Below are 72,089 nucleotides of genomic sequence, written 5' to 3' on the forward strand. Positions count from 1 at the left end.
GGAACATTTTCTCCTATTCCTCACCTGTGTGAACACTGCACATGGACTGGATCGTTAAGGCACCTGTGCAGTGATCATACAGGTGAGGAATAGGAAAAATGTTTGAGTGGCATTCCTAGTTATGAAGAGGGCGGGGAGAACACACATTCTAGGCCATGCCAATTTGACACAGGGCTGCAAGATTAAAAGTTGTTTTTTAGTACAACAACTGCATCACCTGCCGAATGTACCCTTGGACAGATCTTGGATTAAAAGCAGCTATCTGAAGGTACAAGCGGTTTTTGGGGGTCAGATTGTGGGTACAGAGTCACTTTATTTCAGGCCAAGTAATACATTAGGCCTGTTCATCATACCTTAAGTAAAAAGGAAACAACTATTTTAAACCTTTAGACTTCCACAGGCCCAAGATGGAAGGGCATCCGCAATACTGAATCCCCAGAGATTTCCATTACCAAGGAGCTTTAGGTCCTCAGCACCATAAGTTTTCTTAGAATTCTATAGCGTAGAACAGTGAAGATGAACAATCGCTATAGTGCGGGCTCTGTGAATCCAGATAGTCCAGTGCACTGGTCAATATATAGGTCGGAGATCCACTTCTCAATATCAATTAGTTGGGTACATTGAAATAATATAGTAGGAAGGCAGAGGGGGGCACCTCCTACTATATTATTTTAATTTACCAAACCAATTGATACTCTTGTTTACCCAGCATTGATACACAGTTACAGAGTAACACATTGTGACAAAGCACACATTCCTGCCAATACACGAATTCCACCAATCTATGATATCAACCTACCTATAGTACAGACGACACAATACATTGAATATATATATATATATATATATATATATATATATATATATATATATGACCTTTACTGCTACATAGACAATAAAATATATTTTATTGTACTTTATTATTATTGGGAAACATGCAGGGACTTTAGTCCATAAAACCTAGCGGCAGCCATACACTAGAGCGCTTGTGAAGCTGTACACCAAACATTGCATTTAGAAATATTTGGAGACGTTATTACTAACTTATTAAACAAATATATTGCAAGGGTGTCTAATACTGGCAATTTATTACAGCACTACAAGAACGTACAAAATTATACAGAACTATGCTCAATGTTTACTTTATTTTAATATAACATTCATTTGACAAATAATACTGGCATTGTGTCCCTATATCTTATATATGTTGTATTACACTGTGTATGTTATAAAGCTATGTAATACATTTTAACAGTTTACAGTAATCATTTTAGAAATGATCTTGAGAGCCTACTATTTCTTCACATTTCTATATTTCATTCATAAATTTACCAGTAATTCCCAGTTGCCAGTAAATTTATGAATGAAATCTTATTTTTTTTTATATTTGTAATATATTTTAGTTTCAGTTTTGCTCTTGTAAAGGAAAAATAGCAAAATTAGAACAAAAATATGTTGTTTTATGTAAATATATAGTAAAATAGCCAGCGGCTTTAATGTAAGGAGATTGTATTATGCAATATAGCTTTTTTACTACATAATTTAAAAGATAATATTTTTTATTTGCCTCTGTAAATGAAAAATAGCAAAATTAGAACAAAAATATGCTGTTTAAAGTAAATATATTCAGATATTAGGAAGAGCCCGGCACTCACCAAGTAGATTATGCTTCTTTATTGTAGTGTAGCAAACATATGGTACAGGGACGCGTTTCGGCCAAGCATGGCCTTCATCAGCTTAGGGGTGTACCTAACACCCCTAAGCTGATGAAGGCCATACTTGGCCGAAACGCGTCCCTGTACCATATGTTTGCTACACTACAATAAAGAAGCATAATCTACTTGGTGAGTGCCGGGCTCTTCCTAATATCTGAACATTTTTCTCACCTCGAGCACCACCGCCACGGAAGTGCCGTCTTCTACATATTTCTAAAGTAAATATATGACTTTGACTTAGACCACCTGACCACCTCCTGCCGCCTTCACCTAAAAAAACATTTCCAGAATCTGCTCTTTTCTCACCCCTGACTCTACAAAACTGCTGGTCCATGCTCTCATTATCTTTCGCTTGGACTACTGTAACATCCACCTCTCTGGTCTTCCATCTAAAAACCTTGCTCCCCTCCAGTCTATACTTAACTCTGTTGCCTAACTAATCCACCTTTCCCCTCGCTTTACCTCTGCCTCTCCCCTCTGCCAATCCCTTCACTGGCTCCCATTACCCAATGTGCAGATGAATTGGCTTCCTAAAAGCAAAAAAAGAAAAAAAAATGTCCTTTTCATTGTGGTGCACTAGTTTTGAAACCCGGCACTGTGTGCAGACTAAATGGATTCAAAGAAACTAAAAATATTTTAGTATTTAGAATTTTTCTAAATACCCAGGAGATTTATGGTCCCTTTACATCGAACGATTATTGTTCAAATTTCCGCGATAACGATCTCATTTGAGCGATAATTGGCTCGTGTAAACACTGCATACGAGCGACGAGTGGGAAATCGTTCATTGTGATCTTTCAACATGTTCTAAAATTGTCGTTGGTTCATTAAAAATTAGCAAACCGCTTTGTCTAAACAGTCTTTCAACCATTGCCCCTATTTGTGAGATGGGTTTAAGCGATCTTAAACAATCGCAATAACTCTTTTTGTCTAACTGTCTAGACGATGATTGTTATAAAAAACCCATTGTTACTTCGAAATCATTAATCATTTGATTGGGCGAATTATTGCTCCGTGTAAAGGGGCTATTAGCCACAGCAGCATCGATGGTGGACTGGTGGTGGAGGTTGTAGGTGGGGTATGGTATTAGAACAGAGACATAAAGAGTTGTGGTGGTAGTTGGTGGCAGTGGAATCAGGCACAGGGCATGTGAAATCGGTGTGTGTCTGGTTTATTTGACCAAAGTTCAGGTTTTCAACATTTATGTCTGGGAGTAACAAAACTGCCTGCAGTGCTGAACTCCCTCTCTAAAACCACACTTGAGCCTGGATAAGACAAAACCTCCAAGGTGAACTGGGACAGTTCTTTCCACTACTCAAGTTTGTTGACCCAGAATTCATTGGCTTGGAGCATGTGGAAGCCAGTCTGTTGTCTCATGTGTGTCAGAATGGGAAGACAAGGGCTGCAAAAATCTTCTTATCATCTTATCCAAACTAAATGGATTCCTACTCCAGAGCTACTGCCGCTGTTGGAGTATGTTGGTGCCTTAGAGCTGCCACAAGGGGTGGAGTTGATATGGATGTCTTTTTAAAGGTGGCAGTGAGCTGACCGCATAACTTTTCTTTAAAATTAGCAAAATTTTACTCCCTCTAAGAAGGCTAGAAAAATTCTCCCATTATTGATTAATACAAACGTCTAAAAGTTTTGCCACCAAATAATGATCTGTGCCCTAAATGCTGATAACACATCTTCTTTGATGCAAGCATAGTAGCATACATGTACAGTACATATTCTATTCAGCTATAATAATTGTCTGCCTTCTTCTATCTCTACCCCATGCTGGTACATTTGCTGTTGATCACCATAATCATCTTCCTTCTCCTCCTCATCAGCAGTGTCATCATATCCCGTCATATTCTCCATCCCTTGCTGGGTCAATATCATGTCCACATTCCCCTCCTCCTTCTCATTAGAGTTGATCGAACTTTGGAAAATCTTAGGTTCGATCGAACTCGAACATTCCCGAACCTTCCACATTAGATTGCTGATGTCTTTACACTCCGTGCGGAAGGAGGAGCGTGCCCGAGGACTGCCTGAAATTCTGGATTCAGCCTAGGTAATAGCAGAAGCAGCAGGGTGTTCTGATGGCACATTGGTAAGGCTGTGGTTCCTACATTCATGCCCTTTCTGCAGGTTACTTCCTTGATACAAGTTTTGAACCCCTGAGGAGGTACCAAAATATTGCCAGACCACCAAGAATCAGGCACAGCCACCCAACCTATGGCACCACCACTCGAGCTTGCACCACCTGCGCTTGTTTCTCTGGCAGCAGGCCTACATCTGGCCTGTTTGGTAGATTATTCTATAATCCGCCCCTTAGGCCATCTTGACTTTTCCTCATCAATGCCACTGCTTGGATTCTCCTTCCTCTGATGATGCCCCCTTGAGACCTGACTCCAATGTTTAGTACTATACTACCTCATCATTGTCCTTTTTAGCAACACCCCTTTCAATAATCCCTTCCATCTCCACCGCATGTAAAAGTTGACTTTACTCACACAACTCTACTTCCTCCTGTTGTGGTTGACTATCTCCGATAGGTCCCTGGGTGGTGTTTTGGCCTACACAGAGCATCCCACCAGAAGCTGCCTTGGTAGATTGACCTAAGCTCGTGTTGACAAGCCAGGTCTGTATAGTAGCAGAGGACTCCACTGAAGCCTGGCTAGAAGTAACAGGGTCTTTTTCCTGACTGTCCCTTTTAGTCCCAACCAGTCCACAATCTCCACACTCTTTGCTACAACACACTAAGTGGCAGAGATGGACTACTATTGTTGGCTGCTCTTGCTCCCACCACCAACCCTGCTACTGCTTGGCCTGACATGTGGTACTAATTCTACTGGAAGCAATGTCATTCTACCCAGTAGAAGAAAGCAAGGCACGGCCACGTGAACTTTTCCGGTTGAACTGTTTGGACGATTGGGTTCGCTCGTCTCTAAATATATATAATATCTAAACCTCTTCATAGAAAAGAAGCAGAAATGTAAATGTAAAATATCTCTAAGTCTCTGCAAGTGTTAATGAAATCGTTCTACTATTTTATTTTCTACTCTGTATTTTTATAATCTGAAAGTGTAATTTTCTATAAGTGAAGAAGATATTTTCCTCCCTGATGCTATGGGACCTGAGTGTAATATTAGGACACCATGTATGATAGTGAGCAGAGCTGTGTATATAAGGGGGAGGATTCGCTCAGGCTGCAGTGACACTAAGATGCTGCACAAGTTACTGCCGGTCACTATATCACTGAATGCTGGGAGCCCGGGGTTATTCCTTCTTATTATAGGATGGATGACTTTATACCTTGTAACATCGTCTTCAGTTTTAACATCATCTTTCTCTCTGAAATCTTTGCTCTGTGTGTTACTCCTGTGTGTGACACCTTGTGTAGTGACCAATCAGTCTCCAGCACCGACCTGTAGTCTCCAGATTGACTCAATGATTGAGGACTATGAATATGTACAGGATGGAGACATTATGGTCGGAGGGGTCGTCACTGTCCACAGTGTTTTGGTACCTTTGCAAACAACTTTTAAGACGTCTCCAGAAAAGAAGATTTGTTTTTAGTAAGTTCCAGAATGATTGAGATCAGGTGCTGTATCTTATCTGCTGAAGGGGATGAGAAATATCCAATCTCCATATACTGAACTGCAGGAGAGCCATGGGATGTCTCGGGTTTTGCATTATGAGTGAGATCCCACAGAGAACTGTATCATTTTGCTGTGACAATGACGTGAAAATGGACGGATTAAAAAAAAAAAAAAAAAAAAAAAACATTAAAGGGGTTGTCCGGCAATAAAAAATTATTCACAGAATAACACACATTACAAAGTTATACAACTTTGTAATGTATGTTATGTCTGTGAATGGCCCCCTTCCCCGTGTTTGCCCCCACCCACGCTAGACCCGGAAGTGTGGTGCATTATACTCACCGCATCTCGTGTCGTCCACGGTCTCCGATCGTCAGCAGTGACGTCTTCTTCGGGAGGCCGGCGGATCTTCCCGAGTGCCGGCCACCCTCTGCAGCGTCATCCGAAGCTCAGCCGCGATTGGCTGAGCATAACTGTGCTCAGCCAATCGCGGCTGAGCGACTGATGATGCGGCCACGTCATCAGCTGTTCAGCCGCGATTGGCTGAGCACAGTTATGCTCAGTCAATCGCGGCTGAGCTTCGGATGACGCTGCAGAGGGCGGCCGGCACTCGGGAAGATCCGCTGGCCTCCCGAAGAAGACGTCACTGCTGAGGATCGGAGACCGTGGTCGGCACGTGACAGGTAATGTAGAGCGCACCACACTTCCGGGTACACGGGTGGGGGGTGGTGGGACACGGGGAAGGGGGCCATTCACAGACATAACATACATTACAAAGTTGTATAACTTTGTAATGTGTGTTATTCTGTGAATACTTTTTTATTGCCGGACAAGCCCTTTAATAGTTTTAGATAAGTTGGAGAAAATTTTACTGCACATACACTAAGGGCAGCACCCCCTATGAGGCAAAGTGAGCATCTTGCCTCAGGTGGAGCTGCTCTCTCAGATTTTGGGTCTCAGATTCTATGAGATTAGTATACTGTGACAGGGATCTGTATTATCTGGGATATAGACAATTGCTTTCTTACACTGATCACAGGAGTGTGGGGCAGCTTTACTGAGCTGTAATGTGCTATGTAATATGTGCTATGTTCTCCTGAGATCAGGGATGCTCTGAGGTAACATTCTCCTCCCCCCAATCCTTCATTGTAATCACATTTCATGTCATGTAACCCTGTTCTGTCTCCTTTAACACATCTGTAGTACGACACCCTGAAGGAGTGAACGAAGGGGAAAAGAGATGGAGGGAGGGAAAGAGAGCTTGTAAAGGCTGCATTATTCTGGTCAGGAAAACATCAGCCAGGAGATCAGACAACGGCTCCATATCCCTTTCCTGTGTCCATCCCCAGAAGCCTAAAGATAATCTGTATTGTGCTACTCAAAATGGTGTGTCCTAGTATACCTCTAATAATGTGACTGAAGCCTGTGAGACAGATCCTGCACCTCTAATAATGTGACTGCAGCCTGTGGGACAGATCCTGCACCTCTAATAATGTGACTACAGCCTGTGAGACAGATCCTTCACCTCTAATAATGTGACTACAGCCTGTGAGACAGATCCTGCACCTCTAATAATGTGACTGCAGCCTGTGAGACAGATCCTGCACCTCTAATAATGTGACTACAGCCTGTGAGACAGATCCTGCACCTCTAATAATGTGACTACAGCCTGTGAGACAGATCCTGCACCTCTAATAATGTGACTGCAGTCTGTGAGACAGATCCTGCACCTCTTATTATGTGACTGCAGCCTGTGAGACAGATCCTGCACCTCTAATAATGTGACTACAGCCTGTGAGACAGATCCTGCACCTCTAATAATGTGACTACAGCCTGTGAGACAGATCCTGCACCTCTTATAATGTGACTGCAGCCTGTGAGACAGATCCCGCACCTCTAATAATGTGACTACAGCCTGTGAGACAGATCCTGCACCTCTAATAATGTGACTGCAGCCTGTGAGACAGATCCTGCACCTCTAATAATGTGACTGCAGCCTGTGAGACAGATCCCGCACCTCTAATAATGTGACTGCAGCCTGTGAGACAAATCCTGCACCTCTTATTATGTGACTTCAGCCTGTGAGACAGATCCTGCACCTCTAATAATGTGACTACAGCCTGTGAGACAAATCCTGCACCTCTAATAATGTGACTGCAGCCTGTGAGACAGATCCTGCACATCTAATAATGTGACTGCAGCCTGTGAGACAGATCCTGCACATCTAATAATGTGACTGCAGCCTGTGAGACAGATCCTGCACCTCTTATTATGTGACTACAGCGTGTGAGACAGATCCTGCACCTCTAATAATGTGACTTCAGCGTGTGAGACAGATCCTGCACCTCTAATAATGTGACTGCAGCCTTTTAGAGAGATCCTGCACCTCTAATAATGTGACTTCAGCCTGTGAGACAGATCCTGCACCTCTAATAATGTGACTACAGCCTGTGAGACAGATCCTGCACCTCTTATTATGTGACTGCAGCGTGTGAGACAGATCCTGCACCTCTTATTATGTGACTGCAGCCTGTGAGACAGATTGTTTAGCTGTTTTAATAAAGTTTATGCTCCCTGGGAAAGCAGGGAAGCAGTATTATACAGGGTACGGTATTACCGGGGTTAGCGATCCCCGGCAATTATGCCGAACCCTGTAAGGGTTAATATTTAATTAATAAAACTAATTTTCGTTCTAATAAAGCTATTTTCGTTGTTCAATGGCTTAATTAAAACGAATGAATACTTTTGCAATTAAATATGTTAATAAAAAATAAATAAATGTATATATCTATCTATCTATATATATTTACAGTATATTTAATTAAAAAAGCATTAATTTACTGCAGGTCCTCTTTAACGTTTGGCACCGCAGCACTATTGCACATACATACTGCCTATCCACATGCAATATCAAATGTAATAAGCTTTATCTGCAACGTTATATGGTTCATTTTCATGTAGCTTAATTGAGAGTAAACAGTGATTGGATGTGAACAGTCAATGAATTCACATAAGTGAGGAAATAATCAATCTGATCAGGAGCAGTATATAAGATTACAATCATCTAATTAGCTGTAATTGATCATCAGTAGTTGGTATGTATCATCAGTAGATGGTAATATGCCGGTAATTGTATCCTTGACATAATAGTGCATAACAGTTGAACAGTCATTAGGTTATTAGTAGTGATGAGCGAGTACTAAAATGCTCGGGTGCTCGTTACTCGAGACGAGTATTTCCCGATACTCGAGTGCTCGTTTCGAGTAATGAACCCCATTGAAATCAATGGGAGACTCAAGCTTTTTTGCAGAAGACTCAAGTTTGGTAGAGAAAAGGTGGTGTGAAAACCTGTCAACCTCAGAAATTGATGGTAACACAACGGAAATGGACAGGAAACAGCAGGGGCAGCATGTATGGATGCCTTTGAGGCTGCCTAAAGGCACCATTATGACTTATTCTTGTCAACAGCCTGGTTAAAACAGAAGTAGGCATAGGGACCACCTGACACAGCATGGCATTGAGAACACAGGGAACCATTAAAACAGAGGTAGCATATCATGAACCATGCAAAAATTCAGCCTGACAAAGCATAGCAGTGAGGACAGAGTGAACAAGGTAGAACCAGTAGCCAGTCAACCTTCCAAAAATTATACCAGACCTAGCATGGCAGTGAGCTCACAGAGAACCATTAAAAGTGAGTGAGGAAGCAAGTGAGCCTCCCCAAAATTAGGCCAAACACTGCATGGCATTGAGCACGCAGAGAACCCCCAGGGAGCAGCAGTAGCCAACATGGAGGCCCAGCAGGAGCAACAGTAACCAACATGGAGGCCAGGCGGGAGCAACAGTAACCGACACGGAGGCCAGTCAGGAGCAACAGAAGTTAACATTTAGGCCAGGTAGGATCAGCAGTAGCCAACATGGAGGCAAGGGCAGGCACACCAGTAGTCAACATGGATGCCAGTTAAGGCCCAGCAGTAGCCAACATTGAGGCAAGGGCAGGCACAGCAGTAGTCAACATGGATGCCAGTAAAGGCCCAGCAGTAGTCTACATGGATGCCAGTTAAGGCCCAGCAAAAGCCAACATGGAGGCAAGGACAGGCACACCAGTAGTCAACATGGATGCCAGTTAAGGCCCAGCAGTAGCCAAAATGGAGGCAAGGGCAGGCCCAACAGTAGTCTACATGGATGCCAGTTAAGGCCCAGCAGTAGCCAGCATGGAGGCAAGGGCAGGCACAGCAGTAGTCTACATGGATGCCAGTTAAGGCCCAGCAGTAGCCAACATGAAGGCAAGGGCAGGCACAGCAGTAGTCTACATGGATGCCAGTTAAGGCCAAGCAGTAGCCAACATGGAGGCAAGGGCAGGCACAGCAGTAGTCAACATCGATGCCAGTAAAAACCCAGCAGTAGTCTACATGGAGGCAAGGGCAGGCACAGCCGTAGTCAACATGGATGCCAGTAAAGGCCCAGCAGTAGTCTACATGGATGCCAGTTAAGGCCCAGCAGTAGCCAACATGGAGGCAAGGACAGGCACACCAGTAGTCAACATGGATGCCAGTTAAGGCCCAGCAGTAGCCAACATGGAGGCAAGGGCAGGCACAGCAGTAGTCTACATGGATGCCAGTTAAGGCCCAGCAGTAGCCAACATGGAGGCAAGGGCAGGCCCAGCAGTAGTCAACATGGATGCCAGTTAAGGCCCAGCAGTAGCCAACATGGAGGCAAGGGCAGGCACACCAGTAGTCTACATGGATGCCAGTTAAGGCCCAGCAGTAGCCAACATGGAGGCAAGGGCAGGCCCAGCAGTAGTCTACATGGATGCCAGTTAAGGCCCAGCAGTAGCCAACATGGAGGCAAGGGCAGTCACACCAGTAGTCAACATGGATGCCAGTTAAGGCCCAGCAGTAGCCAACATGGAGGCAAGGGCAGGCACATCATTAGTCTACATGGATTCCAGTTAAGGCCCAGCAGTAGCCAACATGGAGGCAAGGGCAGGCACAGCAGTAGTCAACATGGATGCCAGTAAAGGCCCAGCAGTAGTCTACATGGATGCCAGTTAAGGACCAGCAGTAGTCAACATTGAGGCAAGGGCAGGCACACCAGTAGTCAACATGAATTCCACTTAAGGCCCAGCAGTAGCCAACATGGAGGCAAGGGCAGGCACACCAGTAGCCACCATGGATGCCAGTTAAGGCCCAGCAGTGGCCAACATGGAGGCAAGGGCAGGCACAGCAGTAGTCTACATGGATGCCAGTAAAAACCCAGCAGTAGTCTACATGGAGGCAAGGGAGGCACAACAGTAGTCAACATGGATGTCAGTAAAGGCCCAGCAGTAGTCTACATGGATGCCACTTAAGGCCAAGCAGTAGCCAACATGGAGGCAAGGGCAGGCACACCAGTAGTCAACATGGATTCCAGTTTACGCCCAGCAGTAGCCAACATAGAGGCAAGGGCAGGCACAAAAGTAGTCAACATGGATGCCAGTAAAGGCCCAGCAGTAGTCTACATGGATGCCAGTTAAGTCCCAGAAGTAGCCAACATGGAGGCAAGGGCAGGCACACCAATAGTCAACATGGATGCAAGTTAAGGCCCAGCAGTAGCCAACATGGAGGGAAGGGCAGGCACAACAGTAGTCTACATGGATTCCAGTCAAGGCCCAGCCAGGCATGGTACATGTGTGAGGCTGCCGAGTTGCAGAGCGGCCACCAGGTTCCGCCCCTTGTCACACGCAACCAAGCTCACTGCTAATTACACACGAACATGGGGGCTGACAGCTAACTGGCTAGGCCAGCTGTCAGTCACCATCAAGGTTACACCTGATGCCTCTCAAATAACTGCTGGCTGGTTGGCGAGGGCGTGATCGTCGGGTCCCCAGCAACCAGTCCTGCTCCTCCGCATACGTAGTGTGACGTCAGAGCATGGCAGTGCGGACACAGAGAACAATACAGTCTGCTTAAGAGGCCACGGAATTTAAACAAATACACTTTCAATCCTTTAAAGAGTCTCTAAGAGACGGCAAGTGCGGTAGCCTGTGTATTAAAAAGACCTGGTCAATCCTGCCTTCAAAACGGCTAAAACATCCAAGGAAGATAGACGGAACTAGTGAAAGGCCTGGTCAATCCTGCATTCAAAACGGCTACAACATCGAAAAAAGGTAGAAGGTACAGGTAAAAGGATGGCAGAGGACACCCCTAAGATAAGATCACATCCACAGATAATATGGTTCGAAATGGACAAGACAAGGAAGGTAAATTGAATTTGACTATGAAATTGACTCTAGCAGTTGGGGTAACATTCCCTGCATCATGTGACTCCCCACTTCTCAACCAACCGTTGTTTTGAGTTTGACCTCGTCCTCGACCCTTACCCCTGGGGTTCACCATTTTATGGACACTACACAGTATGGAACTTAGATAGGCCTTGCGTATGAAATACCAAAATCAGGAAAAATACTTGTGCTTCCACAATTTTTGGGGGGCTGTACGGTACAAACTGGTATTGGCTAGACTTAGATACATGCTGTGATACCCCCTTACAATGAGCAGTGAAGTTCTATGTAGGATGTACTACAAATCCCAGCAATACAGTGTAGTCCCTACGAGTTTTGGGGGGCTGTACGGTACAATCTGCCTAGGCTAGCTGTCAGTCACCATCAAGGGTACACCTGATGCCTCTCGACCGGGGGTGGTGAGGCCCCGGCCACGGCTAGACAAAAAAAAAATAAAACAGCTGGCTGGTTGGCGGGGGCGCGATCAGTGGGCCTTCGGCAACCAGTTCCGCTCCTCCACAGCCGTAGGGCTGTGCAATACAATGTGGTAGTGGCTGTACCAATACACACTCTGTGACACCCCTTACAATGAGCAGTGACGCTTTATGTAGGTGTACTACAAATCCCAGCAATACAGTGTAGTACCCACTAGTTTAGGGGGGGGGGGGGCTGTACGGTACAATCTGGTATTGACTGGACCTATACACACTCTATGATACTCCATTACAATGAGCAGTGAAGTTCTTTGCAGGATGTACTACAAATCCCAGCAATGCAGTGTAGTACCCACTAGTTTTGGGGGGGCTGTACAGTACAATCTGGTATTGGCTGGACCTATACACACTCTGTGACACCCCATTACAATGAGCAGTGAAGTTCTATGCAGGATGTACTACAAATCCCAGCAATACAGTGTAGTCCCCACGAGTTTAGGGGGGGCTATACGGTACAATCTGGTATTGGCCGGAACTATACACACACTCTCTGACACCCCCTTACAATGAACAGTGAAGTTTTATGCAGGATGTACTACAATTCCCAGCAATACAATGTAGTACAGCAGGATCAACAGCCCCAAAATAAAAAAAAAAGTACACTGAGCACTTCTTAGGGGTTTGTATGCAACACCTAATGCCCCCTTCCTGCCAGCAGCCGGTCACCACAGTGTGCTGGTTAAATCATGGTAGCAGCACTGCAAGTCCCAGCCAGCAGTCTGTAGTAATAGTATTAATAAAAGCTTTTAAGCCCTGAAAAGGTCTGTGTGTTTGTATTGCTAGTATATACCCTGCCTACTGGAAGGCTATATCCTACACTGACACTCTCCCTGACCAGCAGCAGCTCTCTCCCTGATCTCTCACAGCATGCGTCTGAAGCGAGTACTGCCGGCTGCACGTTTTATATGGCAGGGTCATCTGATCTGGCCAACCAATCGCTGCTATCGACATGTATGGGTCCCAAGTGATCGCAGGATGTACCAAAGAGTCTCCTGCATGTTTATTGGCTGAGAAATAGCGCCCAAACTTACAGGAAACGGATGATGAGATTTTCTTGAGTATCGCGAGATGCTCGTCCGAGTAACCAAGCTCGGACGAGCACGTTCGCTCATCACTAGTTATTAGTAATAACCTAATGACTGTTCAACTATTACGCACTATTATGTCAAGGATACAATTACCTTTGTTTCCCCAAGGGGTTAAAACTTAACTTTTAATGTTTATTTGTTAATATTGTACTCGTGCACATATGTACAGCGCTATTTTTAAAATTAGCAACGTTGTCCAGAACTGTCCTCTACCAAACATGGCTCTGCTATGTGTAGCTTGCAGGTTAATAAGGGGACAAGTGTCAAATCACTGCGTCTGTAGGGTTAATTCCACTTTAATACTTTTTCAGTGTTATACCGCCATACGCTTACGCTCGAAGGGGTATGCATGCACTTGTAGTACTCCTAGTGCAAAGAACATTAGCCTCAATAAGTTAAGGTTGCAGCAGAGTAATCTGTAAGTGTATGTATCGGTGTACATTGTAGACTCCACAAATCGGGTCCCGATATCTGTTCATCACATTACTGCGCATTGAATCAATAATTACTAGAAGTGCCATCGGCACTGGCTGGCCGGCAGTCTCTCGTGGGAGCCTCAGAGGGCAGCGTACTGATAGAGGGTCAGTTCCGGCTACACTGCATATGTAACTAGCATGTCCTGCTAGGAAGGATAGAAGGGACTTAGTTGGACAGTGCCGTAGTAATCTAACTAGTTTCACCAGTCCTCGCTGGCTTTTTCAAAGTTGGCATGATAGCCTCCCTGTAGCTGGGTGGGGGTACTAAAAAAAACCTGCTTGCCATTAAACCATATCTTTCTCGTCCTCAGGCCAACCCATAAGCACTTGAGGACATGGGAGCTGCTAACCTGCAGTATTATTTATTATAGCATATTAGTTATTTGTGTTGTCTCTTTGTTTTACAGTCCAACCCTATATTACTACAAGAATCTGATGACCTTATTCTATTCTGTTCATGAAATTAATGAAGAACCTTCTATTCTCCCAAACCTGACTCTGGGATATCACATCTATGACTCCTGTGCAGATCCCAGGAAGGCCATAAAGAGCATTTTACAGATATTATCTGGGCCCAAACACATTGTCCCCAACTACTCCTGCACTCGGAAGAAGAAGAAGGTGGTTGGATTTATTGGGGATCATTTCTCATTGACCACTTTACCTATAGCCCAGCTCCTGGGAATCTATCCCTACTCACAGGTTAGTCATATGGCATTTACTTCTTTGAAAGGTTTTTAGCAAACAAAAATTATTTTCTTAACTTTTTAGTACACAACTTTATGATAGAACTATGTTAAAGCAGGAATAGCTGTCAATCCCCACTTCCTGAAGGGTAATGTCTATTCTAATGCTAGAAAGTATTATGTAGACATAAGGCAAGGCTGAGTATCACTAGCGCTGCATGCAGCAGGGCTAGCAATATGTTATTGTGTTGCGACCTTCAGTTACCCCAAAAAATAATTATTATTATTCAAGCAGGTAAACTCCCTTTGATGAGCATGGGACCTCAGGGTAATCGGTATAGCGTCCTTCAGACACAATGCTACCAGTGGTGCTCTCCAAAAATAAGACAGTGTCGTCCAAAATATTCCATTCAGTAGATAGATAGCAGAGGCACTCACCAGTTGTAGCAAAAATAAAAAGTTACTTTATTCCATCAACTGGCAACACGCGAATAGCAGATGAGTGCACAGTCAGCTTTCTGTTTATCTACAGAGAAATATTTGTTAATCTCATGATAAGTTTGGTTAAGAATGGTAAAAAGTTAATGGCATAATTTCTGTTGGTCTATTACTTATCTGCTATTCGGGTGTTGCCAGTTGATGGAATGAAGTAACTTTTTATTTTTGTTACAACCGGTGAGTGCCTCTACTATCTTTCTACTGAATGGAATAATAATTATAATATTGACTTTCTTTGATAAATTTAGGTTGAATTTAAAAAAATTGGATAAGCGATGTATTTTAATTAAAGAAATAATATATATATATATATATATATATATATATATATTCACCGAAATAATGTAATAATATACTACACGTTATGCCCTAAAATAACAAGCTAAAGTTCAGACTGGTCAAGTGATGTCTTGGTCCCTTTGTTCTCTTACCCTGATGACATTCTCTCCCTGCTTTGCCGATGTCATTACATACTACCGTCAGGTCAGAAGAGGAAGTCACTGTGCCGGTCACCCTCCCACTGCTTATATGTTCAATCAATGATGATGATGAGGAGAAAATCAATCTGTAGGGTCCCACAGCCAGATGTAAAGCAGAGAAGGCTAGCCAGAGCTTTGATGTCTATTCCTTGGCCCCATAAATGTTCCCCATTGTTCATGTTCATAATTGCAGTTAATAATAGGGAACATTGTGTGAATAACTATAATTTCACCACGATAACGACCATATCTATTTTTTTATTAATAATTCAGATTAGCTATGGAGCCACAGACACATTGTTGAATGACAGACGTCTGTTCCCGTCTTTTTTCCGAACCGTCCCAGACGACTACACATCTTATTCCGTCATAAGTTACTTCTTACGCTCCTTTGGCTGGACCTGGGTTGGAATCATCGCCTTTGATGATAACATTGGAGATAGAGAAGCCAGCTTACTGACCAGTGTCCTCTCCAGTCATGGCATCTGTGTGGACTTTATCTTCAAAGGAAGTTACTGGAAGAGACAGAAAGAGAACTATGTTTTGAAGAGCTTTGAGGTGATGATGAAGTCTTCTGCTCGGATAATTATAGTTTGTGGAACTTTTTCTACTATCATAGTAACTTTTATTACAGATTTTCAACTAAAGAAACATGACAAGATCCTAATCCTTAATCCCACCTACTCTCTTTATTTTGGATCTGCCAGAATGTTTAATATCTCTTTATTATTTCACCTGAAACCAGGAAAAATTCCCAACATGGAAAGTTACTTCAAAAGTTTCCATCCCTTGAGAAATCCTAACGACTCAATCCTTGAAAATCTCTGGATTATAATGTTTCAATGTTTAACAGGAAATAAGGAAAAGAATGATGTGTTTGAACGAATATATAAAAAGCCTCTTCATAAATGTGATGGGGCCGAAAAAATAGAACAAGTTCTACCTCCGTCTAGAGGTAACACATTCCAGATATATCTGGCTGTCCGGTCCTTGGCTGACGCCTTACATAATATGTACATCTCTCATGGCCATCAGTCTACAGACCATCAGATACATCATCATACACACAAGGTGAGGAGTCTATAGAGATAATATTCCTTCCACCATATGTACATCTCCCATGGCCATCAGTCTACAGACCATCAGATACATCAGTATACACACAAGGTGAGTCTATGGGGATAATATTCCTTCCACCATATGTACATCTCTCATGGCCACCAGTATACAGACCATCAGATACATCAGCATACACACAAGGTGAGTCTATGGGGATAATATTCCTTCCACCATATGTACATGTCTCATGGCCACCAGTCTATAGACCATCAGATACATCAGTATACACACAAGGTGAGGAGTCTATGGGGATAATATTCCTTCCACCATATGTACATCTCTCATGGCCATCAGTCTACAGACCATCAGATACATCAGCATACACACAAGGTGAGTCTATGGAGATAATATTCCTTACACCATATGTACATCTCCCATGGCCATCCGTCTACAGATCATCAGATACATCTATATACACACAAGGTGAGTCTATGGGGATAATATTCCTTCCACCATATGTACATCTCTTATGGCCATCAGTCTACAGACCATCAGATACATCAGTATACACACAAGGTGAGGCTATGGAGATAATATTCCTTACACCATATGTACATCTCCCATGGCCATCAGTCTACAGACCATCAGATACATCAGTATACACACAAGGTGAGCCTATGGGAATGATATTCCTTAAAAACAGAGATGATGATGTAGATGAGCACAGGGTATTGATAGTTATGTCTCCGCATTCTCTTCTGAACCATCTGTTTAGATGAAGACTATATACAGTGATTATTCAAATGGATATGACAATCAGAATTCACAGCTTGTACACGTGAGTAGACAGGAGGGATTTATCTACAGAGAAATATTTGATAATATCAAGATAAGTTTGGTCAAGAATGGTAAAAAGTTAATGGTATAATTTCTGTTGGCCAATGCCAAAATCTCTGGTAGTCTGGGGTATTGATGACAATGTTTGAAAAGATTGAAAAAAAAAAAAAATCCCTATTTGTTGTTTTTAGAGATGAGTGAAAATCAAAATAGTGCTTGTTACTCGAGTCGAGTATTTTTTAATAATCGAGTACTCGACTCGAGTAATGACTCCCTTTAAAAACATAGGGGGACTCAAATTCCTTTCCAGGTGCTCCCTGGGTATCTGGTTAATCCGAAAGTGACAGACTGCCTCTTAAGGCTTTAACCTAAAGGGGTAGTGTGGTGCTCGACATTTATTCACTTAACACACGTGTGTTATTTAAGTGAATGGCCCCCTTCCTAATGTTCACCCCACAGCTGGTGCATTATACTCACCACATTACTGTCTACCCCGGCCGCCATCTTGTTAAAATAATGTAGTCTTCAGGAGGCCGGCCGGACTGCTCCAGCCATCCCTCATGCCGGCCCCCCTCCGGCGCATTATCAGCTACTCAGCCGCGATTGGCTAAGCATAACTATGCTCAGCTAAACGCAGCTGAGCAGCTGATGATGCGCCAGAGGGGGGCCGGCATTAGGGACGGCTGGAGTCGCTGATGATGCGCTGATGAGAAGGAGAGTGAATAAATTATTCTTACGGTTCTTGTCTTCTGTCTGTCTTAACTATTACCACTCACCCTCTTATTGGCTGAGCAATGATAGTGAAGACAGATAGAAAATCGGAGAGTAAGTACAACCCCCCCCCCCCCCGTACCTGTCACAATTTAGAATGCAAGCCTTAAAGCTTGTTGAAACTCTTCTCAGCAGATCGCTCAAGTATTAAGTACTGATTTGCCTGATACTCAAGCGGGTACTATACTCTAACAAGTGTCCATCAAGGACAGTGATTATACTCTGAAGCATTTAGACTTGAATTCACACAATTCTACCCTTCCTTCACTTTCTTTGTTAACACCTGGTCTGTCTGTTACTCGAGACAGAATTGCCCTTACAGCAGGCAGTTCACAGCATACTGCAGGCATGTGAAGAACCTAGTCACCATTACATGCTGTTTGTGGGTATGGTGACATTTTTGGTTAGTGAAGTGATATACAAAAATGTTAGAAATTATATAAGCTGTGCATTGGAGATACAGTAAGTTGTTTACAGTAACAGTAACCAGTTAATTTTTTTCTTTCTCATTTCATTAAGACATGTCATTCGATCCAGATCCATTATGTAAAATGAAGTAAGCGCCATGCTGGTTTAATGCTCGGCCCCTGTTGAAGCTTTTCTCCGTAATAGTATAGTTTCAATTATTTGATTATAACAAAACCAGCGCCCTTATTTTTACAATTGGTTTCGGTGTAAGTCTGGCTTGTCATTTTGTGGTAACCGAAGGGTGGTAGGTGTTTCTTGCAAAGGCTGATGATATGGTACCGCTGTAGCACTAGCCCTAGGTGTAGCCCTCCCTAGGTCCCAACACACACCTGTTAAAGGTTGTCCCTGGTGAACCCTATAGTGTGGTGGTGAAGGATAAACAGGCACAGAGTCCACAGAAGCTTAACCAGATGAAGAATTGTACTTGGCAGTTGTTGAAGATCATTTTTCAAAGCACGAGCTACATGGTTTTACATAGATCCTGCTTTAGCCGATAAGACTTAATAAAGAATACTTGGTGGACAAAGTGTCTTATAGTTGGAGGAGGACTTAAAATGAAGCAGGGGTGGCTCCCATGCAGAAGGGGCCTGTTTTGTACAGTACACTGATGGGGGAATTCTAGAAACTTTGGCTGGATTGTGATAAAACTTTTCTATAAGGAATACCCTGTACTCCCAGTAATACAGTCCCGTCGGTGCTGGAGAGATCACAGAGCGCCAGTTCCAGTAATAAAGGCCCCAGGGTTTCCCCTCAATAATCTAACAGAAGCCAAAGTTCTTTCTGAAATGCTCTTAGGCCATAGGGTTTATTCAAGTATTGACAATTCCATGTTTAAAGAACTTTGGGTGGGTTTAACAAGACCAGCGTACTTGTCTGCCGGTTTTAAATTAGGCCCCGTCCACTTTTCCTCCGACAATTGCGCTGGCATACCAAATCTACACCTTGGATCATGATTTATGGCTGTGAGCAGGTTTAAATCATGATAAATGAGGCACGGGTGGAGGCCATCCCCGCCTTGCCGTAAATGTCCCCCTTTGTGTGCAGTTAATGATTTTTATATAGTATCACTGATTATCAACTTGCACCACATAGGAGTGCGCTATCATAATCTCTTTTTGCAACATAAAAAATAAGCATTTATATAACACTATGGCAAAAGCATGTCCGATTTTTTTTATAAATCTGGGCAAATGTCTTTGTGCAGTACTGAAGAACTATAGTGATAAGAATTCCCCATACAATGACACTACATTACTACAACTTCAATACAGGCTGCTTTCCAGTTACCATCTGTTTCTGTGCATTATTTTTGTTCTTTTTTGTTCTCTCATATTCACTGTATTTCATGTATTCTTTATCTTATTATAGAAGGTGCACAATTATATAAAAGCCATGATGTGTTCCGATGAATCTGGAGGAGAACGCAAATGTTTCACTGACCAAGGAGATAAGGAATACCTCTATACCGTTAATAATGCCACTCTATGGAATATGTATAACTCGTCCTTGAACCCAATGGGGTCATATAATCCAGGCTCTAAGGACAGCATGGATTTTTGGTTTAGTGCACAAGACACAATATGGAAGAATAACATAAGAAGAGTAAGTTCTTGGAAAACTTTCTTGCTTTGTTTCACAAAATAAAGTATATTTTTATAATGTATTCCTATCTTGTGTATTATGATTAGAGATAAGTGAAACTTTGAAAAGTTTGAATTGTGAGTTTAAGGTAGAAGATTTAGTTTTAACCGAACCGATTTTAAAGGAACCTGGTTTTACAGTGATTGGAGCCATTCCGTTTTCTGACAATAGAGCCCTGACCTCCTTACTGTCAGTAGGATTGGGGCTTTACTGTCAAGGAACAGAGTAGCTCAGACTACTGTAACATGATTTCAGTTACAGTGATTGGAGATCTTCTGTCCCCTTATAAAACAGCCCTGATCTCTGTCTGGCTCCCAGGGGGATAAGCATAAAGGGGGGTAAGTGACCTAATGCCCTTCCTTGTCACAGGGGACACAGAACACTTTCTATTTGGGGGATAGTTATACTTACCCATCTGGTCTCACTCTTTCTTTACCCTTCACCAGACTTCACACACAGTGCTTGCTGTGTTGGGGCCGACTCCTGCAGTCTCCACTCCAATTAGTGGCTACAGCAGTGCCCCACCTCAGCCACAGGCTACATGAGATGATCTCAAACACACACACTAAAAGCTAAGTAGATGCTAGCCCACATATAACTAACCCCCATCCCAACACAGGATAACAGTCTGGCCCCCAGGGAGTTAAGTGTGGATGCTATGCGTCCCCACTTAATCTCCTGGGGGCCAGACAGTAAGCAGATATCTGTACAAATTCTGCATACCATAGAGAAGCAGAACAACTGTAAAAATGGGCATTTGGCTCCTATCTTTTTTTGTCTCTCTTTTTTCTTTTTCAGATATCAGTATCCTGATAAAAACTTCGGATTTGGTGGGATAAATTGTCCGTTGGGGGCGTGGGGGTGTTTTTATTTCAATAACTATTTATTTCAATAAAAACAATAAAATAATTTTTTATGGATCCTGGACTGCAGTTTTGTCTGGCGCTGCTGATCTTCATGGGGTGGCACCATGAGAGGCACTGTAGATCCAGTGATCCATCCCAAGGCACCGTGTCCTCTTCATTAGAAGAACTAGAGTAAGACTAGTGGCCCCACATGGCTCCCCTCACGGTTCTTTACCCAGGAATGATGGCTGCCAGCTCCAAACCTCCAGTGGGGTTGCAGCGCTACTCAGGACTCCCTGCTGTGTCCCATCAGCTTCTGTCACCAAACTTCCTGGCTCTAGGCATGGATAGGGGGAACCACAGCCATGTCTCCTGTCTCCCAGCCATGCCTCCCTCAGCTTGGATCATCAACAGGAGGGGAAGCCGTTAGCACCTTTGCATTCTGCCGACAATCAGGGGAGGGGATAAAGACATGTTGCTGCCCCCATGCATTCACCGTCAGCAACTTTTGGGGATTCGTACCCAACTGCCCAGCCATGGAGCAATGGTTGCCCCTGGCACGGACAGCTGGAAGATCCTGAACAGGTCTCCACGCCCTGGGAACTGCCTCACTCAGGAATGCAGCAGAAGCAGTCAAAACATTGAGCTGGAGCTTCTGCTCAATTCGCCCTGGGTCATTCCACAGGGCAGCCTCCCAAACTTAGCGCAGCAAAGGCTCCAGATCAGCCATGGTTCTCAACTTCTTCTCCACTTCCCACAGGTATACGACTAACACACAAATTTCTCTCTCTGTAGCTCCGCACTGGCTTAACCTCCTCAAGTACCTCTTTATACCAAACACTTTCTCATTTCTTCCCACCACAACGGTAGCCCTGCCCTTGTGCACCTCTCCCTCATGCACAACTTAACCCCTTAGCTCTCATACTACCCTAGTCATGGCTCCTCTATGTTGCACTCTGATTCAGGGCTTAGTTTCTAAAGGAGGCAAGGCTGTGGCTGGGGATAAAATTATTTTTTTAAGAAAACAGCAGATCACAAAGCATTATTTAAGGTACAATATGTATACACAGTCATCAGCTGTGGGGAAATGGCAGCACAGATATATACATATCCTTTAAGGGTTGCTCATTGCTGCCCTTACATACAACAAAATAAACATGCTTTTCTTACCGCTTCACACTCCCCCAATGTGCTTCTGCGGTTTCTTCAGATATTCAGCTGAAAGGTGCCACCAACTCACTATTGGGGAAGGGAGGGCATCATGACCTACATTGATAAATCATTTTTTTTCCGCACAGATGCCCAGATCCCAATGTTCAGAAAGCTGTGTACCTGGACAGAAAAAAATTACTACCCCTAGTATACACTTGTGCTGCTATGAATGCGCCCCATGTGCAGAAGGAGAAGTTTCCAATATATCAGGTAGATTATAATGTCTTTCTATTCTATAGGGTTTTGCCCAATAATTACTTCTCATCCTTACATAATGCAGCATGTTCAGATAATTGATCTTTCAAGGCCTTTTCACTTGAATATCCCCCAGGATAGGGAATTATAGGAATTCAACTGCTGGGAACCTCTCCCCCAATGGAAAGGTATTGTAGGCCTGTGACTAGGTACTCTGTCAATGGTTCCAGTTTTCTGCTATCACTCTGCCCAGTTGTCTCCAGAGAAGAGAATTGTTGCTGCTGTGCTGTTGAGTTCCTACTCTTGTGTTCCTGACTGCAAACCTATACAAGACTAAGCTCACCAGAGATGCAACTACACCTGAGGGGAACCTGCTGTCCACAATGAGAGGGTCATAATTCTGAAAATCAAGTCTTAATTCTGAATTGTTGAAGTCTAGCTAGTCCTCGGAGAAGCTGTGTTTTCTTGCCAATGCCTCTCCCTCCTTTCCTCTTGGCCAGGGGTTGAAGTTCAGCTCTTCTGTGATGCGTTAGTGCCAGATACATACTGCCTACTCATCACAGCTTGATGGATCTACTAGAGACTGGTATTGTATGCTGTATTGACAAATTAAAGAACTCGCAAGTAAAAGTTTACTGTTCCCAAGTTACTCCTAAACTCTTTGTAGGACATTTGCCTGCATCTTAGGCATACACCGAGGAGAAGGCGTAGTGTGGTGTCACACTATTGAGTGCCTTATGCCCCTGTCACAAAGTTCTCTTTTAGGTTAAAGTGTTGATGAGGTGTTCTGAAGTTGCACCACTACCTGTCTGTGTTTTCTATGTGCTTATGTATTTCTATGCCCAGCTGCAGGAAGTATTGGGTGAATGTTTTTGTTGTACCGTGTGTTCGTTGTTAACCAATAGGAGGTGCTTTCTCTTTTTCTACCTATCCATGTTCTCTCTACACTCACCCTCTGTAGGAGGGGTTAGTTAGCTCTGTGTGGGAGGAAGTGCAGCTTAGTTCTAGTCAGACTCAAAAGTGAGGACACAAAAGACAACAGTTCATGCTGTAGTTAAGCCAGGGCCTGGCTGATGCCAGGACCTCTGACAAGAACCAAGTGCAGATGCAGCTAAAGGCAAAGAATTCTTTTAAGCAACCAGCTAGTTCTATAATGCAGTGCTAAACAACAGGGAGGAAGAGCAGTCACCAAGGAACACCCTAGCCCATGCTAGGAACTCCAGGGCCATTGCTGAGGGACTATTCTCTTCTCAGAACCCTGTAAGAAACAGGAACAAAACACTGCATGAAGCAGGAGGTACGTCTTTTCAAATTCCCAGCTAAAGGAACTTATACAAGGCTCTTATTCTCTCAGTCTGGTCATACCAAAGTCTAAACACAAATACAAGTAGACTTTTCATTACAAAGATATCTTCAGGTTCTGGCGGACTACATTGCTACACTGGGTTTGGGCTCCTCTGGCAAACTTCACTCCTTTACTCTACTCTACTTTACAAGCACCACTATAACTACACTCAGCGGCCACTTTATTAGGTACACCATGCTAGTAATGGGTTGGACCCCCTTTTGCCTTCAGAACTGCCTCAATTCTTCGTGACATAGATTCAACATGGTGCTGGAAGCATTCCTCAGAGATTTTGGTCCATATTGACATGATGGCATCACACAGTTGCCGCAGATTTGTCGGCTGCACATCCATGATGCGAATCTCCCGTTCCACCACATCCCAAAGATGCTCTATTGGATTGAGATCTGGTGACTGTGGAGGCCATTGGAGTACAGTGAACTCATTGTCATGTTCAAGCAGAAATCGAGACTCATCAGACCAGGCAACGTTTTTCCAATCTTCTACTGTCCAATTTCGATGAGCTTGTGCAAATTGTAGCCTCAGTTTCCTGTTCTTAGCTGAAAGGAGTGGCACCCGGTGTGGTCTTCTGCTGCTGTAGCCCATCTGCCTCAGAGTTGGCCGTACTGTGCGTTCAGAGATGCTCTTCTGCCTACCTTGGCTGTAACGGTTGGCTATTTGAGTCACTGTTGCCTTTCTATCAGCTGGAACCAGTCTGCCCATTCTCCTCTGACCTCTGGCATCAACAAGGCATTTCCGCCCACAGAACTGCCGCTCACTGGATGTTTTTTCTTTTTCGGACCATTCTCTGTAAACCCTAGAGATGGTTTTGCGTGAAAATCCCAGTAGATCAGCAGTTTCTGAAATATTCAGACCAGCCCTTCTGGCACCAACAACCATGCCACGTTCAAAGGCCTCACATCACCTTTCTTCCCCATACTGATGCTCGGTTTGAACTGCAGGAGATTGTCTTGACCATGTCTACATGCCTAAATGCACTGAGTTGCCGCCTTGTGATTGGCTGATTAGAAATTAAGTGGTAACATGCAGTTGGACAGGTGTACCTAATAAAGTGGCCGGTGAGTGTACTTCTCTTACTTTTTCTCAAGCACAAAAAATTAAGCACTAAAGTCTGTGTAAAGAGTTATCTATTTTGTAAAACATGTACTGTTATACTGAGAAGCCTTACAGTAAAGCTGTTTTATATTTATATATTTATTTATCTGTCATCTTCTGTACGCACCTTTACACACACCATCGCACTCCTTGAGTCATTTTTTCCCCTTCTTTGGGTGGCGGTACTGACAGTCTGGGTGGGTCTGTTGCCACTCAGGACTGCTGTCACAAGAACCCAAGAGACCCACAACAACACAGGTTACCGACTCTTTGGGGAACCCAAGCCAGCCACAACACAAAGCAGTTACCAACATCACACCTGTGTGATGGACTAGTACTGGCGTCAATACAACTAACATCCCTAGCATACACCACAGAATTGGCGTATCGGTTAGCTCAAGTACTGGCCGAGTACCACAGTAGATAAGCCCCCTCTCCCTGGCATATTTTAACCGCATCCCCTGCTTGCCGGAAAGGGGGGCAGGAGGGGGAGTGGCAAGACAGGGAGTAGGCGTGACCTCCTTCGGCGCCTAATGTATCATCATTTATGTCTGTTCGCCTACTGGAAGCAGGTGTATATTTGTTGTGCAGAGCCTGCACCCAGCCGGTCATCATAAATGTTCTCCTTTGTGTTGGAGTCTTGCACACATCAAACCGTAAAAATAGGTAATAGGAACATTTATCATTTAAGTTTTCGTTGTGACTGAGGGAAGAGATAACGTACCACTTAGCCCCGTGACAAGTGCCCTGGTGGTAACACAGCATCCCTAGCTCTTGCTTACACAACCTTGATGCCCCTCAATCACCACACATTTTCTATGGGAACTGCTAAACATAGTAAGTACAATGTTTTGGCAATCTATAGTGACTCCCATAGAGATTGAATAGAGCAACAGTTCGACAACTTCATTCGGAGAAAAGTTTTGGTTCTTCATTCTCATGGAAGACTCTATGAGAGATAATGTAGGAAACTACTGAGACTTAAAATAAGTTGCACATGTGAAAAAGGAATAAGCGGCTCTCACATACAATTTGTTTTCCAGACAGTGAGAACTGTAGAAAGTGTCCAGAAGACGCCTGGTCAAATGAGAACAGAACATTGTGTGTGATGAAGGAGATGGAATATTTATCTTATACTGAGGACATCATTTCTATCGCTTTTTCCTCTTTAGCCACTTTCTTCTGGATTCTGACTCTTCTCCTTCTTCTCATTTTTGTTTCCCAACGTGACACGGCGATCGTGAGAGCGAATAACAAGAACCTGAGCTTTGTCCTCCTGGTCTCCATCATGCTGAGCTTCCTCTCTGTCTTCTTGTTCCTCGGTCGTCCTGTGGATACAACCTGCAGGATACGTCAGATCTCTACTGGAATACTACTCTCAATATCCATCTCTTCATTGTTGGCCAAGACCATCATGGTTTACATGGCATTCAGAGCCACCAAGCCTGGAAGTGTGTGGAGCAGATGGAGTGGAGTAACGCTCCCTAACTGTGTGCTCCTGATCTGCTCCTCTGTCCAGGGGGTCATCTGTATGAGTTGGGTGACCCTCTCTCCCCCCTTCCAGGAGCTGGACACACACTCTTATAAGGAGAAGATGGTAGTTCAGTGTAATGAAGGGTCAGATCTTTGGTTCTACTCTGTCCTGGGTTATATGGGGATTCTGGCCGCTGTTAGTTTTATTACAGCTTTCTTAGCCAGGACATTACCGGACAGTTTCAATGAGGCCAAGTACATCACCTTCAGCATGCTGGTGTTCTGCAGTGTCTGGATAGCCATGATCCCGGCTTATCTCTGCACCAAAGGCAAATACATGGTGGCCGTGGAGATATTTGCCATCCTGGCCTCTAACGCTGGACTGTTGGGCTGTATATTCTTCCCGAAATGTTATATCATTCTGCTGAAGCCGGAACTAAATACAAGAAAATATATTCTAGAACCTAAAAAAAAAATTGCACATTATTGAACCTGGAGTATCTTGCAACTCAATTATGTATTTTTTTTTTTAGGGCTATATCCAACTTTATCAGCCAACCAATAATCAAATGCCGAGCGATCGCACTTGTGCATGCTCATCTCCACTTATATCCAAATGGAAATACGTGGTGGAGGTGGGAATTTATTTGGTTTGGTGATTGTTAGCTATGGACATATGAAATCATATTTGTCCCTATTATAACAAATAAAATCTTTATTAAAAAATGTTAAGTATTTTTCACACTTCTTTTTATCCCTGTTGTCCCCAGTAGTCGATGGAGCTGCACTGATGCACAAAATTCTTTTCCCTAACCCTATCTTGCCAAATGGTCCCCTTTCTGCATGATGCAGAACAGGATACAGTGGTACCGAGGCTTAAACGCGGTGTGTTAGGCCTCAGGGAGAACTAATTACTAGTGTTGAGCGAGTATGTTTGGTCAAGCATAGTCCTTGATCAAGCACTAGGGTGTTCAATTGAGCTTGATGCTCAAGCAGGTACCTTGTGGTGCTTGAAGCTCCAAAACGGTTTAAATACTAATTCTAGTTTTTGTATATTTTTTGTAGACATTCCTTCAAGGGAGGAAATATACAAAGGAACAGAAAATGCAATACATTAGTGCATAACATATTGGAACTCAATGCCATCATGTGACTGTACACCGCCAGAGTGCTAATGTGTTACGCACAGACACACTGCATTTTTTGTTCTTATTTTTGTATATTTTGTAAATGAAATATACAAAAATTAGAACAAAAAAATTCAATATGTTAGTTCATACCACAATGGAACTCCAGCGGTGTACCACATAAGGGTCATTTGCAGTAACATGAGAGGAAGTAACAGGTCTGGTCCAGATAAACACAGCAGTGTATGGACCGCCTGACACCCACTATCTATCAGGTGGGACAGTCCAGTATGAAAGAACAAGGGGCATAGCCAGTGTCATGGCTGTTCTCCTCCCTGCTCACGGCTGCCGGACGCTGGTCCCCAAGTGCATGGGCCCTTTGCTGCCATCTCTTCAGCCCCGCTGGGTGCCTCACCTGATCCACACTCCTTCTCTCTCCTCCGCTGACAGCACACTCGTTGACTCAGTTAAATTTAAAGGAGCAGCATGCTCCTAATTGGCCCCTGCTCCCTGACACTCCCCTATAAATGAGTGCATCTGCATGATGCCCTCTATTGGAGCCTCTGCATGCTTCCTAGCTTGTGGTCCCAGCTCTCCCTTGATTCCTGCCCGTGATTCCTGTCCGTGGTTCCTGTTGCCTGTGGTTCCATGTCCTGCTGTGTTCCTTCTGCCTGTGGTTTCAGCTGTCCCTACGTGTCCCTTGCGTCCCTACGTGTCTCCAGCTGCAAGTTGCCCACCGTTGCTTGCAAGCCAAGCCAGGGGTAGTGACCTGGGGGTTGGCTGACACAGCAAGTCTATCCAACCTTGCAGTGGGCACTGGTGAAGACCATCAGCCCCTTATACCTCTCTCCCTGGTGTGTCTTACACCATAGCTAGCAGTGGTACAGCGGATCCACAACTTCAGTTGTAACAGTAGGCTCCAACCATGGATCCCGGTAAGGTGGCAGAAATCCACAAGATCACCAGAATGGTTGCCTAACAGACCCAGCAGATTGTACAGCAGTCTCAGCAGCTACATCAGTTGTCCACCATCTTGAAGTAGCTTGCTTCACTCAACAAGCTCCACCAGTGTCTTCACCACCTCCGGTGCCAGTGATGTCTCCCCTTGGGCCTAATCTACGCCCTCCAAGTATGGGGGTGGCCTGCAGATGTGCAGAGGTTTCCAGTGCACTATGAACATCGAGATCATAGCCAACTAATTCACCACAAAGCACTCCAAGGTGACAATAGTCATCAGCCTCCTTGAGGGGAAGGCCATGACCTGGGCAACACCACTTTGGGATTAGGATGATCCAGTCACTGCTAACCTTCAGCCCTTCCTATCAGAACTCCTATCAGCTCAAGTGTCCTCTGCAAAGTCCACCCTCCTCAACTTGCGACAAGGGAACTCTTTTGTGGGCTACTATGTCATACAGCTGCTGGTTGCCAAACTTGATTGGAATAATGCTGCCCTAGTTGCCACACAAAAAAAAATTGAATGCACACAACCAAAGTTCCAATGTGTCTTGTACTAATGTGTTGCATCTTTCCATTCTTATTTTTGTATATTTCGTTTAACTCCTTAGTGACTGCCGATACGGCTTTTCACGGCGGTCACTAAGGGTCCTTATTCTGCTGCCATCAGCTTTTTACAGCGATGGCAGAGAATAAGATAGCGGGGCCGGGACGGCCCCCACCCCATCCCCCCAGCTACCGGAGGTAGCTGAGGGGTTGGGGCAGTGTGTGGGGTCCGTCCCGCCCCCCCCCCCCTTACCGACGATCGCCGCTATTAACGTTATAGCGGCGGCCGTCAGTAAAGGGGATTACCAGTGCCGCCGCCTTTCATCTCCCCCCGTCGTGAATCCACGACGGGGGGACATGAAATAAGTGTCCCCCAGACCTCAGATCAGCCCCCCCTAGTAGGGCGATCACTAACCCCCCTCCCCCGGCGGCCATCATTTCCAAGATGGCCGCCGCCATCCCTGCGAACAAACGATGTTTGTTCGCAGGGATGGAAAAGTGAAAATGAATGAAATCCCCATGCTCTCCGCCACCGGAGGTAGCGGAGAGCATGGGGCAGTCATCGGGGACCCCCCTGTGGGGTCCCGGTACAAGCAATCAGCGGTATATACTATATACCGCTGATCGCTTGTACCATGTGCTCCAGGCACTTTTTATCCCCTGTAACCATAAATGATTGGTGACAGGGGATAAAAAGTGATGTGTCTGTCCCCCCAAAGTCACCGCCCACCCCCCCCAGTCACCCCCCGTCCCCCAGTCACCCCCCCACCCCTTCCCCATATACTCACCTGATCCTGGAGCTCCTTCCTCCTCGACATCCTGGCTGGTTATGAAGTACGCATGCGCTCCACAACCAGCCAACTCTGAAAATTTAAAGTGACAGAGACCAATTTGGTCTCTGTCACTGAACTATGATTACTGTGATAGAAAATATCACAGTAATCATAGTAATACAGTGAAAATGAATGTATAAAGTACAAAAAGTGACAAACATACAAAAAAATAAAACACACACTTTTTATTATAGTAATAATTGCAGTTTACTCCCAAATTACCCCTAGCCCCCCCAAATTACCCGTAACCACCGCACGTTGCCCATAACAACCGCACGTTGCCTGTAACCACCGCACGTTGCTCGTAACCACCGCACGTTGCCCGTAACCACTGCACGTTGCCTGTAACCACTGCACATTGCCCGTAACCACCCCAAATTGCCAGTGACCCCCTCCAGATTGCCCGTAACCACCCCAAATTACATGTAACCACCCCAGATTACCTATAAGCACTGCAGTTTATCAGTAACAATCCCAGATTGTCTGTAACCCTTCCAGGTTGCACATAACCCCCCCAGGTTGCCCGTAATCACGCCAGATTACATGTAACCCCCCAGATTGCACGTAACCACCGCACGTTGCCTCTGACCACGCCACAATGCCTCTGACCACCGCACCTTGCCTCTGACCACCGCACCTTGCCTCTGACCACTGCACGTTGCCTCTGACCACCGCACGTTGCCTCTGACCACGCCACAATGCCTCTGACCATGCCACGGCGCCTCTGACCACGCCACGTTGCCTCTGACCACCCCAAATTGCCAAATGACCCCCTCCAGATTGCGGTGCCCATGCCAGATTACAGGTACCCACCCCAGATTGCCTATAAGAACTTCAGTTTATCCGTAGCCACCCCACGTTGCCCGTAACCACCCCAGATTGTCTGTAAGCACTGCCGGTTGCCTGTAACCACCCCACGTTGCCCGTATCCACCCCAGATTGTCTGCAAGCACTGCAGGTTGCCCGTAACCACCCCACGTTTCCCGTATCCACCCCAGATTGTCTGTAAGCACTGCAAGTTGCCCGTAACCACCCCACGTTGCCCGTAACCACCCCAGATTGTCTGTAAGCACAGCAGGTTACCCGTAACCAGCCCACATTGCCCGTAACCACCCCACGTTGCCTGTAACAACCGCACGTTGCCTCTGACCACCTCACGTCGCCTCTGACCAAGCCACGTCGCCTCTGACCACGCCACGTCGCCTCTGACCACCGCAGGTTGCCTCTGACCACCGCAGGTTTCCTCCGACCACCACAGGTTGCCACTGACCACCGCACGTTGCCTCTGACCACCCCAAATTGCCAATGACCCCCTCCAGATTGCGATAACCATGCCAGATTACAGGTACCCACCCGAGATTAGCTATAAGCACTTCAGTTTATCCGTAACCCCCCCACATTGCCCGTAACCACTCCACGTTGCCAGTAACTACCCCAGATTGTCTGTAAGCACTGCAGGTTGCCCATAACCACCCCACGTTGCCTGTAACCACCCCAGGTTGCCGTAACCACAGCAGGTTGCCCGTGACCAACCCATGTTGTCCGTAACCACCCCAGATTACCTGTAACCACCTCAGGTTGCCCATAACCACCCCAGACTGTCCGTAACCACCCCACATTACCTGTAATCTCATTTTTTTTATTTTATTTTAGTAAATGCGCTATTCTAATAACCATTACTAGCTGCGGTTTTGCTCCAGTAAATTGGCACTCCTTCCCTTCTGAGCCCTGCTGTGTGCCCATACAGTGGTTTATGCCCACATATGTGGTATCGTTTTACTCAGAAGAACCTACGTTACAGATTTAGGGGTACGTTTTCTCTCCTGTTCCTCGTCAAATTGAGAAATTTCAAACTAAACCAACATATTATTGGAAAAATTCGAGTTTTTCATTTTTACTGGCCAATTTTGAATACTTTCCTCTAATACCTGAGGGGTCAAAATGGTCACCACACCCCAAGATGAATTCTTTGAGGGGTGCACTTTCCAAAATGGGGTGACTTTTGGGGGGAATCTATTCTGCTGACACTACAGGGACTCTGCAAACGCACCTGGCGCTCAGAAACTTCTTCAGAAAAATCTGCACTGAAAATGCTAATTGGCGCTCCTTCCCTTCTGAGCCCGGCTGTGTGCCCATGCAGTGGTTTATGCCCACATATGGGGTACCATTCTACTCAGGAGAACCTGCGTTACATATATTGGGGTGACATTTCTCTCCTGTTCCTTGTAAAATTGAGAAATTTCAAACTAAAGGAACATATTATTAGAAAAATTCGAGTTTTTCATTTGTACTGTCTAATTTTGAATACTTTCCTCTAATACCTGTGGGGTCAAAATGCTCACCACACCGCAAAATGAATTCTCTGAGGGGTGTACTTTCCAAAATGGAGTGACTTATTGGGAGATATTACTCTGCTGGCACTACAGGGGCTCTGCAAATGGACCTTCAGCAAAATCTGCATTGAAAAAGCTAATTGGCGCTCCTTTCCTTCTGAGCCCTCCTGTGTGCCCATGCAGTGGTTTATGCCAACATATGAGGCACCATTTCACTCATGAGAACCTGCGTTACAAATTTTGGGGTACTTTTTTTCTCTTGTTCCTCATAAAATTGTGAAATTTCAAACTAAAAGAACATAATATTGGAAAAAATTGAGTTTTTCATTTTTACTGTCTAATTTTGAATACTTTCCTCTAATACCTATGGAATCAAAATGCTTACTACACCCCAAAATGAATTCTTTGAGGGGTTTACTTTCCAAAATGGGGTGACTTATGGAGATTTTACTACGCTGGCACTACAGGGGCACTGCAAATGCACCTGGCGCTCGGAAACTTCTGCAGCAAAATCTGCATTGAAAAAGCTAATTGGCGCTCCTTCCCTTCTGAGCCCTCCTGTGTGCCCATACAGTGGTTTATGCCCACATATGGGGTACCATTGTACTCAGGAAAACCTGCGTTACAAATTTTGGGGTACTTTTTTTCTCTTGTTCCTCGTGAAATTGAGAAATTTAAAACTAAACGAACATATTATTGGAAGAATTCGAGTTTTTCATTTTTACTGTCTTCTTTTGAATACTTTCCTGTAATACCTGTGGAGTCAAAATGGTCACCACACACCAAGATGAATTCTTTGAGGGGTGTACTTTCCAAAATGGGGTGACCTATGGGGGGGTTTCTCTCTGCTGACACTACAGGGGCACTGCAAACGCACCTGGCGCTCAAAAACTTCTTCAGCAAAATCTGCATTGGAAAAGCTAATTGGCGCTCCTTTCCTTCTGAGCCCGGCTGTGTGCCCATACAGTGGTTTACGCCCACATATGGGGTACCGTTGTACTCAAGAGAACCTGCGTTACAAATTTTGGGTTGTTTTTTCTCCCATGTTCCTTTTGAAAATAGGAAAGTTTAATCTAAATGTATATATTATTGGAAAATTTTACTTTTCCATTTTTTTACTGCCTAATTGTGAATACTTTCCTCCAGCCCTTGTAGGGTTAAAATGCTCATTATACCCCTAGATTAATTCTTTAAGGTGTGTAGTTTCCAAAATGGGGTCACTTATGGGGGTTTTCAGGATACCAGACTTCTAAATCCATTTAAAAAAAAGAACTGGTCCCTAAAAAAATCAGTTTTGGAAACTTTCACGAAAGTGTGATAATTTGCTGATAAATTTCTAAGCCCCATAACACCCTAAAAAAGTAAAATATGTTTACCAAATTATGCCAGAATAAAGAAGACATATTGGTTATGTGAGTTAGTAACTAATTTATGTGCTACTACTTTCTTTTTTTAGAAGCAGAGAATGTCAAAGTTCATAAAATGCAATTTTTTTTAATTTTTCATGATATTTTGATGTTTTTCACAAAAAACACACAAAGTAGTGACCAAATTTTGCCACTAACATAAAGTGCCATATGTGACGAAAAAACTATCTCAGAATCGCTAGCATACGTTAAAGCATCACTAAGCTATAAGAGCATAAAGTGAGACAGGTCAGATTTTGAAAAATTAGCCTGGTCATTAAGGCCCAAACTAGCTGCAGCACGAAGGGATTAAACATCCCTTCAAGGGACAAAATATACAAAACTTAGAACAAAAAATGCAATAGGTTACAGCATAACACATTAAAACTCTGGCAGTATATCAACTGACAACATACCACTGGAGTTCCAATGTGTCTTGCACACACTAGAACATATTGCATTTTTTTGCTCTAAATTTTGTATTTCTTACCTTGAAGGAATGTGTAAATAAAATATACAAAAATTAAAACGAGAAAATGCAATACGTTAGTGCAAGACATATTAGAGGTGAACCAGAAACCCTCCGCTCTGCCAAGCAGGGGCAAACCAGTTAAATGATTGAGTCTCCCATTGACTTCAATGGGGTTTGTTACTCAAGTTGAGCACTCAAGCATTGAAAATAGCTCCACTCAGGTAATGACTATTTGAGTGTCAGGATTGTGTAGTACCTAGTATGAACTGGGCCTGGTGTTTGTTTTTGTGTGCCACACCCGATTGCTTCTCAGCTTCCGGCAATGCAGGAGTTAAGCTGAGAACTTGCTGAACTTGATAATGCACCTGTGTTGTCTGTTTGATTGACTGGTTTCTCTGCCTATCTGCAGCCTGGAGGATCAGAGCACTGGTCCAATGAGGATCCGGACCAGGCTCTTGCTCAGCATAAAACAAAGCTGAGGCAGAGTTCCAGCGCTGGCTATTTAGGTTAACTTCCTGGTCCCAGCTCCCCCTGTCTACTCCTGCGATCCCCGCTTCTAATCCCTCTGTTTTGCTCGACTTGTTACCTGACCTCCTGCCTGACTATCTGACTATCCGTTTGCTTGCTGATTTTGTATTGCTCTGCCTGTTTGGATTTTGACCCGGCATGTTTGACTATTCTTTTCTGTTTGTCTGTCCGTCTTGTTCCGTCTGCATGTATTTAGCGCAGAAAACGTCAACGTGGTTGTCCACGGCCGCCTAGGGCCGACTGAGGCAAGTAGGCAGGGACAGTGGGTGGGTACAGGCCTAGGGTCCACTGTCTTGTCGTGTCTGTACCTCCTAGTCCTGACAGAATAGCCAGCCCAAAACTGTTGTTTGCCTCATGGACAACTGGACTGCCATGACTAATATCGTGGACCAAATGCAGCAGCTCAATACTATGGTTCAGGAGCTAGCTGTAAGGGTCCAGGATTAGGAGACGGCCCCCCGACAACTTACTGTGACCTCCCCAGCACCTCCTGAGCCGCCCGTCCAGCTCCCAGATAAGTTCACGGGGGACAGGAGAAAATTTTGTGCATTCCAGAAGGGGTGTAAGTTATTTTTCAAGTTACGTTCCCACTTCTCGGGTGATGAGACCCAGAAGGTAGACATAGTTATGTCCCTTCTCCAAGGGCCACCACAGGAGTGGGCCTTCTCATTATCACCTGACTCTCCTGAACTGCTGACCGTAGACCAATTCTTTTTGGCATTAGGGCTGCTTTACGATGACCATGACAGTGCAGCCAATGCGGAGCGTCAGTTGACAGGATTGAGACAGGGTAGACGTCCAGTGGAGAAGTACTGTTCAGAGTTTAGGCAGTGGAGTGGCCTTTCCACTTGGAATGATGCTGCCCTCCGCTTTCAGCTCTGTGCAGGGCTGAGTGACCGGTTGAAGGATATGCTGGTGGCTTACCCTAACCCTGACTCGTTTGAGGAAAGTATGTCTTTAGCCATCCGAGTCGAACGACGTTTGAAGGACAGGCAGCAGGAGGTACCCCAGACCATCCCAGAACCTCATTGCCTCCAGCCTCCTACCCTAAACCTTCCCTTCCTGTTTTACCCACTCCAGAGGAGCTTATGCAGGTAGACTCCACCGATGCTAAGGACAGACGAGCACACCGCCTGCAGAACAACCTATGCCTATATTGTGGGAAAGCGGGACATCGTATTCGGCAATGTCCTTCCAGGCCAGGACCACCGCCGGAAAAACTTCAGCGCCTGAGAGGGGGTCACTCAGGCACACAGGTAACCTTCACCCAATAAAACAAATTGTTGTTGCCAATTTCTCTTGTGCTGGGGGAGAAAAAGATTTCATGGTATGCCCAGATTGACTCTCTGTTAATTCCAAGTTTTTTTCAGCTTTAGAGGTTTGTCCCTTGCTGCTCAAGTGTCCAGTCGATGTCACTGGAGCAGACTCTGCCCCCTTTGCCCAAGGGGATTTACGGTACATAACTCCCTGCCTGGAAGTCAAGGTGGGGTCCGTCCATGTTGAAAAGATGGATTTTCTTGTGATGCATAATTTGTCATCTGATGTCATTCTGGGGTTACCCTGGTTGTAGGCACATAATCCTGTCTTTGATTGGTCCAGCAGGGAACTTGTGCGATGGGGGGCTGAATGAATCTCTCACTGTATCGCTGTGTTTCTCGCGGAATACTCCCCTGGGGAGGGGGAGATTCCAGAATTTCTGTTGGATTATTTAGATGTTTTTGATGAAAAAGCTGTGGACGGGTTGCCGCCCCACAGATCATATGACTGTGCTATTGAGTTAACTCCCGGTGCTAAATACCCCAGGGGTCGAATATTTAACCTGTCCTGCCCTGAGAGGGAGGCCATGCGAGAGTATATAAAGAACAGTCTGAATAAAGGACTCATTCGCCCCTCTTCCTCTCCGTTCTTTGTTTGTGGGCAAAAAAGACGGTGAGTTTCGGCCTTGTATTGACTACCGGGAGTTGAATAAGATTACAGTTAAAAATCAGCACCCGCTACCCCTGATCCCGGATTTGTTTAACCAAAAAGTAGGTGCTAAATGGTTTTCTAAGGCAGACCTACGCGGGGCATATAATTTAATCAGAATCCGTCGGGGGATGAGTGGAAGACTGCCTTTAATACCCCAGAGGGCCATTTCGAATATCTTGTTATGCCCTTTGGGTTATGTAATGCTCCGGCGGTCTTCCAACACTTTGTGAATGATATATTTCGTGAACACTTGGGTTGGTTTCTTGTTGTGTATTTGGACGATATTTTGATATTTCCCCCCGATTGGGCTTCTCACATATTACATGTTCGTACAGCAATGGAGCTTCTGAGGCACAATAATCTGTGTGCCAAGCAATGGAAATGCCAGTTAGGTATCCAGGAAGTCTCGTTTCTGGGTTACTATATTACCCCAAACTCGTTTGGTATGGACCCCCTTAAGGTTACTGCCATTGAAAACTGGGAGAGACCCAATAACCTGAAGTCCCTTCAAAGGTTTTTGGGATTTGCCAATTACTATCGAAAGTTTATCAGACTTCTCACTGGTAGCTAAACCCCTTACGGATTTGACTAGGAAGGGGGCGGACTTAGTCAATTGGTCCCCAGAATCTATCACGGCATTTGATACACTTCAGCGATGTTTCTCAGATTTTGTACTGTGCTGCCTGTTTGGATTTTGACCCGGCCTGTTTGACTATTCTTTTGTGTTTGTCTGTCCGTCTTGTTCCGTGTGCACGTATTTAGCGCAGGGAACATCAACTGTGTTGTCCACGACTGCCTAGGGCCGACTGAGGCAAGTAGGCAGGGACAGTGGGTGGGTTCAGACCTAGGGCCCACTGTCTTGTCATGTCTGTACCTCCCAGTCCTGACATTGAGCTTTTTGGAGCTCGCTCAACACTACTATTACTTCTTCGAGCCCTGTGACAAGTGCCTAAGCAATGGCACAGTATCCTAGCTCCTACTTGTAACATTTGAGGCCCCTGGTACCCACATATGTGCCTCCTGATTGGCTAATGTGCATTCCTGCGAGCACCAAAGGTCCTGGCCTTGTGCTTCTATTTTTATCAAAGCCACCACCCGCTGCCATTTTGCTGCAATTTATTGCAGCCAACCTCGAAAAATGTTCAGTACCACCCGAATCTAAGTTAGACCCGAAAGTTCATTGTTTAGGTTCACGCATCTCCAATTAGGGATAATGGGGGGGAGCGGCCACACCACTTCATAGGTAAAAGGCAGAAATCTACATAGAAATCCCGACACTTCTGCAAGTGTTAATGAAATCTTTTCACTATTTTATTTTCTACTTTGTACTTTTATAATCTGAAATTATAATTTTCTGTAAGTGAAGAAGATATTTTCCTCCTGCTATGAGACCTGAGTGTAATATTATGAGACCATGTATGATAGTGAGCAGAGCTGTGTATATAAGGGGGTGATTTGCTCAGGCTGCAGTGACATTAAAATGCTGCCGGTCACTATGTCACTGGATGCCGGGATTCCAGGACTATTGCTCCTTATAGGATGGATGACTTTACACCTTGTAACATCATCTTCAGTTTCAACATCGTCTTATTCCCTGAAATCTCTGCTCTCTGTGTTACTCCTGTGTGTGACATCTTGTGTGGTGACCAGTCAGTCTCCAGGACCATCCTGTAGTCTCCAGATTGACACTGTGATTGAGGATTTTAAATATGTCCAGGATGGAGACATTATGGTCGGAGGAGTTGTCACTGTTCACAGTCTTTTAGTATCTTTGTCTACATCTTTTAATATGTCTCCACCTGAAAAGTGTTGTTTTTAGTAAGTGCCAGAACGAATGATATCAGGTGCTATGTCTTATCTTGGAGAAATATCGGAGATAGTTTTACTGCACATACACTTAGGGCAGCACCATTTATGAGGCAAAATGAGCATCTTGCCTCAGGTGGTGCTCTTCCCTGAGTGGTGGGGAAAGCAGGTAAGAGGTCAGTATACTGTGACGGGGATCTGTATTATCTGGGATATGGATCATTGCTTTCTTACACTGAGCAAAGGAGTGTACGGCAGCTTTACTGACCTGATATAGATATATGCTATCTTCTGAGAATCAGCTATGCCATGTAACACATCTGTAGTACAACACCATGAAGGAGTCAAGTCAGGGGAAGAGAGATGGGGAGGGAGAGAGAGCTTGAACAGGCTGCATAATTCTGCTGAGGAAAACACCTGCAAGGAGATGAGTGGAAGACTGCGTATCCCTTTCCTGTGCCCATCCCCAGAAGCTTCTAGCCAATCTTCACTGCAGCCTGTGAGACAGACCCTACAACCTCTAATAATGTGACTGCAGCCTGTGAGACAGACTCTACAACCTCTAATAATGTGACTGCAGCCTGTGAGACAGACTCTACAACCTCTAATATTGTAACTGCAGCCTGTGAGACAGACTCTACAACCTTTAATAATGTGACTGCAGCCTGTGAGACAGATCCCGCACCTCTAATAATGTGACTGTAGCTTATGAGACAGACCTTGCAACCTCTAATAATGTGACTGCAGCCTGTGAGACAGACCTTGCAACCTCTAATAATGTTACTGTAGCCTGTGAGACAGACTCTCCATCTCTAATAATGTGACTGTAGCTTATGAGACAGACCTTGCAACCTCAAATAATGTGACTGCAACGTATGAGACAGACCTTGCAACCTCTAATAGTGTGACTGCAGACCTTTGACTCCAACTCCTACCATATACAATTAAAAGGGGGAGCGTTTATAGGGAACATATGAAAGTTCTTTATTTATTGTCTAAAAAGATATAAAAAAAACACACTCACACAGGCACCAACACTGGGGTCTGTTTAAAGTCACATGAAAAGAATTCATTACAAGACGGACACTTGTGAGCACACAAATGCAAAAAATGGGATACCAAGTCACCTCCAAATGAATATATCTAGTATGGTGATGTTGCCATCATACAATGTTCCTCCCTACACATGGAATAAAAGTCAATAAGTATATATACAGTTAAAGTGCAAATACTCAAACCATGTAACAGGGCTCAAATGGTTAATACAACCGATAGGCAGTAACTTGAGGGAGGGACACACATCTCCTACCAGTCTTTGACTTCATCTCCTACTGGTCTTGTAACTCTATCTCTTACCATTCATGTAACTCCATCTCCTACCAGCCCTATGGCCCCATCTTCTCCAAGCCCTATGACTCCATCTCCTATTAGTCTCATAACTCCTGTGACTCCATCTCCCATCAGTCATAGAACTTTATCTCTTTCCCGCCCTATGACTAAACTGCCTGGTTTCATGGATGTCCAGCGACCAAAGAAGCATGACCCACTGTAAATATTCTCTTCCTAAGTGCTGGGTGCACATAGAGCTTGCCAGGAGGAACGTTCTGTGAAAAAAAGAGGGCCACTGGAACTAAGCCGTCAGGTGGTATGATTTGGGAAAATGTGTCTTCTTGACCAAAAACATCAGGTGCTCATGAGAAAGCATCAGCCTCTGCATCAGCAACAAGTTCTTGTATGAGAAAATTAAATTGGTTATCCGGTGCTGAAAACCCAACTCTGCATCACACTTGACTGGCTGCACTTTACCTCCTGTTTCTCACTGTCACAGCCGCGGCGGCGTCCCGCGTTCCGGGCCGCCGCCGCGACCGCTTCCTGCCCCATGCAGCAGCCGGTGTCCATAGTCGGGGACCCGGCGCTGCTATCACCTCGGCCCCGGGGGGCGCCTCACCTCCCCCCGCCCCGGTCCCCCGCTGTGCCGGCCGGCGCGCGCGCCCCCGCCTCCTCGGGCGCGCGCGCGCCGGCTGTCTCAGATTTAAAGGGGCAGTGCGCTCCTAATTGGTAGTTGCACCTAATCACTCCCCTATAAATCCCAGCTTGCCCTGTTCCCTGGGTTGGAGCCTCTACATGCTTCCCATAGCGTTTGGCCCAGCTCCCTGTTGTTCCTGTGTCCTGTCCGTTACCTGGTCCCAAGTCCCTGTTCCTGAGTCCTGTCCGTTACCTGGTCCCAAGTCCCTGTTCCTGGTTCCTGTTCCCCTGTCACTCCACCTGTTCCCGTGTCCAGCCTGTCATGTGCTCTCTCATCTGCAGACTATTGCCTGTGCCATCTCCTGCCACGCCTCGCCTGCCGACACCAGCAACCAAGCCAGGGGTAGCGACCTGGGGGTCGCCTGCCGCAGCAAGTCCATCCCGCCTTGCGGCGGGCTCTGGTGAAAACCAGCGGCCCCTTAGACTCCGCTCCCTGGTGAGGTTTGTGCCATCGCTGGTGCCGGTCCAGTGGATCCACTACTCCGGGCGTTACAGTAGGCTCCAACCATGGATCCCGGCGAGGTGCCCGATCTCCGTGACGTCGCCAGAGTGGTCACTCAGCAGGCGCAACAAATCCAGAAACAGTCACAGCAGATCCAGCAACTCACTGCCGCCTTACAGCAGCAGACTACTGCCCAGCGCACACCACCTCCTGACGCTTCTTCTTCACTCCGACTGGCCCTCCCAAGCAAGTACTCTGGGGACTCTAAGTTGTGCAGAGGATTCTTGACTCAGTGCACCATGCACATTGAACTTTTGAGTAGTCAGTTTTCCACCGAGCGCTCTAAAGTGGCTTTCATCATCAGCCTATTAGAGGGTAGAGCCCTGGCCTGGGCCACGCCACTGTGGGACCGTGATGATCCAGTTGCTGCCAATCTCCGGGCCTTCCTATTCGAGTTTCGCTCCGTCTTTGAGGAACCTGCCCGTGCTTCTTCAGCCGAGACTGCTCTCCTCAACCTCTCTCAAGGCAGCTCCTCTGTTGGTGACTACGCCATCCAGTTCCGCACCCTGGCAGCCGAATTGGACTGGAACGAGGCCGCCCTATTGGCCACCTTCAAGAAGGGCCTGTCTAGTCGTGTGAGAGACGTGCTCGCTGCCCGAGACCTGCCTACCTCCCTGAACGAACTCATTCTACTGGCCACCCGAGTTGATACTCGTTTTTCGGAGAGGGAGGAGGAGGTTCGGCATGAACATTTACTAACCCGTTCCCGTCGCCATCCCCAGCTGGCGCCGGTTTTCCAGAATCCTGACCTTTCGATGTCCCAACCCTCTCCTGAGATTCCTATGCAGGTGGAACGGGCTCACCTGACGCCTGATGAAAGAATCCGGCGCCTGGAGCAGAATCTCTGTCTCTATTGCGGGGGTTCCGATCACTTCCGGCTGGGATGTCCCCTACGTCCCCAAACATCCGGAAAATGCTCGCACCTAGGTCCGGTGGGACAGGTGTCCCTAGGTGTGAATGCCACCATTCCAAGTCTGTCTATGCCAGTTTCCATCCGGACTCTCTCAGGACGAAATCATCAGACTACTGCCTTCCTCGATTCTGGGTCAGCAGGCAGTTTTATTGCGGCAACATTGGTCCAAAGATGGCGGCTACCCGTGACCCGACTAGCCAGGCCCCTGACTATCTCCTCGGTCACAGGCGAAATTCTTACCGACCGTGTGTACTACCAGACCGCACCTTTAGTCCTCCAGGTGGGTCCTTTACATCAAGAAAAGATATCCTTCTACGTCCTGCCCCATTCTTCCCCCGCGGTCCTCCTGGGACTCCCGTGGCTGCAAGAACATGCCCCTCAACTGGACTGGAGAACCGGGGAGATTCTCAGTTGGGGTCAGGACTGTTCCAACCAGTGTCTCAGGTCACCTCAGACCAAGTGTACTATGTCGTTTCCTGTCCCAGCCAAGCCTCTATCCGACCTACCGGCAGAAGACCAAGACTCGGCGGATGCCTTCTCTGCCGAGGTGTACCCTCTCTCCATACCCAAGACTAAGGTCGGGTCCTCTCACCACCGGGAGAACTTACAGAAGGTCCTCGTCCACAGACCCACAGTCCCTTGCCATGTTTTACCGCCTGATCGCCTGGCACCAGTCGTCACCTCCTCGCTTCGGAGAGTACCCCCCGGAAAGACTCATGTTCACCCTGCGCTTCGAAGAGGTATTTTGAAGTGGGGTCATTCCTCGTTGGAGGCCGGGCACCCTGGAGTCCGTAAGACCGGCCAACGGATCTCTCGCCACTACTGGTGGTCCAGTTTGTTTCAAGATGTCAAAGACTTTGTGGCTTCCTGTGCCATCTGCAGGCAAGAAAGAGGGGGAGGCCAAAGGGGGGGGGTACTGTCACAGCCGCGGGGGCGGCCCGCGTTCCGGGCCGCCGCCGCGACCGCTTCCTGCCCCATGCAGCAGCCGGTGTCCATAGTCGGGGACCCGGCGCTGCTATCACCTCGGCCCCGGGGGGCGCCTCACCTCTCCACGCTCCTGTCTCCCGCTGTGCCGGCCGGCGCGCGCGTCCCCGCCTCCTAGGGCGCGCGCGTGCCGGCTGTCTCAGATTTAAAGGGGCAGTGCGCTCCTAATTGGTAGTTGCACCTAATCACTCCCCTATAAATCCCAGCTTGCCCTGTTCCCTGGGTTGGAGCCTCTACATGCTTCCCATAGCGTTTGGCCCAGCTCCCTGTTGTTCCTGTGTCCTGTCCGTTACCTGGTCCCAAGTCCCTGTTCCTGAGTCCTGTCCGTTACCTGGTCCCAAGTCCCTGTTCCTGGTTCCTGTTCCCCTGTCACTCCACCTGTTCCCGTGTCCAGCCTGTCACGTGCTCTCTCATCTGCAGACTATTGCCTGTGCCATCTCCTGCCACGCCTCGCCTGCCGACACCAGCAACCAAGCCAGGGGTAGCGACCTGGGGGTCGCCTGCCGCAGCAAGTCCATCCCGCCTTGCGGCGGGCTCTGGTGAAAACCAGCGGCCCCTTAGACTCCGCTCCCTGGTGAGGTTTGTGTCATCGCTGGTGCCGGTCCAGTGGATCCACTACTCCGGGCGTTACACTCTCCCTATACCCTATAGATTGTGAGCCCTCGCGGGCAGGGTCCTCTTCCCCCATGTACCAGTCTGTCTTTTGCCTTCATGTAATGTTTTCTGATCTTGTATTGTTCCTGCCTGTTGCCTATCTATTGTATAGCGCTCTGGAACTAAGGGCGCTTTATAAATAAATAATAATAATAATAATAATAATAATGCTACAAAAACATGGCCACTTTCTTTCAGAGACAACACGACTCTTGTCTGCAGTTCAGGTGTGGTGTGCGATTAAGCTTCATTCACTTCAATGGAACTGAGCAGCAAACCCCCACCCAAGTTGGAGACAAGAGTGGGGCTGTCTCTGGAAGAAAGTCCCCATGTTTTTGTAGAACTGTATAACCCTGGAGAAGAAAGAGACCATCTGGATTTTCTGGGATTAATGCGTAGGTACTTATGAACTCTTAAATGTTAATGGGATGATTTGCCCTTTCCAAGAGATGATGCCACTCTTCTAGAGCCAAAGGAGAAGTCCTGCGAAATTTTTTTATTAAAGTATTGTATTGCCCCCAAAAGTTATACAAATCACCAATATTCACTTATTATGGGAAATGCTTATAAAGTGCTTTTTCCCTGCACTTACTACTGCATCAAGGCTTCACTTCCTGGATAACATGGTGATGTCACTTCCTGGATAACATGGTGATGTCACTTCCTGGATAACGTGGTGATGTCACTTCCTGGATAACATGGTGATGTCATGACCTGAGTGGCAGAGCTGTGCGGGCTGTGGCTGCTGGAGAGGATGATGGCAGGGGGACACTGAGGGACACAGGGCACTGGAGGAACACTGAGCATCCCCTGCCATCATCCTCTCCAGCAGCCACAGCCCGCACAGCTCTGCCACTCAGGTCATGACATCACCATGTTATCCAGGAAGTGACATCACCATGTTATCCAGGAAGTGACATCACCATGTTATCCAAGAAGTGACATCACCATGTTATCCAGGAATTGACATCACAATTTTAACCAGGAAGTGACATCACCATTTTGCCTAGGAAGTAAAGCCTTGATGCAGTAGTAACTGGAGGGAAAAAAGCACTTTATAAGCATTTCCCGTAATAAAAGTATATTGGTGATTTGTATAACTTTTGGGGGACAATATAATACCTTAATAAAATTTTTCCCCGGACTTCTTTAACCCCTTAAGGACCGGAGCAAATTTTATGAATATGACCTGTGTCACTTTATTCATTAATAACTTCGGGATGCTTTTATCTATCCGGCTGATTCTGAGATTGTTTTCTCGTGACATATTGTACTTCACGTTTCTGGTAAAATGGAGTCGATACTTATAACGAATCTTTATGAAAAAAAAAACAAAATAATGTGAAAAATTGTGAAAAAATGCATTTTTCCAACTTTAAAACTTTTCTGCTTATACAGAAAATGGTTATACCACATATAATTATATATATATATATATATATATATATATATATATATATATAAAGTAGCATTAGCAACATGTCTACTTTATGTTGGTGGCATTTATTAAACTATATTTCTTTTTTTTTTTTTTTAGACAATAGAAAGCGTAAAACATTTGCAGCAAATTTCCAAATTTTCAGTAAAATTTCAAAATCTGATATTTTTAGGGACCTGTTCAGGTTTAAAATGTATTTGAGGGGACTGTATGTTAGAAAGCCCCACAAAGCACCCCATTTCAGAAACTGCACCCCCAAAACTCTGCAAAAGCACATCCAGAAAGTTTTTTAAGTCACAGAAATAAAAGCTAAGTGTGTAAGAAATTTGAAAATTTTAATTTTCTGTGCAGAGATTTTATTGTAGACCCCATTCTGGAAACTACACCCCTTAAGGACTATAACAAGGGGTGCAGTGAGCATATGGACCCCACTGGTGACGGGCACAAATGTGGAAAAATGTGACGTGAAAGTGAAAATTTTCATTTTTTTCACTTTCACGGCACAAATGTGCCCGTCATCAAGGGGTCCATATCCTCATTGCACCCCTTGTTAGATTCCTTGAGGGGTGTAGTTTCCAGAATGGGGTCACTTGTGGGGGGGGGTTTCCACTGTCTTGGCAGCACGATGGCTCTGTAAATGCAACATGGCGTTCATCATCCATTCTAGCCAAATCCAACCTCCAAAATCCAAATGGCTACCTTTGGAGGCTTGCCCTGCACCCACATGGCGCTTTATGTCCACATGTGGGGTATTTACAGACTTGGGGGAAATTGCTCTACACATTTTGTGTTTTTTTTTTCTCTTTTAACCCCTTGTGAAAATGATAAATTCAAGGCTAGACCAACATTATAGTGTAAAAAATGTAATATTTCATTTTCACGCCACATTGTTCCACATTTGTGCCCGTCACCAGTGGGGTCCATATGCTCACTACACTTCTTGTTATATTCCTTGAGGGGTGTAGTTTCCATAATGGGGTCACTTGTGGGGGTTTCAACTGTCTTGGCAACACAGGGGCCTTTTAAATGCAACATGGCCCCTCGAAATCCAAAAAACACCCTACGCCAAAAAGGAGGAGTTGCTGATTAGCAGCGGCGTAAGGGTGCGGAAAATACAAAAAAATAAATTTGGAAAAAAAAAAAAAAACCTTTACTACATGCTGAACATCCCTCTAGCTGCTGATAAGTGTATTACACTTTTCAGCCGCTAGAGGGCAGCAGAGCGCCGAAAAAAAGTCGAGGACATCCGAGGGGTTGACGGAAAAGGCCGAAGACCCGAACGGAAGAAGATGACGTCACGGAACCCGGAAGACACCGATCGGGACCCCGGGATCCGGTGAGTATGGCCAAATACCTGCTCTGGACCCCTCAGCTACCTAGCTGAGGGGTCCAGAGCAGGTAGTTATCATTTTTGGGGACTTTGATCACCGTGATCAGCCGGCCAGTACCGGCCGGCCGATCACGGCGATCAGGACGTGGCACCGTGGCCACCATTACTTTTAACAGTAATGGCGGTCGGTGCTGTCTCGGACAGCACCGGCCGCCATTATTTTCTGGGTCATCAGGTCACCGATGGCCCGGAAAGGTTCCGATTGCTGCTATTGACTGATCTAAACTGATCAGCCAATAAGAGCGATCGTCGGCATGGGGGGTTAACAGCCTCCCATGCCGACAGGGAGAGATGGCCAGCAGTGTGTTTCTGCAGGGCATCTCTCCCAATCGCGTACCGGCTGGGCGCGGCGCCCTCATAAAGGACCCGCGTACCGGTACGTCATGGGTCCTTAAGAGGTTAATAGCCAGTAGTTTGCAACCTCCTATGTATGTGATCTCTCTCTGCTGGAGGAGAATTTCCTGGCATGGTCTGGGCTAAACAGACGCAAAACAGGGCACAAGCAAAAGCAGACTTTAGTCTGGAGAGGGCTCGGTCAGCTGGATCCATTTGTAGACCATGGTCGGAGATCATGTACCCGAGAAAAAAAGGAGACTGGTCTGGTGGAACATACACTTCTCTAACTTAGCATAGAGATGAATAACTCTTAACCATCTCAGTGCTTGATGTACATGGCCCAAATCAGTTTGCAGATCAGTTGAATAGATCAGAATATTGTCAAGGTAAACAATCACACAAGAGTAGAGGAAATCATCATTGATAAGTTCTAGCTGCACGCAGGAGCGGAGTCTACACCAAAGACTGCCACAAGGCAGGATGGGTTTCTTGCGGTAGGTGACCATCCAGGTCGCTACCCCTGGTTTTGCCTGCTAGAGGAGATGGGCGAGGTACAGCTGGCAACAATGTAGACAGACACATGGGCAGACAAAACGAGCAGGAACTACGGGCAGGAACCAGGGACAGGATCCATAGGCAGGTATCATGGGTGAGAATCACAGTCGTGACCCACGGGCAAAAATCATGGGCAGGTGTCATGAGGATGGGACCACAGTCATGCACAAAGCATGCAGAGGCTCCAACAAGGGAACCATAACAGGGTGGCCTCCTAAAGGTATAGGCTGAAGATTGCAGCCAATTAAGGGTACATTGGCCCCTCAAATCAGAGAGAGCTGGTGCATTCATGTCCTAAGAGGCGGGGACACACAAGCTGGCTGGAAAGAGACAGACTGGAAGAAGGGGCTGAACAAAGAGTAAAGCCGAGCTCCGGCATGTAAGCTGCTGTGTCCGCAGGACAGGTTAGCCCGGAGGAGCTTGTGCCACGGCAGCTCGGCACATACAGTAGGTCATCACCACAACCATGACAATATTCCAATAAATCAGTTTTACAAATATGCAGTATTAAATATTGTAGGTATTCGTGGTGTCTTCAAATCAATTACTTTATTTTTTTTTACAGTCCAGCCCTGTATTACTACAAGAATCTGATGACCTTTTTCTATTCTGTGGATGAAATCAATAAAGATCCTTCTATTCTCCCAAACCTGACTCTGGGATATCACATCTATGACTCCTGTGCAGATCCCAGGAAGGCCATAAGGAACATCTTACAGATATTATCTGGGCCCGGACACATTGTCCCCAACTACTCCTGCACTCGGAAGAAGAAGGTGGTTGTTGGATTTATTGGAGATCACTTCTCATTGACCACTTTACCTATAGCCCAGATCCTGGGAATATACCCGTACACACAGGTAAATCATAAGGTTATTTTCTTATATTCTTTTTAAGGGTGCCTTCACACTTACTGGATCTGCAGCAGATTTCTCACTGCGGATCCAGTCCCATTAATTTTTACAGAGCACATACTCACAGCGGGATTGTCATTTGCTTTAACCCCCTGTCGCCCGAAGCCCCACCGCCTGTAGTTCTGCAGCCCCGCCGACGAAAGCATACATTACCTGCTCTGGCGATGCGGCTGCATGTCAGGCTCCCGGCTCCGGTCCTGCTCAGCCAATCAGTCACTGGTGGCGTTTAAGGGGTTAATGCTACGCTGCAGCATGATTGCTGCAGCCTGTCATTAACAGTAAGGGGCCGGGCTGCTCACTGCAGCCGGCCCTCACCTTCTATAAACCAAGATCCACTCCGGAGCGCGCTTCATAGCAAAGGACGTACTGGTATGCCCAGGGTCTTCTGGGGACAGACTTCCAGGGCGTACAGGTACGTTCTTGGTCGTCTAGGGGTTAAAGAGGATATCTGTTTTGCAAGGGGGGTGTCTCTAATGTTTCTAATGTCACCTAAATGTTCCAGGACTCTTTTCTTAAAATGTCACTGTCATTTGGGAAAACTTTTGACATCATAGAGACATGTCAAAGATTTGGATCGGTCCAGGTCTGAGAGTTCACACCCGTACCAATCGGGAGAAGGAGCGGGAGTGTCGTTGCTTTATGTTAAAAAAGAAAGAGCTGCAAGTCTATGAAGCCAGACTCTTTTTTTCTTCCACAGTGCATGCCTCTCCCCACTCGTTTTCCTGATCTGTAGGTGTCTGAACACTCAGGCTCGGACTGATCAAAACTTTTGGCATGGCCTCTTTAACATAAAAAGCAAAGGAATAGCCAGCACTCCACTAACACTTGATCACACTGTGCAGTTTGAATGTTACCCTGGCTAAAATACAGACAAAAATACTGTAGCAAACTGCAATTGTCATACGCACCCTCCTTTCAGTTTGTTGCATGATTTTACTATTTTAGTCTGTATTTTAACCACGGCAGTGTGTAAACTGCTAAGTGTGAACAAGTGTTAGTGGAGTGCTGGCTATTCTTTTGCTTTTTGTGTCACATATGGGAAGGGGTGTGTGTGGCTGCCTTCTCACAGCCCGACACTCCACTCATCTTCTGTGGGTGCTTTACACAGAGTTCAGTTGATCCTGTATGGCCAGTTTTGTAAACCTATAGTCCGAGAGAAGCCATTAGCTAGTATAGTGTCCAACTCTGGGGTTCACCTTAACGTGGTGAGTTGGTACATTCTATTTGATCAAGTGGTTTGCTAAGAATGACATTTTTCTATTTAAAAAAAAAAAAACTAGAACAGGTTTTCACTGTATGTACGCTGAAGCAAGTAAATGCTGGGAGTCCTGACACTTGCAGTTTGCTGCAGCATATTTCTATTTTCATATGTCTCTATGACATGTCAAAAATTCTCCCTAACTCCAGCGACACTTTAAATTCCCTTGTCATTTTGACGACATATTGTGCTGAACATGAGCAGCAAGAACAGGTGTCTGAATAAATCACAGTTAGGGCCCTATTCCACCGGACGATTATCATTCAGATTATCGTTAAATTGTTCGAATCTAAACGATAATCGTTCGGTTGAAATGCAGTTAACGATTAACGACCAAACGAGAAATCGTTGATCGCTTTATAAGACCTGGACCTATTTTTATCGTTGCTCGTTCGCAAAACGTTCGCAAATCGTGCTCATTGAATAAGACGTCGTTTGGTCGTTCGCAATAGATACGAACGCAATAGCGGATAAATAGCGAAGAAAAAATGATCGCAATTACGATCATAAGTAACGATTATTGTTCCATGGAAATGAGTGAACGTTTTCAGGTCTTTCGCAATAGCGGTCGTTTGAGATCGTTAATCGTTAACGATTATGCAAACGATAATCGTCCGGTGGAATAGGGCCCTTAGTGAACTGTTTTATCTTGTAAGTTTCACCACATTTAAAGCAACTGGGTGTGTCATTGATTCCTAATTATGTGGTGGAGGTGGGAAGGGGGAGGTGGGGGGTAGGTGACTCTTCCTGTCTATGTCCCCTATACTGTGGCCTTTTCTAAAGGTAATCTGGGGATTTTCTCAGAGGATCTGTTTTATGTCTGGATCCATTTTGAGTATACCTCAGTGTTTTTGGAGAATATTTTTAATTTGTGACGCCTCCCAATTAAATCCAACAACAATGTGGACGTTCTTTTGGTTTCCATCCCTTGTGTTAGGGGTAACGAGGTCCTCCCTTTGTTTTTAATTGACCGTCTTAAAAGCTTCTGGTATCTTACCTATTTTTCAGGTCAGTGGCTTTAATCAGGAAGTCTTCTTTTTGAGAGCAGTTTTTCCTTAGGTGCAAGTATTGGCCTTTAGGGATGACTCTTTTTAGGGGGGGGGGGGGGGGGTGGAACAAAAGCCTTTGTGCACTTTGGGTAAGGCATAGAAAGTGGGGGTGATGACAGTTTTTTGCAGGAAAAAGTTGAGTTTATTTTTGTCTATATTCTCTTCCATGGCACAATTTACTATCTGTATTAGTTCCTTTAAAAAAAAATAATGGTAGCGTTATGTGGTAATATTTCACGTGTCCCTTTAATATTATATTATCCTCCTCTCTGCTGATGATGTTACCCAGTCTAGTATCATCAATTTGAAATTCAAAAAGATCATAATAATAACCATGTTTTGTTAATAATACAGATTAGCTATGGAGCCACAGACACATTGTTGGGTGACAGACGTCTGTTCCCGTCTTTTTTCCGAACCGTCCCAGACGACTACACATCTTATTTCGTCATAAGTTACTTCTTACGCTGCTTTGGCTGGACCTGGGTTGGAATCATCGCCTTTGATGATAACATTGGAGATAGAGAAGCCAGCTTACTGACCAGTGTCCTCTCCAGTCATGGCATCTGTGTGGACTTTGTCATCAAAGGAAGTTACTGGAAGTTACAACCAGGGAATGTGATTAAAAGTAGCTTTGAGGTGATGAGGAAGTCTTCTGCCCGGATTATTATACTTTGTGGAACTTTTTCTACCCTCCTGCTTTATATTATTACAGCTTTTCAACAAGAGGAACATGACAAGATCCTTATCATTTCTCCCACCTTCTCTCCTTATTTTAGAAAAGCTGAGATATACAATATCTCTTTATTATTTGACCTGAAAGCAGGAAAAATTCCAGGCATGGAAACTTACTTCAAAACCTTCCATCCCTTGAGAAATCCTAAAGACAAAATACTTGAAAATCTCTGGATTATGATGTTTCAATGTTTATCGGGAAATAAGGAAAAGGATGATTTGTTTTCACGGATCTATAAAAGGCCTCTTCATAAATGTGATGGAGCGGAAAGAATAGAACGTATTCTACCGCCATGTAGGGGAAATAGTTTTCAAGTATATCTGGCTGTCCGGTCCCTGGCTGACGCCTTCCACCATATGTACATCTCTCATGGCCATCAGTCTACAGACCATCAGATACATCAGCATCAACACAAGGTGAGTCTAGGGATAATATTCCTTCCACCATATGTACATGTCTTATGGCCATCAGTCTACAGACCATCAGATACATCTATATACACACAAGGTGAGTCTATGGAGATAATATTCATTCCACCTTATGTACATCTCTCATGGCCATCAGTCTATAGACCATCAGATACATCAGTATACACACAAGGTGAGACTATGGAGATAATATTCCTTCCACCATATGTAAATCTCTCATGGCCACCAGTCTACAGACCATCAGATACATCAGCATACACACAAGATGAGTCTATAGAGATAATATTCCTTCCACCATATGTACATCTCTCATGGCCATCAGTCTACAGACCATCAGATACATCAGTATACACACAAGGTGAGTCTATGGGGATAATATTCCTTCCACCATATGTACATTTCCCATGGCCATCAGTCACAGACCATCAAAAACATCAGCATACACACAAGGTGAGTCTATGGGGATAGTATTTCTCCCGCCATATGTACATCTCTCATGGCCAACAGTCTACAGACCATCAGATACATCAACATAGAGACTAGGTGAGTCTATGGACATAATATTCCTTACACCATATGTACATCTCTCATGGCCATCAGTCTACGGACCATCAGATACATCATCATACACACAAGGTGAGTCTATGGACATAATATTCCTTCCACCATATGTACATCTCTCATGGCCATCAGTCTACAGACCATCAGATATATCAGTATACACACAAGGTGAGTCTATAGAGATAATATTCCTTCCACCATATGTACATCTCTCATGGCCATCAGTCTACGGACCATCAGATACATCATCATACACACAAGGTGAGTCTATGGACATAATATTCCTTCCACCATATGTACATCTCTCATGGCCATCCGTCTACAGACCATCAGATATATCAGTATACACACAAGGTGAGTCTATGGGGATAATATTCCTTCCACCATATGTACATCTCTCATGGCCATCAGTCTACAGACCATCAGATACATCAGCATAGAGACAAGGTGAGTCTATGGACATAATATTCCTTACACAACAGATGACTTATGTAGATGAGAACAGGATATTGACAGCTATGTATCCATATTATTTTCTGAATTATCCCATTAAATGAAGACCAGAGGGAATTTACCAAAAAAACAAATCAAATCACTTTGTTATCACAGAAATCTGCTTAAACAGACTGCTGCCTTTTAACTTAATGCCACTCCATGCCACTCCTCCCTGTGTATTGCCCCAGCATAAGGTTTCTTATGCACCTGTGTAAAGTTCTCTCTCAGGTTCACAGACTGGGAGATAGTCTAAGTGTATTCTGTGTTTTCCCCACTAGGTGTCACTACTGTGTTTTCTCTGTAACGTATTTTGTGCACAGCTGAGGAAAGTTAGCTGCCCAGTTGTAGATGTAGACTGTTTTCTGTTCTCTCTCTCTCTCTCTCTCTCTCTCATTCTCATACAGCCCCTACCAATCACAGTATACCCCTAGAAAAGGGAATCTAGTTCCCGGTGGGGGGAGTTCAGTCCAGTCTGGTCTCAGCCAGTGGAGAGAAAGCAAGACACAGTTCCTGCTGTAAACAAGCCAGGGCCTGGCTCCGGCCAGGAACATGTCTGGGAACCAGAGACTTAATTTATTTCTTCTTTAAACCAAGCAACCACTAGCATAGAGTGGTAGACCCCCTCAGGAGGAAAGGACGTCCTCTGAGGAATAACTTGCCCATGCCAGGTATACTAGCCACACATTACAGGGTGGTGACCTGGATCTAGTTAGGCACTGACCCCAGTGGAACAAAGCTGCAGTTAGTCTACACATTCCATTGAGTAATGCACGGTTGTCCTGGAAAGCTTCGGGAAGTCTACTCAAACCAGCACAGGGACCTGGGGCCTTATACTACCCTGACAGGATGGGTACCTCGACAATGTAGGGCATTAGGCGGTTCAGGAAACATGAGTAAGAGGATCTTCTTTTTCTTCTCTATTACACCCAGCTACACTATGCAGAGTACAGAACTACATTGAGCATGGCCCTCAAGACGCTCCACTACTCCACTCTCTTCCGTTCACAGATTAACACTTCTTCACTCTCCTGTCTGCACCTATTATTGTTGTTAAAACGGAAATCTATTTTTGTGCATTTCATTGAATTTCCAAGCAAACTCACTTTATTCTGGTTATTCTGGTCATTGGACTCTGTCTATTTCTATCCAAAACCGGCAGAGGTGGAGCCCATCACACAGGGGTGGGTTCCAACACCACTGACAAGTTCCCAAGTGACCTCACCCACCTAGCTGCCACAACATTGCCAGAGCTATCCAGGCATCCGAAGCCAGCTTTACCTCCGTACCGCACCTGGCTGCCTGGAAAAGATGGATCCAGCCCTAAGAAACTTCTCACAGTTTCCTAAGGCTGCATCCAGCTTTTCCCACCACCCAGAGTGGAGCGGCATGAAGCGGCACAGAGTTAAAAGACAGCAGGCTGATTAGCAGATTTCTGAGATAATAAAGTGATTTTCTAATAAAGACTTTTCAAAGTGATTAATGAAATGGATATAACAGTCAGATTTCACAGGTTGTACACGTGAGTGCATGGGAGTGATCGAGACACATCTTCCCTTCTAAAAATATTTTTCCAACGTTTAAAGGGAAATTTGCTTCCTGTTTATCTATAGAGGAAAAGTAGGTTAATATTACAGATGAGCGAAATTTTTGGGTTGTTAGTTTAGGCTTTGGTTAGGCTTTGTCGCTAAATTTTGGTGTAAAATTCAGGAACTTGCAAACCAAACTTTAACCCCTTAAGGTCAAAGCCAATTTTGCGCTTTTGCTTTTTCCATTTTATGTTTAAAAGTCCACAGCGCTTGCATTTTTTCACCTAGAGACTTATTTGAGCGCTTATTTTTTGCGAAACCAATTGTACTTTGCAATGACAGGCTGAATTTTTCCATAACATATGCTGCGAAACCGGAAAAAAATCATTTGCGCTGTCAAATTGAAAAAAAAAAAAAAAAAACGAATTTGTTTTGATTTCGGGGAGTTTTGCATTTACGCCATTCGCCCTGGGGTAAGACTTGTTATGCATTTTCCTCAAGTCGTTACGATTACAATAATATATAACATGTATAACTTTTATTGTATCTGATGGCTTTTAAAAAATTCAAACCATTGTTAACAAATATACGTTCCTTAAAATCGCTCCATTCCCAGGCTTATAGGGCTTTTATCCTTTGGTCTATGGGGCTGTGTGAGGTGTCATTTTTTGCGCCATGATGTGATCTTTCTATCGGTACCTTGATTGCGCATATACGACTTTTTGATCGCTTTTTATTACAATTTTTCTGATTTGATGCGACCAAAAATGCGCAACTTTGCACTTTGGGATATTTTTGCGCTTGCGCCATTTACCGTGTGAGATCAGGAATGTGATTAGTTAATAGTTCGGGCGATTACGTGCGCAGCGATATCAAATATGTTTATTTATTTGTTTATTTAATAATTTATATTTATAAAATGGGAAAAGGGGGGTGATTTGGACTTTTATTAGGGGAGGGGATTTTTTATTAATAAAAACACTTTTTTACTTTTTTTTTTTTACATAAACAAGAAGTCCCCCTGGGGGACTTGTATATACAAAGCACTGATCTCTCATATACACAGCAAAGATCATTGTAATCGGTGATAGATTGCTATGGCCTGCTGCAGGCCATAGCAATCTATTGCCGAGCCGGGATCAGCGTCAGTGCGACGCTGTGGCCCGGGCCGGCCAGAAGAACGGATCTCCCCTCCGCAATCGCATTGCGGGGGGGAGATCCGTGCCACTAGACACCAGGGATGTTAATTAGCCGGCGCGGCAACGGGACCTGCTCCGGCTAATAGAGGCACTGCCCGGCTGCAGATTGCAGCCGGGATCGGTGCCGTTCAGAGCTGGGTCCCGGCGGGACCCCGCTCTAAACACCTCCCGCGGAACCATGACGTACCAGGTACATCATGGGTCGCTAAGGGGTTAACAAACATCAATACTTACCAGTCTGTGCAGCCTGGGTTTCCTTTTCCGATCACTGGTCATGGTGCTGTCCTATCTCAGTCAGTCATTGATTGGCTGAGCAGGGTGTCACTCCAGAGAGGAGAGTGACAGCCCACTGAAATGGGACAGTGCCATGGTCAGTGATTGGCAGAGCAGGCTGTAACTATTATCTGGAAAATGACAACCCGCTAAGCCAATCACAGGCCGCGATGTTGTCCCGTCTCAGTCAGTAATTGGCTTAGTGGGCTAAAGGCAGCTGGACACACCAGAGACAAAGCAGAGCACATCGGGGGAACATGGACTGGTAAGCATACCTTTTTTTTTTTTGTGGCCACCATCGTGAGCTAATTCAGAAACTAAGTTAACAAAGTGAATTTATGAAAACTTTGTTGCAAATCCAGCTTCCCTCATCACTTATTAATATCAGGAAAACTTTGGTCAAAGGTAGTAAAGGGTTAATGGTAGAGATATGTGAAGAAGGCGGAAATTCGTTTCACGAGTTTCACAAATTTTGTTTCAAACTCGTTAATATTTGAGAATCGAATCTTAACAAATTTAATTAAAACAGCCAAACTATAGTAACTATAGTAGATAAAGTACAGGAGGGCAAATTTGTTACAGTATGTTGTAAAATCATCCAGTTAATCATTCATTTTTCCACCATGGACAGTAATGGACCTTGGTGGATCAGCGGTGTAATATCAATTTTTTTTCCAGATTTGTTAACGCATTGTGGCATGGTGGGGCTTTGAGAGGCAGTACTGGGCCTCTGGAGTGGGAATAGGGGTTCAGGTGGAGCTCCTGGTCCATATACTCCAACCTAAGAGCTGATGAGGCTCTGAAACCCACCTGGTGGATCTATTAGAGACTTTAGAGCTTCCCAGGTGATGGTTCCCAGGTGAAGACTCCTAGGTTGGGAGAACACAGGCAGTGCTAGGCCTGTGGGAGCTGCAGCCAAGAAGTCTGGGTGAGACCAGTTGAAGTAGTAGTGTTGAGCAGTAGGCTCAGAAGTGACAGCTAGGGAAGCTGTGTTGTTCAGTTAGTGGCTAGACGGCCTAGGTTTTATTTTATTTGCAAAGTGTTGCCTATGTCTTATGTTTTTCCTTGGACTGACAAATAAAGCTGGCTGTGGTCAGTTTAAAGCATTCAGCACAAACTGGACTGAAGTTTGTGATGTGCCAACCGTCTCACACCCAGGAGATGGCGATCCCAGCGAGTGAGTAACCCCCAGATTGTCACAGCATGTTCTTGTAAAAGTGTCAAAAAATCGCAATCACAAAAAAATCACAGTAAAAAAATGTCAATCAGCCAGTCAATCATCCACACTAATTATTACCCAGTAGGAGTTGAGTGCAAGCTCTGATTATGTAAGGTGCACACTCAGTTCACAGATCCCAGTAAATTGGTATAACTCAACTCAAGTTTACAGGAGTTTACAGTGCCCAGTGAGTGAACAATATGGACCGTGTCTTCACTGGTCCCAGTGAATAGTTTTGATCGAACAGTAAAATTTTTGCGTTCGAGCCAAACCTCGAACAGTAGTGAACCCCATTAAAGTCAATGGGAGATGTTCGGGTTAATTTTGACACCTATATGTAGTAGGAGAAACTGTAATTATCATCCAGAAGAGTAAACTGGATATATGGAACAACTTATAGCCTGAAATTTGCCTTTAAGAATGAAAGGAAAAAAATAAGGGGGATAAAATAGTGCTAGAGATAAGCGAATAGTCAAATATTCGATAATTCTAAATTCGACCCGAATAGCTATGGGAGAAAAATACTTGGGAACTCCTCTGTACGAAACATCGATACATCTAACAGATGAAGAGATTATTTTGAAAAAATTTGTTCTGCAATGCAGACTGTCAAATACAGGCTCTGTACCCACTCAGGATAAATTTAACCACTAACTCATCTGTACCAAAGATTGATTCATCAACAGATGAAGAGATTGATTAAAAAAAAATAAAAAATATTCAGCAATATAAACTGACCAAAATAAGCTTTTTAGCAACTCAGGAAAAATTTGTCCACCAACTCCTCTGTACCAAAGATTGATTAATCTAACAGATATTCAGATTAATAAAACAAAAAAATATATATTTTGCAATGCCGACTGACAAAAATGGGCTTTTTGGCCACTCATGAAAAATTGGTACCATTGGTGGCATCGAGAAGAGCCCAGCGGGGAACACGGAGGTTGCGGTTCAACTAAATTAGGTAGCAGAACATGGCAGGAGAGATGGAGGCATTTTAAAAATAACCATTTGGAGGCCTACAAAGAGGATGAGGAGAAACAGGTGTATGCAGTGCGCATCAAGCTCATACAGGTGTATTTTTCAATAATACATTCAGCTGTAACACTTGGAACACTAGCTGTGGGCAGCAGTAGAATCCAATTTTTAGAAGCAGCAGGCATAGGAACTACAGATGTGAGATGAAGTGTAGTTCAAACGTGTATTTCACATTTTCAAGAAGACATACTACAGTTTACTAGTCAGTGACATCGGCAACTGGGGCAACAAAATGCTCAGATATCCACACTTGATTAATTTTTATAAATGTCAAACCATCCACATTGTCAGTGGATAGAAGGATATGTTTTTAAGTTATCACCCCGCCAGATGTGCTGAATGTGCGTTCCGAGATAACACTGGCTGCTGGGCAAGATAACACTTCTATGGAGTGTCGAGCAAGCTCAGGCCATTCATCCACTTTGGACACCTAAAAATTGAGTCAAGACCAAGTCCAAAAACTTCAATGTTAAGTCGCAGATAGTCATAGACCATGGTCTTAGAGCAGTCTCTATGTGTTATAATGCTGCCTTGCTTTGCCGGCGTTGGTGAGGTGGTAAAAATTGATTGCCAAATGTCACCCAGTAGGGTTCTTCCACACTGCCTGCTGCTGAAATGGCTACTTGTGGTTCTACTGCTGCCGCGTTGCTGATGCTGTTCCCCTGTGACATTAGAATGTGAGGACCCAAAAGATGTCTCGAGTTGGTCAGTGAGCACTGTCTCAAAATCCTGCATTCTACTATCAATTTCTGTGGGTGGAAGGAAATTGCTCTCTTTGGTCTTGTAACGTGGATCAAGGAGTGTTGTCACCCAGTAATTGCTGTTCATTTTTATTGCCTTGATGCGTGGATCATGTTGGAAGTAATGTAGCAACCAAGCACTCATGTGTGAGATGCTACCGGGATCTCCCAAGCCTGGGGACGAGGGGCAATAACAGAATCTCCATCTTCTTCCTCCTCTTCCTCCTTCTCCTCCTCCTCCTGTAATCTGTGTCGGCCTCCACCCGCCCTCTAGCTAGAACCAGTGACTAAAGGAGAACTATACAACTGTGAAACATTTAGATCCTCTACATCCTCCGGTCAGTAAGGTTCCGTGTCTGCCTCCTCCTCTTCCTCCTCTTCCCCCTTCTCCTCCATCACTGCTGAGACCTGCTGCAGCAGAGTGTCTAACACTTGTTCCAGTAAAAATATTATCAGAACGTTGATGTTGATAAGGGCATCGTCTCGACTGACAATTTTGGTGGCCTCTTCAAAACTGGCAAGGATGGTGCACAGATCTTTAACCTGTCTCCACTGTCTATGAGTGAACACCCCAAGGTCCGCACCACTGCTAGTCAGGCCATGCGACATTTCCTACTGCATAATGGCATTACACTGCTGCCACAACCACTGGAGCATGTGGAGCGTGGAATTCCAGCGTGTTGCCACATCACAGATGAGACGGTTGACAGGAGGGCCCAGATCCCGTTGCAACTATGCCAGTCATGCCAAAGCAGGGTGCAAACATTGGAAGTGGGATCTAAGACCTTGAGCCTTCTTCAGGAGACCCTCAACACCAGGGTAGCACTTAAGAAATTTCTGCACAACCAGGTTCATGGCGTGTCCCAGACACGGCATGTGCCTAAAACTGACGATCTTAAGGGCAGCAAGGAGATTGTTCCCATTGTCACGCGATACCTTACCTGGTGCCAGGTTCTTAGCACCCAGCCAGTGGTCGGTCTGAGTGCGCAGAGCCCTCCATAGCTCTTGACCTGTGTGTTGATGGTCTCCAAGACAAATTGATTTAAGAACGGCCTGGTTTCTCTTAGCACGTGATGCTACCTGTCGAGGTTGGGATCCTAACTTTGCACCATCCCAGCAGTTTTGGAGACTGTCGACGGATACCCAGAGGCACCAGAGAAAGTTTCAGACACCAAAGTAACCCAATGAGCAGTCAGGGATATGTAATGACCTTGACCGTTCTTACTGGTCCATGTGTTTGTAGTCAGATGGACCTTGGTGGACACAGATGCAGCTATTGAGCTTGAGATATTTTCTGCAATGTGCTGGGCCAGGGCAGGGACAAATTTTTTATTGCAAAGAAATGCCTGCTAGGCTTCTGATATTGGGGACATGCCATGGCCAGGACGTGGCGGAAGCCATCTTTGTCCACCAGGCAGAAAGGCAACATTTTCAAAGCTAATAGCCTGGCAATGCTACGGTTTATGGTTAATTCCTTTCTCCCGGCCAGTGACATTCCAGACATCATGTGCAGCCGCCATTTAGTTTTTTTTGCAAATTTTCTGCCCACCCTGCCTATATAGTAGCTACGACACTGGTAGAACACCATTGAATTTGTAAAGGTCAATGTAAACATAAGTGAATGAAACCGCTGCAGCCCAGCAAAAAGGGGGCACACAAAGCACTGAACTACAAATGATGATGAGGATGATGATTAAGATGATGATGTTGCCTTGATTTCGCCTTCAGAGACAGTGATGAGAGACTCTGGAGACTTGATGTTGATTTCACACTGTTCAGACTGTGAAATCGAGTGAAGTTGTTTATAGTAACAGTAAATCGTTAAAATTTTTTTTTTTTATCTATTTCATTATATAAAATAATTTTACTATGAGGATTGGTGGAAGGTCCTTTTTTCAGAATCCAGGACGAAACTTCCAGGTTTCGGATGCACCCAAGAGGGGCCATCTCTTCAAAGAGCAAAAAAAATCTTACCTTATCTCGCACTCATTTCCTCCCTCAGCTAATTATTGGAAATATACCTTATTAGACTAAAAGGGGGCAGATGCATATTGTGAGCATCGGCAATGGTACTGTTAATGGACACTGTATGTGGCTGTGGTTTTGCCGACACGCGGTGACGGCAACATGCAACCACCCTATCCTCTGTCATCTTGAAACCATATACTTTTATGACGTACCAAAGGGGGAAGTGAATGTGCGGAGTAGAACAAGTAAGACTTTTTCTGTTCCACAGACCGGACAAAGTACGTTTCATGCCATATAATAATTGTGCTGAATGTAAGTACTTTTACTGTAGAATCTGGGAGCTTATAGCTGCACCTCACTAGCTGTTATAGAGAGTCAATAGCATCTAAAAGAAGGCAACATAAAAAAGGAGTTTTTTTTAACACTATGATAAATGTGTGTCCAGTTTTTATCTCAGATTGATAAATCCGGTCCGATGTCTTTGTGCAGTACTGAAGAACTAAAGTAAAGAGAATCCAACATACATTGACACATTACAGGCTGCTTTCCAGTTACCATCTGTTTCTGTTCATTGTTTACTTTGTCTTTTTTGTTCTCTCATATTCACTGTATTTCATGTATTCTTTATCTTATTATAGAAGGTGCACAAATACATAAAAGCCATGATGTGTTCCGATGAATTTGGAGGAGAACGCAAATGTTTCACTGACCAAGGAGATAAGGAATACCTCTATACCGTTAATAATGCCACTCTGTGGAATACTTATAACTCGTCTTTGACCACAATGGGATCATACAAGCCAAGCTCTAAGGACAGCATGGATTCTTGGTTTACCACACAGAACATAGTATGGAAGAATAACATAAGAAGAGTAAGTTCATGGAAAATGTTCTGGCTTTGTTTTACAGTATATATGTTAATTGCGTATGTGGTAATGCCCGGCTGGGATACGCGACTGGTCACTTGCCAGATGGTGAAGCATGACTCCACTACAGTAGTGGTTGGTCGGGGAATAGCGCAGCTAGGTGTTATGGTATTGTCCCGTTACAATATATAAACTCTTCTTTACTGCAGGAATACTTGATACAGCGATACACAGTAGGCTCCGAACTTGATAAGATACTTTAGACTTTAGTGACAGGATCTGTGCTGAGAGCTTGGAAGAGAGTACAGCCGTGCTGGCTGAGTTGTGTGCTGAGAGGTAGAAGAGGTTCAGAGAAGTAGATAGGAGGATGTCGAGAGAGTCCCGTCCCAAAGTAGTATGGTGCTCTGCCGGAACTTAAGAAGTAGAATACTTGAGAATAGGGAGAATACTTGTGCCTGTGCTTTGACACTTTTGGCCTTTGCACCACCTATTGCCCACCAGTTACATGCGACCCGTACTAGAGGGTGACACAAGCTTCAGACCTTGTTACCTGGGATGAGCAGAGTGGCCAAGGTTTCCTGGTGACACCCACGCTGCTAGATAAAGAACGTAGGCTTCTAGCAACTTTGCTCTATCCGGATCAGTTCCTCTTTCTTCAGGATAGTGTCCTGCACTTTTAGACTTGTTCACGGTGTGGGCTTGGATGATCCCTGACTTGTCCTCTCTAAGTGTGCGTTCAGCACTGCATAGTGCGTGGAAGTGCTGCTTTGAAGAAAAAGGTCTTCTTTTGTCCTATGTGTGTGTGTCCACTATCAAACTTCAGACTACACTGGACGCTTACTAGTTGAGTTCCGCCTCTTCCTCTTCCCATGTGACAACTTCCTAGAGCATGTGTAACATGTGCTGTGAGTGGGTGAGAAGGAAAAGAGAAGGAAAGAGCTAGGTAGAAAAGAGAAAGAGCTCTCATTGGTGCACAGATCACAGAAACAATAACCCTTTAACTGCTACAGCTGTGCAATACTTAGGCATACAGTATCTATACTAGTGACATCTAGTGGTAAAACTTAAAGCGGCGCTATTAGCAGGTTCAGCCGTATGAACCTGCTGATATGCCACAGTAGATCATTACCTGAGAAGAGCAGGGCTGCTACTAAATCTTCTCTTCTGCCCCGCATTCAAAGGATAGCTCCTAATTGCCCCTATGCTAATGAGGGGTTTAGGAGCATTTGGGGCGTCACCCTAAGTGCATAGCACTAGCTTGGCACGCCCTGTCCGCCTCCCCCTGTGCCGCTCCCTCCATTGCCGCTCACTATGCACACATGAATATGCATAGTGGGCGGCACAGAGCAAGCCCTCGGCCCGCCCAGAGCAACCCCCTCCCATGACGCTATGTGAAACAACCCCCTCCCGTGCTGCCTAGCCCGCCCTACTCTTGTGCCGTTCAGCTGATAGCCGATCAGGAGCTCAGGAAAGTATGCTGCTCTACTGTGGCAATAAGCAGCATACTTTCCTGGGCTCCTGATCGGCTGTCAGCTGAACGGCACAAGAGCGGGGCGGGCTAGGCAGCACGGGAGGGGGTTGCTTCGCATAGCAGCACGGAAGGGGGCGGGCTAGGCAGCACAGGAGGGGGTTGCTTCACAGAGCGTCACTGGAGGGGGCGGGCTAGGCAGCACGGGCCGAGGGCTTGCTCTGGGCCGCTTACTATGCATACTCATGTGTGCATAGTGAGTGGCAATGGAGGGGGAGGCGGACTGGGCGTGAGAAGCTAGTGCTCGGCACTTAGGGTGATGCTCCAAATGCTCCTACACCTCTCGTTAGCATAGGGGCAATTAGGAGCTATGGTTTGAATGCGGGGCAGAAGAGAAGATTTAGTAGCAGCCCTGCTCTTCTCAGGTAACAATCTACTGCGGCACATCAGCAGGTTCATACGGCTGAACCTGATGATAGTGCCGCTTTAAGTAATACTTCACTACCACTAATACTTTGAAGTACAGGCTTTTGCAAGGGATTTAAAGACAAGTAACACCCGCGGTGGGACACCACAAGTATTTCCATCTTGTGTCCTGTTCCTTGTCTTCAGCTGCCACCAGTTGCTGCGTCATCAGCCTTCAGTCCACAGAGCAGCACCAGACCGGTTTGGGTGGGCGCCATGGCCTCAAGGCTGATGAGCATTTGCTGAGACGGAGGGTGAGGGATGGCTGGGTAGACTTCTTGCTGGGCACAGCCCCCTCCCCCCCCCACGTCCTTCTTCTGAGGTAATTGGCTTTGGGGGCCGGAGGTCCGCTCAGTGCTCCCGCCCCCTGGTGCCACTAGGCCCCAGCTCTAGCTCCAGACCCTTAGTTCCAGGTTCCGGGCAGTCACAAGGGCGTGTATGCGGGCGTAGACGGCCAGTGTCACGGGCCTCAGCGATCCCTGTGGGGGCAAGTATTAGTTAGTTTGGCAAGGGGTATTATGGGAGCCCGTTCCAGTGTCTCCTCGGCCGAGAAGCTTACACCCCCCCCCCCCCCCTCAGACTTCCCAGGACCAAGTTGCTGATTCCCTGCTCTTGCTGCAGGATCCCCCCAGGATCCAGCAGCCTGCTGATGTGGTGGCCAGTAATGACGGTCCCCACTGGTACTGTGGCACCCCCCCCCCCCGACTGTGGTTCCCTTGTTTGACCCCCTGTGCAAGGGGCTGTTAGATATCCCTGTGTGGAGCACTCCAGGTATGGGTTCTGATCGCACCATTGGGCTGGGGCTAGCCATCACAGATCTTGGTCCGGTTCTTCTTCCTCTTGGTCACAGCGAAGTCACCACCGTGGTTCTGGTGGTAACACCAGGCACTACTACTGTCACCACTCCAGGGTCTCCAGGAGGTCCAGGTGCTCCAGGTCCTCCAGATGCCACTCTCCCTCCTCCTTGGAGTAAAGTTCCAGCACGATTGTTCATTGGCATTGTTCGGGTTGTCGGCGACGGGGGCCAATTAAGCATGTCCAGGGTAGCATGTCCTGCCCGTGAGCACACCTGCTCCTGTGAAGCCTCCTTCGGTGGTTCCCCTGGTACCTCTGTCCCTCCTTCCCCTGTCCTTCCAGGTCCCAGATCTTTTGGATTGGGTGAGTTTTCTTTTGCGGGTGCGTAGGGAGGGGGAGGTTTTGAATACCCTAAAAGCATTGGCTAGTAAACTGGGGGTCTGGCCGCCGCTGCTCCTCCTAAGTCTCCCCCTCAGTTGCCAGGTATCCACAAAGAGTAATTTTTTTTGCGGGAACAGCCCTCTGGGTGCTCATTCAAATGAGTAGACGAAGGCAAAGATTTGGACCAACAGTTATGTGGATATTTGGTCCTTGATTGTTGACGCTGTGCTGAAGGGGCACGAAGACAAGTGAGTATGACTCTGATCATAGCGATTAAAAATTTTGCTATATTTCTGCCCATATGTACAACCTAATAAACATGCTATTCTCACCCTACCATGCTGCTCCGGTGGTACCGGGGGAAGGGGGGGTTGCACATTGACCTAACCTGATTACCATGCTACCCAGTGTCATCCTGTGTTTTTTTTTTTTTTTTTTTTCAAAATGGTAATTAAATTTTGTCTTTTGCAGATGCCCAGATCCCAATGCTCAACAAGCTGTTTACCTGGACAGAGAAAAATTACAACCCGTAGCATACACCTGTGCTGCTATGACTGCGCCCAATGTTCAGAAGGAGAAATCTCCAATATATCAGGTACTGTATATTGTAACATCTTTCTCTTTCTATAAGGTTTATCCCAATAATAATTTCCCATCCTTACATAAGGTAGCATATTCAGATAATTGATCTTTCGAGGGGTTTACCCAGGATAGTGAATCACAGGGGTCTAACTGCTGGGAACCTCCATAATCTCAAGAACCAGGAAGAGAGCCTCTGATGAGAACAGGGAACTGAGTCTCCACTGATAAGTGAGTGGTCACCCCGAGAATTGGGACAACAGTCGCACATTTGTTTATTCTCTGTGGGAACTTCTGAAAATAGCTGAGTGTTTGTCAATCTATTGTCAGTACCATGTGTGTGACCGATGTCCCATTCTCAAATGAGACAGCTTAGTTCTCAGGGAAATCTTGGTTCCTCATTCTCAGGGGAGAATCTGTGGAAATTGTGTTGTATCCAAACTGAAGGAACTTCAAGTTTAGATAGTTATCCCCTATTCGGAAGGTAGGCAAACGACATTATAGATAAGTTATCTGATTATGCTGCCTTATAGAAGTTTACTCTCCTATTAAACCAAAACTGATATATAGTTTTGATTGATGTGGCTAATAAAATCAATTAAAGGGGTATTTTTCAGTTTGGTAGAGAAAACATGAAAGGCTTTGGGCCTTGTTTTGTCTTGTACTGGACTTGTACTGGTTCATTGCCTCCAATATTTAAAATCCTACTCCACACTGATGAGGAGCTATCTGTGGATGGATACCTGGCTTTGGTTTTCCCTTGTCATGTTGCAATACTCGCAACTGAGTTAGACTTTGACGCTAAAGGGGCAACCCTGGTATATCCCTATTTGTTTCCTAATACTCGCAACTGATTGGGAGTGTACCTGTCATTTAAAAAAAAAAAAAAACTTTTGACATGTCATAGAGACATGCCAAAAGCTTTGATTGGTGTGGGTCTGAGTGTTCATACCTGTACCCATCAGGAGACAGAGCAGGGGGAAGACCAGAGCTACAGCACCGGTCCAGGTCTGAACACTCAGACCCAGACTGATCAAAACTTTTAACACACCTCTATGACATGTCTAAAGTTTTTTTTATAGCAACAGGTACACTTTAAGGGGCTCGTATCAGGGTAGTTTGATGATCTGCACAATGGGATTTGCCCCTTGGCAACAGGTTTCCCTCCTAGGAGGGATATCTGACTTTTTCCATATTTTGTGTCTCGGAACTGGGGTGCCATGGACCCTGTTTTTGCATTTGTCTTGTGCTGGTCAAGACAATTCGACATAGAATGAAAATGCCCCTGCCATTCCTCTTAATTAAGGCCACATTTACAAAAACTCCAAAAATCGAACCGGTTGTCTGATCCAGTATTGCTAGCTGAGGTGTTGTGGCCTGGTTTGAAACCTTACCCAGCGGACTGTGTAACAAGTTCTGCAGGTGCCTGGTTCCTCATTCTAAGGGACCAGTTTTGGTGATTGTGGGGCATCCCAGCTGTATGTCAACCAGCTGCTTCTAAGACAAGCAGGATATTGTCATGCCTTAAAAAAGGCCTGGACACTTGGCCCAGGGATATAATAATTTTGCTTTATTAAGCTTTGTAAAAAGTGAGCGAAAATGTAGGGAACTACTGAAAAAATTTATTTTGTATAATTAAATTGTTAAATAAAGTCAGGTTTTGTATACTGTGTAGCCCCTGCTGCAGAGAAAGCTGTTTATGTTACCTACAGACGGGGTTTTAAAGCTGCAGACACTGGTGCTGAGGGGATTTGGACTACATATCCCAAGAACACTGGCTTCTTTCTGTTCTCTCAGCCTCAGCCTATAGGAGAGCAGGACAGGAGGGGCTTGGCTAAACAGGGAATTAGGGGTGAACGCTGGAGAAGGAGGGGAGACTGAGACTGCAGCCATCTTGGAGAGATCAGCATGGCACAGAAAACTGAGGCATCCCCTTTGGCAAGAGCAAATGCTGCTTCCAGGCAGACAGAAGAGAGGGGCTGCTACAGACAAGACACTACATCCTGCAGTGAGAAGAGAGAGAGTCCAGCAGCTGTTTCATCTGTACAGACACAAGGGTTTTGTGCTATGTGTTTGAAGGATTCTGCTAGTGACCCCACAGCCCCACAGCCCCACACGCTCCTTTTCTGGAGTGAGTGTGTAAAAGAGCTGGGCAGGGATTTCCCAAGTCGATCCCTGGCATAAGGAAGACAACCTGCTGCATACCCGAAGAACTGTAATCAAGATTTGGGTGGAGGCACTGTGCTATAGTGAGGTGAGAACTATATTGCCAAACACCCTGCCTAAAGAGGTCGGCCAAAAAGGGTGTTACAACTGGAAGAAGAGCTTATTGCTTTCACTCGTCTGTTAGCGCCACCAGTCAGTGGCTACTCTGCAGACTCAACCTAGTAATATAGAGCAACAAAGCCCAAATTTCTGTGTTACGGTTAGAAGGTAAAAACCTCCATTTCCATGCTCTGCTAACCAAAATGGCCAGAGCCCAGACTGACTACAAAAGGGCAATTTATCGAGTTAATCCTTTGTTTTTGTATAAGTTTACAAGACAAGCAGCCCATGTGACCACAAGGAATGAGCGTCTCTCACATATACTTTGTTTTGCAGATAGTGAAAACTGCAGGAAATGTCCAGAAGACGCCTGGTCAAATGAGAACAGAACATTGTGTGTGATGAAGGAGATGGAATATTTATCTTATACTGAGGACATCATTTCTATAGCTTTTTCCTCTTTAGCCACTTTCTTCTGGATTATGACTCTTCTTATTCTTATTATTATTGTTTCACAACGTGACACGGCAATCGTGAGAGCGAATAACAAGAACCTGAGCTTTGTCCTCCTGGTCTCCATCATGCTGAGCTTCCTCTCTGTCTTCTTGTTCCTCGGTCGTCCTGTGGATACAACCTGCAGGTTACGTCAGATCTCTACTGGAATACTACTCTCAATATCCATCTCTTCATTGTTGGCCAAGACCATCATGGTTTACATGGCATTCAGAGCCACCAAGCCTGGAAGTGTGTGGAGCAGATGGAGTGGAGTAACGCTCCCTAACTGTGTGCTCCTGATCTGCTCCTCTGTCCAGGGGGTCATCTGTATGAATTGGGTGACCCTCTCTCCCCCCTTCCAGGAGCTGGACACACACTCTTATAAGGAGAAGATGGTAGTTCAGTGTAATGAAGGGTCAGATCTTTGGTTCTACTCTGTCCTGGGTTATATGGGGATTCTGGCCGCTGTTAGTTTTATTACAGCTTTCTTAGCCAGGACATTACCGGACAGTTTCAATGAGGCCAAGTACATCACCTTCAGCATGCTGGTGTTCTGCAGTGTCTGGATAGCCATGATCCCGGCTTATCTCAGCACCAAAGGCAAATACATGGTGGCCGTGGAGATATTTGCCATCCTGGCCTCTAACGCTGGACTGTTGGGCTGTATATTCTTCCCCAAATGTTATATCATCCTGTTCAAGCCGGAACTAAATACAAGAAAACATATTCTAGGAATCACACATTCCATGTTACAGCATTGATGCTAGTGTTCTTGACCATCAAAAGCATATTAGACAAACTACCAATATTAAGGGGATCACCTTAGATGATTTCTCAGATGACATAATGCTAATGATTTGTAAATAAAAAATGACACTTCCTCCTGATTTGAATATTTTTGAACAATTTGGCTTTGTCTCTTAATTTATTTATTTTTTAAGTCAAAATATCAAATGACACACTGTCCCCCTCTCTGTTAAGCATACATCGCCATTCACCTGGCCCACTAAATCTTTCAGGTTCCTTGAGGTTAACTTGACTCCACTATCTAGTTCTTTATTTTCAGCCAACTACAGTATACTCCTTTACTAACAAAAAAAAAAAAAAAAAAAGCTTTGATCTTCCGATGGCCTCCTGGATTGGAAGAAAAAATATATTACTCTATTATTATATAATACTCTATTATATAACTTTATTAAAAATATATAGTTGAATCCAACTGGAAAATTTCTGCCTACCCCAAATGAAAGAAGGGGATTCGCATTTCCAGATCTGAAATTATATATTTTGGCAACACAACTGAATGGTCTCTAAGGAGACGCTAAAGTAAATCTTTGTAAATTTTTTATTGATAAGACACAGGGACAATATTTAAAAAATAATGACGGCATGAGAGACTGGTCAGATGGAAATCAAGAAATGGGAGCCTTATCCTTCAATTCAGTTAGTTGATTTCTGGAAGAGGTTAAAAGATACAGTGTGTTAAATCTAAAAGATATTTTTAGACTTTCAGAATTAAATACTAAGTGAAGCAGGCGGACATTCGTTTCACGAGCTTCGCAAGTTTGGGGTAAAATTTGTTAATATTAACAAATTTCAATAAAACTATAGTAGCTACAGTACTGGGACTATTACAGAAGGACAAATTTGTACAAGGACAACTCTTAGGAGTAAGGATCTAACACTAGGAGTAAGGGGACGTTACAGTACTGGGACTTTTACAGAAGGATGGATTTGTTAACGCATGTTCTTGTAAAAGTGTCAAAAATTGGAAAATCACAATTAAAAAAAAATTTCAATCAGCCAAACTAGTTATTACACAGTAGGAGTGGAGTGAGACCACTGATTATGTAAGGTATACACTCCATCCACTCATCCCAGTAAATTGGTATAACTCAATAGGAGCTTAAAAGAGTTTACAGTGCCCAGTGAGTGAATAATATGGACTGTGTCTTCTCTTGTCCCAGAATAAACTGGACACTTGTTTGACAGCTAAAAAAAACCCACAATCAGCCCTCCTATGCTATCCTATCCTCTCCTCTCTGTCCCTATATCGTTCTGTTAGTCTCTCCCTGCTCTGCAGTATCTGCCTGCTGCCATCCTGCTCTCTCCTCCACACACAACCGACTGGCCACCTCCGTTACCGAACCACCTTATATAGAAAGGGAGGGGGAGGTTGTGACATCACAAAGGGGCCTGCAGCTGATTGGACGGGTGCTAGGGATAATTGTTAATCCCTTTCTCCTGCCCAGTGATGCTGCAGACATTTAGTTTTTTAAAAAAAATTTCCTAATCAATTGGCGGGAAATCACTTTGCAGAACAAAGCAAATTGATGGCCAGATTGCAGCGCATTTTGATTCTCCGGATTTGCTTCGCTCGTATCTATTAAATTACACTAATTTAAAAACACAAAAATCTGTAGTAAGATAAATCTTAGTAGAGATGAAAAATAAAATATAACTAAGCTGACAAAGCGTGATTGGAAAATGGGTGTTTAAGTGATGAGAAAGTAATAAAAATGGTTTGCCTAGAAAGTACATAAAGTTTTACTGAAGTATATGCATGGATTTATGAGGGATGGGTCCTGTAAGACTAATCTGATTGGCTTCTATGGGGAAGTCAGTTATAGACTGGACCTGGGGGAGGCTGTGGACGTTGTGTATCTGGACTATTCTATAGTATTTGATACTGTTCCACATGAAAAGGTTGGTCTGTAAAATGAGGATGCTTGGACTAGGGGAAATATATGTAAATGGCTGAGTGATAGAAAATAGAGGGTGGTCATTAATGGAACATACTCTGATTGGGTAACAGATACTAGTGGGGTACCACAGGGGTCAGTGTTGGGTCCACCTCTTTTTAATATGTTTATTAATAACCTTGTAGAGAGGCTACAGAGTAGAATCTCCATATTTGCAGATGACACCAAACTGAGTAATAACCACATTATAGGAGGATAATCACATTACAGAGGGATTTGGAGAAGCTGGAGGCTTGGGCAGATAAATGGCAAATGAACTTTAATGTGGTAAATGTAAGGTTATGCACTTGGGCCTTAGTAATAATAAGTACAAATATGTGCTAAATAATAAAACACTGCTGCCAGTCAATGGAAGTGAACATCTGAATAAATAACTATACATTTATTTTAATAAAGTTAAATTACAAAGTAATATAACTATATAAGCAAAACTAAATAAATAAATAAATAAATAAATAAACAAACAAATACAATTCAGCCTCTGGAGAACCCCTTTAAGGACAATTACAATGATACCTAATTTAACTGTAGATTTACTTACTACTTTTAAAGAAATTAAAAACTTTTCACACAAAAATTGCCTTAAATGCCCATATTCTGACCCCCATTAATTTTTTATATTTTTATACCTATAGAGCTGGTTTGGGGCTCATTCTTTTGCACCACAATGTGCAGTTCAGACGGCGGCCGGCAGCAGCTGCAGCGCTCATCCTGAGACATTTATCACAGTAAACTTGAATCCTGACTGACAGTTTTTTTTCCCTGCCAGTCAGATTTAGTTTGGGAGGAGGGGCTGGAGTCCCTGCTCCAATCTTGTTCTGGAAATGGGAGTTTAGACCCTATGTAACTACTACCCCCACCATGTTCTGGTTGCCTGCTATAGCCTTGCTTTGGAGTGACTAAGCCAGCTATCTCTTACTATTTACTTTGTCTGATATCTAGTTACTGGACCTTGGCTCTTGTTCTCCTGACTATCCCTCTGACCACTGACTTTATACTTCATTGCCCGATAGTTATAGACTTGGCTTGCTGACCTCTCCATTAATGTGTATTTAGTTTGTCTTGTCTGTGTCTTGCGTTTGCACTGATTTCAAAACAATCTTCAGGTTGGGGCCAGGCCTGTTAAGGAGTCGGGTTCCACAAAAGGCAGTGACAGAAAGTGGGAACAGTGTCAGGGGTTCACCTAGTCTGTGTATTCCATGTGTCCCTGACCTGTTCCTCACAGACACCCTCTCTGTATGGAGTGGGCTCAGCTTCTAAGCCCGCTGCATACACCCCTTCCCCTGCCAACCCATTATATATTATGGGGCAGTAGTCAAGTCTCATATCTAGACCCTAGAGTTTTCAAGAGTATGACTTGCAATGGTAAGTTTATATTACTAGTAGGGATAATAAAGAGTTCAGCTGAGACCATTTCCCATACTTTCCCAACCCCATAGATTTGCTTTCACAGTGGACGAGATGGGTTTACCGGGTAATCTAGCCAAAAAAAAATGGGGGATATTTACGAAGTCCAGCGTTTTTTACGCCGGGATTACAAATGTCCCCGCAGCTCCGGAGCTCAGGGGATGTATGTGGAGGTGCATTGCCTC

The 72,089-nt window shown here is 45.0% G+C and overlaps 1 protein-coding gene across 1 annotated transcript; it reads left to right on the plus strand.

The window, feature by feature from the left end:
- Positions 1–8,866: 8,866 nt before the first annotated feature.
- LOC138789172 (vomeronasal type-2 receptor 26-like) lies at positions 8,867–26,737 on the plus strand. Its single transcript, XM_069967776.1, has 8 exons — positions 8,867–9,000; positions 14,030–14,324; positions 15,559–16,356; positions 17,120–17,266; positions 19,789–20,022; positions 21,409–21,666; positions 22,205–22,328; positions 25,818–26,737. Exons 1-8 carry the CDS (start codon positions 8,867–8,869, stop codon positions 26,735–26,737), a joined length of 2,910 nt encoding a protein of 969 aa, XP_069823877.1.
- The last annotated feature ends 45,352 nt before the right edge of the window (positions 26,738–72,089 follow it).

The sequence above is a fragment of the Dendropsophus ebraccatus genome, chromosome 4 (assembly GCF_027789765.1).
Source record: "Dendropsophus ebraccatus isolate aDenEbr1 chromosome 4, aDenEbr1.pat, whole genome shotgun sequence".
Lineage (NCBI taxonomy): Eukaryota > Metazoa > Chordata > Amphibia > Anura > Hylidae > Dendropsophus > Dendropsophus ebraccatus.

Excerpts from the sequence above, each read along its gene's own strand:
- LOC138789172 (XM_069967776.1), top strand. The coding sequence starts at position 8,867 with ATGCAAAAATTCAGCCTGACAAAGCATAGCAGTGAGGACAGAGTGAAC. Across the intron at positions 20,023-21,408 it reads GGAAGAATAACATAAGAAGA|CAACTTTTGGGGATTCGTAC; the intron begins GTAAGTTCTTGG and ends ATTCACCGTCAG. Across the intron at positions 21,667-22,204 it reads TTCTTCTCCACTTCCCACAG|ATGCCCAGATCCCAATGTTC; the intron begins GTATACGACTAA and ends TTTTCCGCACAG.